This window comes from Lepisma saccharinum, chromosome 2 (assembly GCF_977018435.1).
Source record: "Lepisma saccharinum chromosome 2, izLepSacc3.1, whole genome shotgun sequence".
NCBI lineage: Eukaryota > Metazoa > Arthropoda > Insecta > Zygentoma > Lepismatidae > Lepisma > Lepisma saccharinum.
This window is the reverse complement of record NC_139230.1, coordinates 164,736,405-164,808,493: the sequence shown is the minus strand read 5'-3', so window position 1 is coordinate 164,808,493 and position 72,089 is coordinate 164,736,405.

Sequence of the window (72,089 nt, the reverse complement as noted above, 5' to 3'; positions counted from 1 at the left end):
ACGTGTCACTTCAGTCCGAAAGTTGCCTAATCCAACCAAAAAAAATCATAATGCAATAAAAACAAAATAACGGTAAACAATCAATGAACTAAACAAGGTGAATAATACAAACGAATAAAAAAATGAAAAAATACAAACTGTGTACTGACTGCTATCCTCAAGGGCCTGACTTTTCATCATTGTCCGGAAAGTTACTTTTTAAAAGTAACTGAGTTACAATTACTTGTCTCAAAAAGTAACAGAGAGTTACTAATTTTAAAAGTAACTCAGTTACCTATACTCTGTAGCGGCTTCTGCCTATTCGCACATTCGCACGTGCACACCCAAATAAATCTGTAATGCAAATCATTATTATTATACTTATTTATTGAACTCTATCTCCTTCGAAACATCAAGTGTTCCCACGCTCCACCAAGAGAGATGGTGGAGAAGCCAGTGATCCGTGATATCAACCAGCGTAGACCAGGCCGCGATCGGGGCTGGAACACAATAGTAGTATCGCTCCTATGACGCTGTTGCAGCAGTCGCGTAGAGGACGCTGATTGGGTGTTTTGGCTTGAGCGCCGTGTGAAGGGAGGTTGCATCATTTAGGAAGGCTGTGAACACAGTGATCTGTGTGCGAGCAAATGTAGTATTGCAAACCCATTCCATTGGAGATCGTGTGACGGAGTCGATGCAACCCATACATCATCGCAAATTGAGGGATTTTTTTTTATGAAAGGAAAATTTCCACGGTATATTGTCCTGAGCATAACAGGGGAAGAAAAGGAGGAGAGGGGGGAGGGCAACTGAAACCAAATCGGGTGTTTTAAGCATGCCTTTGCTTCGTGCATTTTGGTCAAAATAAACGGCCTCTGTGGCGCAGTAGCCGAATTATCAACCCGCGGGAGGGAGCGTGCATCAAATAGTCAGCTGTTTTGCATTGTGTGGCTGTTACTGCGTTACAAAATTGTTTAACGCTGTCAAAAGGTCGTTCCTGTTTCAGTGCAAAGTGTTTGATTTCATGATGAATAGGGAAACTGTAGACAGCGAAAGCAGACTTAACGTTATTGAATTTTTGGAGGGAAGTTAGCTACAAAGCCTGTAGCAACTGCAGTAATATATGGATACGGCGGAAGAGAAGGAAAATTCTGAAGTACGATTACGAAGCAGAGCAGTGTGAACTTAGTGAGTACTGTTATTTGCTTTAAAATTTATTATTCTCTTGATTTCGCTTGATTTGCTTGGTTTGATCAGTCTGTCATTAGAAATAAAACACAGCTAGATAGATTACAACTGATTTCGTCCATGTGTTAGTTGGATCGGCTTCTTTGGTGTACGCCAATGTTATTATTCTCCTTGTTCATTAATATCAGAAGAGCCGGGGAGAAAGTTTTTACGAAATATTTTACAAATCGACAATAGTATTGATATTGTAGATCGGTATTTCTATGTTTTGAGTGATTTTGTCAGGTTATCGAATGCTGAATTACATACTGCACAAAAACATCGCTTTTCTCGTGATTGGCTGGATAATTTCCGAAATATTTGAAATTTGTAAAAAAATTCGTGTTAAAAAAATCATGAAATACGTATAACTCTGTCATAGCCCCATTTTCAGTGAAAGGTGATCAAAACTTGGGTTGCCAATATATTAAACTTCATTATGTACGCAAAAACGGGTGTGAGTATTTCACAGGGGTGGTATAACACTTCTGGACGATAGACTGAAGTGAACACCCATAAAATTATATTATACGGGGACCAGCCCCTTATCGTAACTAAAAACTCTTGCTGTAAAGGGGCATTAAGCATATAAGTGGACAAAACACAGGACAACACACTCACATGTGTTTTATTCATGTTTCTGGTGCATAACATAAGTCTTCATATATTTATATTATTATCGTTGTTGTATTTAAGAAATTTCCATTGGGGGGGGGGGGTTTCTATAAACTTCTATGAAAACAGCATGAGATAATGACTTTATACCATCTAACATACCCGTTTCTCTGTCACTCACGCGCATGTATGATAGAAAAATTGGCAGAAAATAAAGTAAAAAAAAAATCACTCAATCAACTTCGCCTTTTTCCAATTTTGGCTTCATGAAACTCGATTTACACTAATAGAACAATCAATTTAATTGAGTTAAGTTTGAGTTTTTGTTTGAAGTTCTTTGTGCACAGTCGGCTAATTAAGACTGACATACAGTTTAATCACCAAAGTTACGCTCAGGACATAGATTCGTGTCATCAATACTGCGGTTTTTTCTGCAGCGCAGAGACCTTAAATTCTCAATCTTTACTAGAAATAAGTCTGAATCGAAGCAACAATTCTATCCATTAGTTTCTTTTGACGGTCGGTGACCGCAAAATGAACGAAGCTTGGCAGTGGGAGGCTCGCGTGAGGCCAGCGGCCGGAAGTGCATGCCGGGCGGATGGAAATCAGCAGCTCCACCTCTCGGTGGGAGATGCAATCAAACGGAACTTTCTTGTGCGACAACGCTCCTTTCTCCATTTCTTAATAGTTTTGGTGGGAATATGCTTCAGCGACAAATTTTACTGTTCAGACAGCCTTGTAGTCAAGGGGTCCCGGGTTCGATCACGGCCGTCGGCAGACATTTTGGTAAGGGTGGTCAGACCATGACATGACATTGAAGAGTATACTGATAATAAAAAAATATTATTGTTATTGTCAATTGATTATCATTATTATAACTTCTACTCGAGCCACTACACGAATGAAAATCCGACACAACGGTTTTCCCTTCTTTCTTACTTGTCTTACATTTTGTAGGCCCCCTGATGGCGCAGTGGTAGCGTCGTCGCCTTGTAATCAAGGGGTCCCGGGTTGGATTCCCGGTGGAGGCACATACTGGTTGGGATCCCACTTTAAACTGTAGGTCCAGTCCCAATTAGACTCTCTGTGCATAAAGTGGACTTAAAACATCATCTCAATCAATCAAAATCTTGCATTTTGTAGACTGAAGGTAAGATAAAGTTCCCCGTGCATATAGCACCTTACCATGAAGATACATTTAGGGGATGTTGGGGTAGGGCCCCACACATTCTCGATCTCGGCCGTTTTGGATGTGATGTGCTCAGCACCACGTTCTGGTCGTCTGTTTCCTGGCTTTCGAGACCGGGGTCTTCTTCTCATGTAGCTTCTCAATTGTCCTCACAATGCTGGGTCAACATCGAAATTTTGGAAGATCCCACATAGCTATTAGTGTGGATTGCGAACCTGTCCTGCGTTGTTGCGTATATGTTCAGGATAAAATCTCGTAGCGGTGAAAGGAGGCGTCAAGCACAAAAGATTGGAGAAAAGTTGTTTACGTTAACGAGCTTTGATCGCTGACACGTTATGTCTTGCTTATACTATATTTCAGAGACCCGAGATCGAGACGAGACAAAGAGCAAGGCAGGCATTTAAAAGTCGAGAACGAGGCAGGCATTTAATAGACGAGAACGAGGCACCCATTTAATAGTCGAGAACGAGACAGGCATTTAAAAGTCGAGAACGAGGCAAGCATTTAAAAGTCGAGAACGAGGCAGGGATTTTAAAGTCGAGAACAAGGCACACATTTTAAAGTCGAGAACGAGGCAGGCCTTCAAAAGTCGAGAACGAGGCAGGCTTTCAAAAGTCGAGAACGAGGCAGGCATTTTTAAGTCGAGAACGAGGCACACATTTTAAAGTCGAGAACGAGGCAGGCATTTAATAGTCGAGAACGAGGCAAGCAATTAAAAGTCTAGAACGAGGCACGCATTTTAAAGTCGAGAACGAGGCAGGTTTTCAAAAGTCGAGAACGAGGCAGGTTTTCAAAAGTCGAGAACGAGGCACTCATTTAAAAGTCGAGAACGAGGCAGGCTTTCAAAAGTCGAGAACGAGGCAGGCATTTTAAAGTCGAGAACGAGGCAGGCTTTCAAAAGTTGAGAACGAGACGATACAATACCAAGTCTTTTTTTGTCTCGCCCCGATACCATGCACAAAATCTGTAATATGCTGAAACATGGAGAACCATGTTAGATCTTGCATGAACCCAATTTATATTCAGAGAGATTAATATAGGAGCCTACAACTGCGCGAAATATGTCGCTTGCTACATCTGCTCTGTGAACTTCATTACATTAGCACATGACCGCATTCCTCACAGGCAATATTTTAGATCTACATAAATGCACGTGTCACACTTAAGGCGGTTTGTTCGTGACTGCAGTGTCACGGTAACCGAATATAATATCTAGTTCCCCTTTCACTCACGTTGCTTACTTCAAATTAAGCGTGGTCTTGTTTCCTTGGCTGTGAAACTGAAGCAGGGTTCAATATTTGTAATGGATCTTGTACTTCTTGCAATATAACCAATAGAGTTTGTAGTTCTTATTTTCTTCTTCTTTTCTAACAAGCTCTAAGCATGTAGTCGCCGTGGTTGGGTTCTGAACTCACCTTCGCTCGATCAAATGTCCCAAGTTCGAATCCTGGCATTTGTATGTGTGACTGACCTATCATCCAACCATCGTCTCAGTTAGCCAAAAGGAGCAGAAAAGCGACGCTAAATATAAAGTGTACTCTGTTTACGTTATCGTGTGATGCTGCTTTTGTCCAAGCCTCTAAAATACCTAAGTAGACTTAAAACACCTATTCAATCAATCAAAAAATCTAAAATACCTGCAGTAATTTGAAAGTAATTTATCATGTGATATTTATCTTAAAGACTATTTTAATACTTTATGAAATTGTTTTATGCTGTATAAGTAGTAAGGAAGAGAGAGTCATTAAAAATAATCAGTCTGGAATTAGGTCTAGAACGGCCTTGTTTTGTACGTAGGTAAAAATGTTCCAAGAAACGAATTATAGTCACTTTTCATTATATGAATCATTCCTTACTGATAATGTATCGTAATTTATTGTGGCGCTATGGATTATTTTGGGGAAAGCAGACGGCACATTTCTAAGATAGAGTAACTCTTACATTGAGGAGGGAGAAAGGTTTAGATGTGTTAGGATGTTTAATATTTGACATTTCGTCATCGGTTTTCAAAGCATGTAAATTAATCTAGATCTTTATTTTTACAGAAAAAACATGGATGGTGCAAACAAGAAATGGTGGCAGTGGTCATCAGATGCGTCGAGGGATCCATTGGATACGTTCACTGGTGGTACGACTGTTCAATGTAGCAGTATGTATCGGCTCCATTGTATCTGAATTGTGTTATTTATCACTTTTGGGATTACTGGAACAAAATAATAAAGTAACTTTAAGGACTATTAAAAGGGTATTTAGCCACGGAGTTTCAGTTATGTATGCATGCGTATTTCTATTTTCCCTTCCTCTTTCTCCTCTCCCTTTCTCTTACATGTGTATATGTATATCCCAGTGTTTGGAAGTAACTAGTTACAAGTAACAGTTGCTTTTTTTAAGTATGTTACTGTAACTAGTTACTTTTGAAATCAAGTAATTGTAACTGTAACAGAGTTACTTTTTCAATAGAAGTAACGTTTCAACAGTTACTTTTACAGTTACTTTCACAGTTACTTTACGACACTTAAATTGCCAACTTGGATATTTGTACCGTGGAAGAAGATTTAATTTTGCTACTCTATAAAGATTTTCGTCGGATCACCTAAGGCAAAATTTTAAGGCTGACTGAAAGCATGGACGCCAACTACCTGCTTGGTTCCCCTGTTCTTCAATGAGCAGCGGGGGAGGAAGAAGCGGAGCGCATTTAATCCTTCCGAGGTCAAGATGTATTGTCTTCGCAAAAAATTCCAGATTTCAACATTTCTCACACTGCAATCTGATTGATTGGTTGATTGATTTGTGTTATTTTACTTCGCGTTTTGTGTCTCTTGGCTAATTTGCGAAGATGGGGATGAGGGATGAAATGATGAAATTGATGAATGGACATTTTACAAACAACCATGCCAGAGCGGGATTCGAACCCGGGACCTCTAGCATCGCAGCGCGATGTGCTAACCGCTCGGCCACGGAGTCCGGAACACTGCAATCTGATTTAGGAAGTCGCCTGGGGAGGGGGGGGGGGTAACAAGCAGGTCCACTCGACTGATAGCTTCAGAACAAGGAGTCCTTTTATTTGCTCTGTGATAGTGATAGAGAATGCAAGTGCTTTGTTGCTAATTTTCTGCATTGGTAATGGCTATTGCTCGAAAACCAAAATCCGCGAATTAACATATCAACACCTTCAGGTATGTCAACATGGATCTTAAAGAGTTCTTTATTATTTCGATTTCCTTTTCAAAGTTATGTTGTTCGCCTATGCGCGGTGTATGCTTGCTTACAGACTGTAGAGGCCTGTGTCACTTCGATCTAAAACCTCCCTTAACGGAGCATTCATACCGTTAGAGACAGGCAACAAGCGACGTGGAAGTTTCACACCGAAACGACAAGCGACACTTCGGTCAATCTACATGCACTCACCGTGCGAATAACAAACTGAAGCAACACGATATTCAGTCCGAGCATCATGCAAGTAACAAGCGACACATGCAGCTTGTGATGTCGCTTCAGTTCGAAAAGTTTCATGTATTATTAAGAGTTCGTTTCCGAGCGACACGTGTCGCTTGTTACCTGCGAAGTGACAAACGATGTGGTCCCTTCAATGTAGAAGAAAGCATTCATCGTGCATTCGGTAACAACAGCTTGCCGTGTCACCTCAGTTCGAAAGACTGCGTTTATTTCTGAACATTGCATTCCAAAAGATATGTGTTGCATGTCGCTTAGATCTGAAAGTTCAATAAGTGAGTGATCTTTTTCATTTCTGCTATAATTCTTATAAGAACTTCTGTGCACTGTGAAAATGGTTTGCCTTCTTTAAATTCTAAGCTTCCCGCTGGGAAGTAACAAAAAATATTTTTCTAAATGTGTATTGTGAACAAAAAAAAAAAAAAAACTATCCAGAACTGTAATTCTTAGCTCATTACACAAAGGAAAGTATCTCCTGCTCTTACTATTGATAAATATCTCCTTCTATAATAAAAGCTTTATAAAATGTTTCTAGGGAGTTAAAAACACATGAACTTTAAAAATATTTTTTTTTCATAAAAAGCAGGTATCTTAGTCAGTGTTTTATGAATTCCATTTGTATCTAGAGTATTACTACAACATAAAATTAATAACCTTGAATAAATTGAAAAATTGGAAGTAACGATGGGTTTTGAAAGAGTATTAAAAAATATTAGATATTCGTTCACTACTCTTTGTACGATCTTTCTTTAGACGTAATAAACGCTGGTCTGGGTTTCCAAAGAAACTACTTTATTACAAGTAAATTAGTATTTGCAACTGTTTAAATATTTTGTTTTGTATTGTTTTCGAGATATCTAGACGGTGCCAGCCATCTCAGTGATGAGACAGGCATCCAATCTCGTCTGGAATTTCAAAAGGCCTGTTCCGTATTGTGTCTCATTTAGTTAGCAACACTCCAGGTCATGCATGTATTTTATTTATCTGTTCTGTGAGAAGTGACACTCGTTTTAAAGATTGCACTACAAATTCTGACGACGGGCATATTGATGACGTCATATCTCCGAAACCCGCAACGGGATTCTTTGGGACTTTTTTGTGAGAAATACGACAGCAAATTTCGATTCACTTTTTGAATGTCCAGGTTTGCCTCAAAAAATGCCTAATTTGACTACTAAAGGAGTTGTTTTCCCGATCCGGGAACTGAAATTTAATTACGGAATAAATGAAAAACCGAAATATTGGCGTCTATACATGAGCAGTGGAAAAGCTATAGGTGCAAACAGACTGTTATCAACTTTTTTCCAAATGCTTCACAATCAGGGACAACATGTGTTTCTGAGTAGATACTATTGGTTCCATGAACGAATTCGGTGTTCGAAATTTTTTCACTTATTGGAGATTCCTGGTTGGGTATGTTCCAATCTTAGTTATCACCAGGGAACGGATTTATATGTAAGCTGAAATCAATTATGTTTTGTATTATCTTTTCGCATCATGGCATGTAGCTTTTATTTTCCATATTTGTACATACAATCTATTAGGTTTTGGCGTATATTTTAGAAATTTTAGTTATTTTTACATATTTTTTCCATATTTCAGAACGATTCTTAACATGTACTCCATATTCGCGTAATAACCTAACTACATGACCCCGTGTGACCGAAAGAGTTGGGTGAATTTTTTGCGAATAACTGACAAATTTGAAATACACTCCCATTACTTCTTGCAATATTGAACGCAGTTTTAGACAATATAAATCCATCCTAAGAGATAACAGAAGGAAATTCACGTCCGAACACGTACAACATTTCTAATTATTTGTTTTATTGTTTTGGAAACAGAAAATGAAAACACAAAGCTCATGTAGTGTATCCTATTGTTAAGAAGGTAAATTTTTACGATTGTAAGTCCATATTTAACTCAATATTTTGGTGAGAATAAATAAATACGTATTTACATATTTAGCACATTTTTACTACATATAAATCAGTAATCTTGTTATCACATTGTGCCCATGGTTACAAGGATAGTTAATAAATATTGCTGTTTGTGTTTGTGGGACCGTCGAGAAACAATTAATCATTATATTGTTTAGGATTGGGGAAAGAGGCGAATGCATATCTGGAAAAGAGAAGAGAATGTGAGATATATGGCCCTGGTAGAGCCAAAAAAAAAAGATTCTTCATTTTCTCTTCCCACATCAAACTGGTGTTAATGAATCCTTTGGAAATACATTGAAAAAAGATGGAAATGTGCTATTTTACCTTCAAAATGTTTTCTGGAACCTGATAATAGTAAAATTATGAAGATGGGTCTTTGTTGGGCCTGAATTGACTCAAAGCTCAAAACTTTTGACGTAGTCACCTGACTTTCATTCAAAGCAATTAATGTAAATTTTATGCTAAAGAAACATAATAAAAGTATTAATGGAATTTCACGATGAGTGGATTTGTGAACAATGGGAAAGAGAACTGTGAATTTATAACAATGAAAATAATTTATAGGTATCCAATAGGTTCTTAACATGATTGCCTCTCTTATATCTTCCATGATGTATAGCATTAGTAGTTGCCTCGGTGGCCCATCGCATTGAGTGGTTGGTTCACGATATAGCCACGGAAAGGTACCGGGAACGAGTCCCGGCCTCAGCATAGATTGCCTTTGTGATTGCCCCTTCGTCAATTTCGTCTAATCATTATCCATCATAATCATCGCCGTGATTAACCAAATTGGTTGAAAAATATTGCAGAATGAGAAAAGTAAGGCAACCATCACTATTCTTAAAACTTGCTACACTGGTTCGACAAAGAAGAGGCGTTTAAAATGTTCTTTTTTCCTAATGACTTGTTTAAAATTTACTTCTGGCAAGCGTCCAATTTTTATCTTACAGCTCTTTGATTAGTTCTTCAGCGTCCATCATTGCGTGATCTGCTAGCTCCTACGATATCCACTTCCCTCCAAGGATTAATTTTTTCTTTCACATGATTGCGAGAACCTTAGTTTAACGAGACAAGTTCTCCCACTGCACTAAGACATTATCTGCAACGAGTTGAAGGTCAAGTTAAAACAAATGAAGCTATAATATTCCGCGCTTGGCTCATTAAGATCTTTAATCTCGGAAAATATTACTGCAGGGTAAGCTGAGCAGAATGGTATTTTGAAGAGACTGGGAAACATAATTTTGTGCGCTGTCTGTCACCATTATTGAAGGAAAGCAATATATCTCTAGTTTCTATATCATACCCAATGTTATTGTAGTCAAACACATTGCGTTGTGTTGATTACATGCACATTCGCGTTTCAAAAACTTGATTTTGATATGAACAGCAGGTTGATTTATGCTAATAATAAATATAAAAGATACAACGTAATTTATTGTACACTCGGTGCCGGGAATCTCTGCAGCAAGCGAACGAAAACAAGTCCGTGCGCAAATAGTGACTCGAGAGGGCTCTACCAATGACCAAAATACGCGTGAGAGGGGAAAACGCGGCTGCAGCTACCAACCGTTTGCAGCAGCGCGCACTACTTTGCTCCGCACACTCTGTTTCTCCCGTTCTCTACCGTTATGCGCGGCCTTGCTCCACAGATTCCCGAGACAATGTAGGTTTTGGTCATATTTCCAGTCACTGTTTTCTAGGTTAGTGGCAACGATGGTAATGATGAACTGATGAATTGAGGACTACAAGTGGTAAATGTTGTAAGTGCCAATAACGAAAGTGTTGTGAAATCGCAAGAAACTGTTATTCCACATATACAACGTTTACGATTTTCACCAGACTGCTTTGACGCTGTTCACGAGGAAATATGGTTGCCACCTCGCTTGGAACTTCCATCGTTCACCAAATCAACCCGCAGGGACCTTCACACTAGCGACCTCCTTACACCCCCTTTTGAACTAACTAACCACTTTTCACGTCTACCACATTATAATGCATGGCACATTTGACAGTTTAACGTGGAAAACGGTGTTCCAATTTTTGTGTCACTTACAGCGTTTACCATTTTAGTCTTCAATTAATGATGGAACAAATCCATGCCTGATCCAGGATTCTAGCCTAGAATCCCTTGCTTCGAAGATAATCACAACGTAGTAATTATATCAGCATAAAAATTAGCTACCAACAACTAAGCAACGTGTGAAATATATTTTTGTGGTTAGAAAGTGTTTCTTTTTTGTGTGTGTGTCCATACATTATTGTTCGGCATAAATATTTACAACACGAGTGCCTGAAAAATAACTGTATGCACTAGAAATAATCAGAATACAAAATTACTTAACGTACGTTATGAATTATGAATATAATCAATCTTACGACTTTAACTAATTACCAAGAGTTCCCCATCTATTTCAATCACCATTAATCTGCATTTAAGTGCCCAAGAAGCAGAATGTCTAATTAGAAAACAGGTACTTTTCCAACTCGGAAGTACGCAGACGTAAAATAACATTTAAAAAGGTTTCTTTCCCATCAACCACAACTACCTATTATTAGACCGAAAGATCACAGTAGAGATCAGCTTTGGTCCAGTTGATCAAGGTAATGGCACTTTTCGGGGACTTAATTAATGAAATTGAACTCAATGTAGACACGCACTTCCTGAGAAAAAGGAAGATATTAGTGTCTACAAAAGAGGAACTTCGCTTATATGTTAGGGGAGAGGGAAAATCACGAAAATGGGAAGCCACGGAAAATGACATTTACAGATCCCGCAAAAAGTCAAGTCGTTTTACTCGTAACAAAATGTTCACCCTGTTCTGCTGCTGGGAACAGTCCAATTCAACCAAATGGTGTCTAACGTCAAAGAGAACTTGCCCACGATTGAAAAGAAGTATTCCCTTATTCGGGTTGCTAGATGATCACTATCAAGATACAGCAAAGAAAACATTGCACAGTGTTAATCAACTAGGTGCTCATTTACCATCCAATTTCTTAAACCCTGACGCAAAACGATACCCACGAGTTACCAACCTTCGGAGTTATAATATAGAGTAATCCAATCCGAGGATGTCATGCATGGAATTCCAATCACGCAACGAATTTAAAGTTTATGTCCACTTTGTTCTCATATAGGCTAATTGGGACTGGATCTAGAGTGTAAGGAGGGATCCAAACAACTGTGCAGTGTGCTCTCACCGGGGATCGAACCCAAGACCCATTGATTACAAGATGTCACCGTTACCACTGTGGCATCGGGGAGGCCCATTGAATTCTTAAGAAGATTCAAATTTTCTCAGATTGAAGTGAATACACATTAGATAATCCACTTGAATTTACTTTATTGGAATAAAGTTAGCAGTTCTCCGTGCATACAGCACCGTGCCATGAAGGCTCATTTAGGGGATGTCGGGGTAGGGCCTCACACATTCTCGATCTAGGCCATTTTGGATGTGATGTGATCAACATCACGCTCCAGCCGCCTTTACTCTCTATCCCCCCGGGGTTGCCCCAAGGTTCCCATTGATTTGAGGCTGGGTGAGCCCCAGAGCAGCGTTATGCGGGAAAAGGTCCGAAAAATTCATACCTTAGATCACTTACCCCGAAGGGGAATATTTTCTGGAAAGTATCTGTAACGCAAATATGCATTTTTGTGTGATATTTATGAATATCATACTGAAATGCATATTTGCGCTAAGAGAGAATTTATTTAACTAGAATTTCTTTTTTTGATGGGGAGCAGAAACTGAGGCGGAGCTGTTGACCGAGGGACGTTTGCCCCGCCCTGCCATTCTTTTCTGTAACCATAATAGAGTTGACTAAAGTAGCACAATATATTTTAAGTTGCGTTCAGTATTGTAGAAAAATGAGGAAATGGATACAGACCTATATTTGTTCAATTTGTTTAATTTATAATTATACGTAAATACAATTTTAATTCAATATTAATTGCTTTAACAAAAACACACTGCACATAGAAAGTACATACTTCTTCTATTTTATACTGGAAATTAAATTTAAATTAGTATCTCGCAGTTCACTCTGTTCATTAAAAATGTGTATATCCTATTGACCTACAGTTCGTATCTGGAACAGCCACTCTGTAAACACCATCAATATAGTAAGAACGTATTAATAATTTACAAAACTCTTTAGTAAAAAGATATTGGAAATGTTCCAATAAGAAAGCGATTATCTTTATAATTAATCTTAAATTAATTTGTTTGTAGAACGTTAAATTAACTTTAATATGTCTATTTTTTCTATTCGACTAGCATATTGTTACAACACGAAACCTTTTGAGGGTTGTATTCACTAAATGATTCTTATCAATAGGCCAATGGATATATATATTTCCTTTACCTTCATGAAATTGGAATGCGTTTCTGGAAAGATACAAAACCTGGTAAGGAATGGTTTCTGAGGTGTGGTTGTATATGGAAGACACGCTCGGATTGTGAAATGTTCATTGGGTTTATATTCGTCTTCCGTTGTAATAAAGATGTTTATCATGGAGCTTGTAAATTATTGAATGCAAATCTAACGCAATATAAACTCGCAAAATTATACATTATGTACACATGTATGAATCATGTATACGCTTTTTAAACAAAAGCTCGAACAGTGTTCGTATAATCAAAACTACTTATCACGGAACAAACTTGATCTCATGTATCATTTCCAACGGCGGTGTACGTAAATATCAATTCGAGATCAGCTGTTGTTATCAAGATTACTGTTATTACAACCCACTTTTATAACAGATTACAAACTCTTGCCTTTTCCTTTTCTTTTCTTTATGACCAGCTGATAAGAAGTAAGGTAACGGTGAGATTGGTGGTCGGTGACCAGTCACGACATTATTTTCAGCACTGTCCTTCGCCCGTGAAACGCGCCATTATCAAGTAAAAGTGCGGTGGTTATCGACGATTGACGTGTAAACTATCTGGAGTTCATCAACCGTGGCTCCATCTAGGCTGCTTCACCTTGAACGTGAAGGCCTTCAATAGCAAGACATGATACTAAGAAAATCTCGTACGTCGATAGTCTAAAACTAGACTTTCTACCTTGTTTCACATAAGCACAATCCGAACGTGTGAGTGAAAGATTGGTTAAGGATTAAATAAAACTCCATGCGCAACAGCTCTCTAAGGGTCAGAGCCTGCAAAGCGGATTTTTTATTGGGTGACGCGTGGTCAGCGAATCGAGTCTCATCGCCGCTGTTTTCCATCTTTCAAGACCAGAGCAGGCTACTTCTTTTGAAGTATACCCTGTCCCAGCTAACTATAGAGCATTGCCGCGCATATAAGCAGAGGAGGAAGAGGAAAATCGAGTGGTGAAAGCACAGCGTTGCCAACCGTACGGTCCTGACCATACATATACGGACGTACGGTCCAGACCTTAGTCCGTACGCTAAATGCACGGCTTTTCAAAATTTGATCTTGCAGTTTTATCCCTAATATTTCTCTAAGAAATTCTTAAACCAATCTAACGTTGGAAGCGCCCCGGCGCCCACCCAGCGTCAAATAACATGGGTACCTGGGGGAAACCCTGGGGGGGAAAGACGGTCAGGGGCGTGATGCCGATCACATCACCCCCACTCACGACCGGATCAAGAAAGTGTCGGGCGTTACCCCCACACCCCCTATACGCGTTCATGGCGTGGTGCTAAGCACAGGGGAGCACTTTACTTTACTTTACTTTAGTCCGAATGATGCAGAAGTTATTGATATTTTAATCAATCAGTTGCCCACATCTATTGCACAAACTATATTAGCTGCTAGATTGAATAAAATGGATGATGTAATTGCGTTACTAAAGAGGTTGGATTTAGTGAATTCAAGATCGAAGAAGTCTTAATGTTCATGATAATGCACATGAAAAAAAATTCCGACATGATGAGAATAATTCTAAAAGTTTTATCGACAATAATAGTGCAAGGGCAAAACTGAGAGTTCAGTGTTGCTAAACGTTCATCGTTTGCGAACGGTGATCAATCTAATGCAAATGAATGTTCCACACGTTATGTTGTAAGACCTAATAACAGCGTTAATTTTGCTTGTTCTAGCGATGAAAATAAAAGAATTAAAATTCCACGTACAGATGTTCCATCTGTTGCTGAAAGCCAACAATCAAAGACCAGAAGACGATGGTTTCTTTATAGGAATAATAATTTTGGGGAACCTAACCTAACTAACATACCATATAATCGTTACAGACGTAATGGCGCAGGAACTCAACATTTCCGGCAAAATAGAAGTCCACAAAGCTGTCTGTACTACAACAATAATGGGAGGTTTATGGGCAACAGTTTCAATGCCAAAAACGAGCAACAACAACAGCAATTTACACTGAGTCCTAACTCTCAGTTTAATAACGATAATTTCCACTTATGTCAACCATGCCATGTATGTGCCAATTGTGGATATTCATCATCCAGTTATCAACGGGAAACAGTTTCAATGCAACTACAGTGGCGAATAGTCCATTAAATGAAAATGCTCCATCTTTCGATCCAAGAGAAACTTCTTGTAAACAGTTCATTTCTTCTGCCCCTGAAGCAACATTAAACGAACGTCGCGGGTGAACGTGGACCAGTTTGCTGGCACTAATGTAAAGCAGGGTCCGTCTAAATCATATCGTAGTGATATGGTACGAATAAGAACCTACTTGGACTTTAAATGATACTGGCATACATACTCCTATTGCTGATCACAGGAACAGTTTGCGGTATTAGCATACAATGTGCCATTGGCAGTGCAAGTCAATGTAATTTGAACAGTTGTGAATTATGGTGCAGCATAAAATTTATTATTCCGACTGCCAAATTGATTGCAGTGGATCAACTTAAGTTATTGCAGTTTGTAGAACAATCTCTCAAGCTGCAGTGTTTTGATTTTACTTTAGATCGTGTCCCAGGAGTTTATAATAGTATTGCTGATACGTTGAGCAGATGTCCACCTTGTACCAGTTATTCCGCATTTCATGATAAATTATACAACAATTAGGTAATCGTGGAATATTCACAAGATGATACTTCCTCTATTTGGTTAAAAGCTCAACGAGCAGATGAGAATTGATATAATAGAATTTCTCACCTGGAAGATAGCACAATTCATAATGGATATTCAATGCATTTTCTTCTATTCAATATGTATATTGGGTAGGGTTACCAGATCGCTAAAAGGGAAATGTAGTTTAAGTTTGAAAGAAAAGAAATATGATTTCTTAAATGCAAAATTTCTTGTACTTGTAATCAATACTAAACAATACATTTCTTACTAATGCTTTAACAGGTACTTCTAGAGGAGCCCAGTTTTCTCAAAATTTCAGGTTTTGTCAAAATATATTTATGAGAAAAACTGAACAGTCAAACTCTGAAATTATACTGAACCAGTACAATATTTATGAAAAAAAATTGCTAACGAGTCCATTGTGCTGATGGTAATGAAAGTACTCATTCAACATTTCCATTATGGCCTGGAATGGTACATAAATGTCCTGCGATTACCGCAACTTGAAATGGTTTCATCTGGGTTAGCTTTTAGTTCAATAACTTTGATCTCTATACCCCCTGCTTTACAATCAAAATATTGAATAAGAATGGGAAACACCTTGTTTCATCAGTGTAAATCAGAAATTCTACTCAGGCATTGAACACTGACATCATCAGAATATGTCCCCAAAACTTTGATCATTAATTACTTTCGTTTTTGTTCTAACAAGATAAACTTTTATTTTAGAGGAAGGGGGGATGACTGAATCAAAATACATTTCACTATTGAGGTTGGGAATGTACAGGGTGTCCCACGAACGGCGCAACTGGGAATTAAGAGTGGCGTTACTTTGTAACCGAAACCTGTACATACATAAGTCATACACCAAATGTTAGCCCTGTCCAAGTAGATATTTTTAAACATAGAAACAACAAACGGGGTGCAGTGTTGTTCATGCAGTGTTGCCCAATGTAAGTGGAAGTGTAAATTTATTTTTCCACAAAGCATGGAAAATTGCATGTGAAACATTCGTACGGAAATTTGGACGTCAATTTCCACCTTGGGTAGGTGGACTATTTCGCCATCTATAGTTCAGAGAAGAAAACCGATAGTTTTCGCGTATAGCCAATCCTGGTGTTTTAAAAAAATTATGAGGTACATTGGCAACACTGTTGATGTTTGAAGGCAACAAAAGGTGTGTTTAGTGATGGTCTATGACATGGAAATACTGGAAACAGGAAAAAAAGAAAATGAAAATTATGGTGAAAAAAGTGTTACTTACCTACTCCTGGCAACCATGCAATGCGCGTAACAGGCAGTGTAGCTTTACAAAAGATGTTGAAAATGACAACCATTTTCCCTGAGGCATTCATCAACACGTTTTATCATGTTGGAAGCAACGTTATACAAGGTTGATTGGTTTATATTGTTAATGGCTGTGCAAATGTTTATTTTTAGATCATCAAGTGTTCTTGGGTTATTAATGTAAACTGTTTGTTTCAAATAACCCCACAGAAAAAAATCTGGAGACGTCAGATCCGGGGAGCGACTGGGCCATAAGTTTTTGCTTATAATGTGATCTCCAAAAAACTCTGCCAACATGTCTAAAATTTCATTAGACGTGTGACATGTTGCGGAGTCTTGTTGAAACCAACAATCACGTTCATCACGTTCCAACAGAGAAATAAACTGTGTGATAAGGTCACGATAAACTATTCCGTCAACTGTTGTGTTGAAAAAGAATGGACCGATTATTTTTCTCCGCGAAATCGCGCAGCACACACCGATATTTTGTGGATGAAGTGATTGTTCATGTAACAAATGGGGATTGTTACTTGACCAGTGTCGAGAATTTTGACTGTTGACATATCCATTTAAGTGGAACCATTCTTTATCCGTGAAAAAAAACCTTATCCAAAATATTTACACCATTGTCTCTAATACAATTTCTAAGCCACTGGCAGTATCTTACACGTGCACCTTTGTCTGCTTCCTTCAGTTCTTGCACAGCCTGTACCTTATATGCACGTAGGTGCAATGTTTTAACGCTCGGTGAGTTGTTGTTTTTGATACTCCTGACTGTGCAGCAAGTTTACGAACAGATTTCCTGGGAGATTGTGATATTCTCTGCTCCACATTCTGCAGCACACCTTGTGTCAAAACTGGTGGTTGTCTTTGGTAGGGTTTGTCATTAATTGATCCTGTTTCACGAAATCTGGAAACAAGTCGATATGTCGTCGAATTTTCTGGAACACTGTTATTCGGATATTTTACGCGAAACACAGTTTTACACTAGCGTACGATTTTGGCCGCGGTGGCTCACTCGGTAACGCGTCTGACTACCATGCTAAAGGTCCCGGGTTCGATCCCCGACCGGTTCAAATCCGGGAACTTTTCTAACGATGGAAGCGGCCCCGGCGTCCACCCAGCGTCGAATAACATGGGTACCTGGGGGAAACCCTGGGGGGTAAAGGCGGTCAGGGGCGTGGTGCTGATCACATCACCTCCACTCACGACCGGATCAAGAAAGTGTGGGGCGTTACCCCCACATCCCGTATACGCCTTCATGGCGTGGTGCTAAGCACAGGGGAACACTTTCCATTTACCTTTTACGATTTTGAACAAAAATAATGTTCCACAATGCACACCCTCTCTTCCAAAGAGTACTTCATTTCACAGAACAATTCTAATCTTCCCCTACGAACAATGCGAAATGCACGGCTCAAACAATTCTGAGTACACAACTAACTGATTCTTTTGTTCTCGTTCGGTGGGCGCTCTTATCGCATTGCATGGTTGCCAGGAGTAGGTAAGTAACACTTTTTTCACCATAATTTTCATTTTCTTTTTTTCCTGTTTCCAGTATTTCCATGTCATAGACCATCACTAAACACACCTTTTGTTGCCTTCAAACATCAACAGTGTTGCCAATGTACCTCATAATTTTTTTAAAACACCCATTTGGACCGGTACGCCTTTACGAGTCATTTCAGGATTGGCTATACGCGAAAACGATCGGTTTTCTTCTCTGAACTATAGATGGCAAAATAGTCCACCTATAATTTTATAGTATATAGTAATAAGTCATGTGTTTTGCTGTCTCCGGTCATAGCCCCCCCCAAAGTTGATGGTTTGGCGGTCTCAGCCCCCCAAAGTTTATGGTCTAGAACATTTCAAATGTGTATTTAAAGTTAAGATCATGTGGCACAATTCAGAGTAAACTTTACAAGAGAAGCAAAATAATATATTAGATCCTCTTAAGCAAAATTATTGGGGGGGCTCTGCCTCCACATCGTAAACATTTGGGGGGGGCTCGGGCCCCCCCATGCCCCATGGAGTCGGCGCCTATGAAACAAACACATGCCTACAATAAACGTGTTCTTTAGCAGTATTAAAGTATTTTTAAAGTAATGCTATTATTTTTCGTCATTAATACCGTAAATATATAACATGGTAATGATTTATATTGCAGGAATGTGGAAAATAGGGGGCGCCCAAATTCCATCTTGCCGGGGTAAAAACTTTATCTTGAGCCACTCCTGCATACAAGGTAGCCGATCCAACGACCACATGTAGAAAATCAGTTGTAATATATCTAGCAGTTGTTTATTTCCAACAACCGACTGACCAAACCAACAAAATCAAGCAAAATCAAGACTGTGGCGTATCCTGGATTTTCATAAAGGGCATGCTGTACCCTAATTTTTTAAAACACACATATTATGGAATGGGGGATAGCATTATACGTATTCAATAGTTGACGATTTGCACATTAACATTACTAAATATTGCATAACGTATAAAGTAATGAAATATGGATAATAAAAATTTAAAATTCACCAGGTTTGATGTCTGATGTGAAAGTCTTCATAAAATTATAAAACCACTTCATATTTATGAACAGTTTATATTTACATTGGAGATTCACAATATGACCGAGAGATTTTTATGTCTTGAAATAGGAACCGATAGTACGTTTAAATTGCTAAATCCATCCTTAGTCCACACACTTGTTCTATCAACACCAAACAATAGACAATAACAACCTCTCTGTAACATCACAACCTGCTAATCCGCTAGTTTTCTTCTATTGCACACAGGCCCGTAGCTAGAGGGTGGGCAACTGCCCCCCCTGGGAGCCAGCTTTGTCCCCCCTGCGAAATATATAGAACACATTCCTACCTGGTATTCTCACTAATCTTTCAAATTATATCCTGTATTACTCTAGCAACATAACAAAGACATTTATTGATTTTGTGATTTAATGAGGTGTGTGGGATTCCGAATACTGTCGTACTAGGATTGGGGGGGGGGGGATCCCTTCCTGATTCAGACTTCGGGAAATTATTTCGTAATTTTCAGTATCTAGAACAGTTATGACATTTTGAGAAGTCTTATATTAAAGGTGCCTAATGTGTTTGGATGTTTTTCTTGGATGTGTTGCTATCAAGTTTGAACTACTTAATTTTTTGTTTCCCAAGTCTACCATTTAGTAATCGCGATTTATGCAGTAGAGAGAGGGAATGGATATTTAATTTTTGTTACTTAGCTTTGGTTTTCTGCTACTTCTAGCTAATCGCAACAATGAGTGATGACGTGAAATTGATGAAGAGGCACTCACTCACAAACAGTGCCCAACCACAGGGGGCATTGTCATCTCAACCTTGAACGGAAGTCCATTCTAGGGGGGGGGGGCAAACATTTAAGTAAAATAAACAAGACTAGCAGAATCTAAGAATAGTAGGACAAATGGATACTCAAGATGGAATTAGTTTTTCCTTCCAGACGGCCAAGGGAACTTGCAGGGGGGGGGCCACAGAGGGTCAGTTGCCCCCATTGATTTCAAACTTTCGCAAAATTTTCTTGCTCGCTTCGCTCGCAATATCTGCTATGTCAGGTCCATAGCCATGGGACCAAAACGGTCTAAATGAAATAAAAAATGTGTTAATGAAAATGCCATGGCGCCTTCTGAAATTATTTGCACCCTATTTTCAGTTTGAAAAATTTGGGTGTAAAAATTGTCTTACTCGCATTGATCCCAATATGATTGTTTTCGGTAATGCATTCTAAATTAGCCGAGAGAGAAGTAACACCAAATATGTAGCTACTTCTGACTGTTGCTGCTAAAAAGTTTTTTCTCAAATGCACGAATAATTCTTTTGAGGAAAAGGAGACAAAATTTGTATTATTTTTACTGTTGATTTGTTATGAGGCGGATGAATTGATTATGTAATGTATTTAATGTATTCTCATAAATAATATATATATTAAAGAAACTTTGAATGCATACATGATTTAGCGTTAACATGTTGCATACTTATGTATTTTCTTATTTTACGTCGTTCCATGTTGCATAAGTAAAATATATGTTGTACGTACATGAAGGAATACATGTCATATGTACAAATAGAATTATGTTCATCATGCATTTTGTGTCTTTCAAAAATACAGTTGTGTGCTTATTTTCCAGTATTAGCTAATGTGAAATTGAACGTGTTGGAAAAATATTTTCAAATCATTTGTTCCATCACAAATGCTTTAGCAACGACTTCTAACCCCTTTTTGTGTGATTTTTAATAACGTCTTTGATGCTACGCTTATTAATTCCACTACCACCACTATATTACAATTATTATTATTTGCACGTTTGTCCTGGTACTGGCCCTCTCCAGACAAAAAATTGTGGTTGCGCCCACTGGCGTACGCAGGATTTTTTTTCTGGAGGGGCTGGAATTGTATAGGTGGATGCTTTCAGTGGCTCAAACTTATAGGGGTCCGTGGGAACATATCGCACCTAAGAATTTGTCGTGTTAGTATTATATTTATTATTATTATATATTTTCGTATTAAAATCAATAAATAATATTTTTAGAATAGCGAGTATGCTGCTTATTAGTATCATAATACATGGAAGGGAGAATTTGTGATTTTTTAAACTTATAAGAACCCAATGTTTTTCAAAATTTGGCATCCCTGACTGCTTTCTAGTGGGAGCATACACAATAAGATATGTCATATATTTACAAGTTTCCACTCTCAAAAATGTCAACTTGGGATAATTTTATAGGTCTTGAATTTACCACTCTGGTTTTTCCCGAGTTTATGGTGATTTTACTTGAAATTGTCGATTTTTCAAAATTTATGAGGGGGCTGTAGCGTACGCCAGTGGTCGCGCCTCTGCTCACAAAGAACACTCATGCCCAGGCTCGAAACTGGGACCCTTGGCTTCGTAGTGTGTTGTGTAACCATCCCACCCTAGAGGTTGGCTGGTGAAAGATGTAGGACAGCTAAGTTGGTCAAATTATAATATTATCAAAGAAAATGAAAATGTGATTGTGTTTCACATTTATTATTTTGGTTAAAAAGCGACAAAATTTGTAGTTGGATTCTCATTAGATTCCTTTCTGGGTAAAACTTTTGCATACTGGAAACTAGAGGGAAACATTATGAAGCACGATTTGTAAAGGGCTCCCTTAATCGGCTATGCAGAGAGGCTCAAAGCTGTTGGTACATATTAATCGTCTATTAACATTATCGACCTGTAAATATCGAGTAGATACAGTCCCTACTAGACTTTATCTTTGTATTCTTTCGCAGCCCGGAAAGGTCATTATCGAAATACTGTTATTTGATATTGCTCGAACTTTTTTTGTTCGTTGGAGTTTCAAGATATCATCCCTTTCCTGTTACTTATAGCTTTTGAAGGAGGGGGGCAAGTGCACCCTGCTATATCTGCCAATGCGACACAATATATTAAAAATTTGCGTTTCGCTTTCAGTTGTCGTCCCCTCCCTCCTGTATTCTTCCTTGCCCCTGGCATGCTGGGAACAAGGTGGGCAAAGAGATGCCATAGAAATATCCCTTTTCAAAAACAACAAGCAAAAAAAAAAATCCCTTCGATTTACGATGATGTGTGGGTTGGGTTGCCTCTACTCCGCCACACGATCTCGAATGGGAACAGTGCGTCGTGAACACAGCACTAGCAGTGTGCGTAAAGCCCATAATACTGCAAGCTACAGGCGCCAATCACTTCTCTCTCCTTGCGGGCTGCAAACAGCGCCATCTGAGCGTACTGCCACTTGTGCGAAACGAATGTACCTCAGTCTGCAGGCGCTCGTAAAACGAGTTAAATATGGTCGCCGGTGGAGCGTACGAACGATTGATGTTTTGAAGGAGATAGTGTTCAGTGAAAAAGTGTAATAAAAAATAATTGAGGACTAAAAGTGGTAAATGTTGTAAGTGCCAAAAGCGAAAGTGTTAGGAAATCGCATCTTTCAGCACATCAGCCCGTAAGAAAGTGCACACTAGTGACCTCTTTACACGCCCTTTGAACTATTTAGAGGGCTATCAGCCACATTTCACGTTTACCACATTATAAAGCATGGCACATTTCACTGTTTAACGTGGAAAACGGTGTTTGAATTATTGTGGCACTTACAGCGTTTACCAATTTTAGTCTTCAATTGCATTGCAGATTTATTTGGGTGTGCACGTGCGAATGTGTGAATGGGCAGAAGCCGCTACTGCATAGGGGATATTCATTATCTGCACCTTCGTTGTCCCTGTTGCGACCTCCCGTTTTGTGACTTTGACGTCATCATCAATATTCCTAACACATCTGCGTCTAAAATCAACAACAGCTCCCAATTTTTGCAAACGAACACAGAGGAAAATGTTTGTTTGGATTAATAAAAAAAATGGTTGTGAACAATTCGTTTATTTAAATAGGCATCAACCAAACAATTGTTCACCAGTACCAAAAGATTTGGTCAAGTTCTATTTCTTTGCCGTGAACAATTTTTTGGTTATCAATACCAAATATTAGTTTGGTAAATCTAACAAAATGTAGCCCATTTGTTTAGGAAAACCAAATAATTTAGTCAAAATTACCAAATTTGCCTTCTTACCAAATGCTTTTATTTAAGGTTACCAAACTATTTGTTAAACATTTTTTTCAAAATAACTTAATCTGTTTAATTTTAGCTAGGCTGGTTAGTTTGTACAAACTAGCCGATGAAAATAAACATTGAGAATGATCAGAATAGAAAGTTCACATGACAAGTGCGGTTATAAATAATCTTAAACCGATGTTGGCTGAATTGTTTTCACTCCCTCCTCTTTTCCTTTTTTTTACATTCAAGAGACTTTCTGTTAATTTATACTATATAGCCCATAATGAATGAACAAACTGATGTGGTGCCAATGCATGTTTAATGTGGCTTGCCAGTATCTGAATTCTGTGTAAGAAGACCATATAGCTAAGCTACCTATAATAAAGTTATGTGCCCTATCCAAATTTGGAAATAAAATTTTTAAATACCATTATGATTTTCTCAAAGGAGGAAAAGATGTCTTTGTTCTTTGTACATAGTTTCTTTTTTAGATGTAGTTTTTTGTGAAGTATTGAGTAACAAATTAATCTAGTACCATCTACAATAGAGTTCCTGTGTGCATTTTAAAGGAACCCGGTTTAACCTGTAGTTATATATAAAAAAAATTGTTAACTTCTTCGGATGGATAATAAACCTTTTCGAGTAAGGCCTCATCTTCAGGAAGCTATCAACTAGCGGCAAGCCACGGCACCTAGCGACCTGTTGAGTGAGATGAGTCAAAGCAAAATGGATAATAAACCTTTTCCTGCTCCCACAAAAAGTAGGCAATAATTAGGCTGGAAAGTTCAATGAACTAACCGATCTCTAACTACCCACTGGTAATGATCAGTATCTGTTAACTTCTTCGACATTTTTTTTTTTTTGCGAGTGTTAACCCGTTGAAAGGGTTATGCCCTCACTTCGGTAAGTGATTTCATTGTAAGTGATGTGTCGTTCATCATTTTGGAGGGTCTAAGTGCTTTTTATATTGCAGGGTCCTTTTCTTATTAAGATTGGTGATTCGTATGTGTTAACTTACTTTTGGGCGTGGTTGAGAAGAATGTAAATATGGATTTCGTTATTTGGATTCGGAGTATTGTTGGTACTGCTTAGGCTGTAGTGGTGGGATAAATATGGCGTGATAACTGCGAAGGATGATATATATACACTCGTGTTTCTGTGGGTCTTTCTAGATAACATGAATACATGGTGAGCAGGTGTTGTAATGGCGTATACATATGTGTAGGTGCTGCATCATGTCGGATATCAAAATGAATGGTATTCCAGAATACCGGGTTTTCGTATATCATGACTTTGTTTATGTATCGTTGGCGAAGGCTCTCGATGTGATACAAAATAGTCGGGAAGGAAATTCTGCCATACAGTAATACTGTGGGATAAGGTAATTTAATCCGGAAAGCCAATCTAAATTCGTGCCGTTCAAAGGTTTCTAGTTGTTCGTAGAAGGAGGCAGAAGCGTCCATCCAAGCAATATGCCCGTGAGTGATGGCTGGGCACAAGAACATTTTGTAGGTGGTTAGGACTGTTGTCGGGTGTAATCCCCAAGATTTACCCACAAGTTTCCATAATAGATTTAGGCGGTTCTTAACCTTCTTCTTTATCCTTTCTAAGTGTGGACGCCAGGTTAGTTTTCCATCTATGGTAACGCCAAGGTATGTTACGTGATTTGAAGGTAAGATGCGTCTCCGCTCTATTTTAATCTCCAAGAGTTTGGGGTTTCGGTGTACTTTGGAGGGACAGTGGGGAGGTAGGAAAACTACTGCCTGAGTTTTTGCAGAGTTTATTGATAGTTTCCATTGATTGCACCAGCGAATAAATGAGTCTACAGCCTTTTGGAGTGTTTTATTAATGGATTGAACTGTTTTTCCAAGAGTTAGGAAAGCAGTGTCATCTGCAAATTGGAATACGTGTGTGTTGTTATCAATGGTCAGCATATCTGTTACATACATTAAATATAACAGCGGAGACAAAACAGACCCCTGCGGGACTCCTGTGTGCAAGAAGATTGGATAGGATGTTGCCGAGTTCAGAGAGATGTATGCCATGCGGCCTGCCAGGAACGAATGGATAAGGCGAATGTAGCATTGTGGAAGTTGGAATTTGTGTAGTTTATATATTAATCCCGATTGCCATACTTTGTCAAACGCCTTTTCCAGGTCGAATAAAAGAAGACACGATGGCAAGGACTTGTTATAGTGGTTTGTTATAGTTGTTATCAATCTCAGAAGTTGGTCGTTGAGGCTGATGGATGGTCGGAAGCCTGCTTGATGTGCAGGAAGGAGCTCCTCGGATGAAAGGTGTCGGTGCAATATGCGTACAAGTACTTTTTCAAAGATTTTGCTGAGGGTCGATGTGAGCTGTATTGGTCTGTAAGAGGATACTTCGTGAACGGGTTTCCCGGGTTTGGCGAAGAGTAGCATTTTGGAAACTTTTACATTCTGTCGGGAAGTAGCCTGTTCGTAGTATATAGGTATATATGGTGGCTAGGATTAGTAGAAAGTTTCTTGGAACCTCTTAGACGAGTCGGTAGGTTACCGAGTCGAAGCCTGGAGCAGTGTTCCTTTTCCGAGATATGGCGCATGCGATATCTTCTGGTGTTATAGGGGAAGTTAGAGGTTCGTTTTCATCCATAATATGGTCATTGTTAGGTTTGAGAGCTCGGTTATTCGGGTTTGAGACACGTTTTACTGTACGTGATAGGGTTGTTTTGTGTGATGGTTCAGTTTGTGGTGTGAAGATATCTTGAAAGTGGTGTGCAAAGGCGTTGGCTTTCTCTTGGTGGTCGTCTACGGATTTTCCATTGACTATAATGGGATATGTAGTTCTTGACCTTTTCCCTGTGAGTTTGTTAAATTGCTGCCAGTATTTGGATGGATGGGATGTTTCAGCCAATGTATTGCTCGTTTTTATCCAATTCCTTCTTTTATACAGGGTGATTCTAAAGGTATAGTACAAACGAAAACCACAGATACCTCCCATGAAATAGAGACGAAAGTTCCCCTTCCACTTTGCCGAGAGATGCCTCCGTGAGGAGCTAGACAACGCCGAAAACGTGTGAAAATGAACTTCACACCTCTGTACATCCAGTACCAGTGAAGATAGAAAGGCGGAACAAACGAAGTCAAAAGGAACACCAAAGTCGCCCATCCGAAAAACACTAGGCGGCAGCTGCGCAACGCATGCGCATGGGGTTCCACAAAGGAAATAGGAGTGTCCCGCTAGACAAGTGAAGGGAAAGGGTAGCGATCGACAACGGTAGGGAGAAAAGAAGCAATGAAGCATGAAGTAACAATTGCACAGCGGGAAACAAACACCATGACTGAAGCAGTGCAGTCGAGAAAAGTAGTGCGGGGTTGCAGAACCACGGGAGGACGACGTAGGATGTAAAAACACACCGAGAATGCAAGCAAAGTGGTCCGTGACACTCGACAGGCAACAGACGCGTACATGGTTCGGGGCAGAACTGGCGGCGCTGGCGGTGCAGCGCAAGGGGAGTCCCCAAAACACAGTGGGGGAGACACCGCAGCAAGAACAAAGCACGGTGCAACAAAAGAGAAAGAGGACCGGACGGGGAATGGTACCTGCCAAGGAGACAACAAATGCGGGACGAGGGATTCCCCGTAGCAGCACCGAGGGGATGTCACACAGAGGTCGTGCGCCAGCAGGACAAACACAGCAACTACGGGCAAAGGAGGTTATTGCTAATGAAAGGTGCACGTACAGATAGGACCACGTACCCCGTACTGACGTTGTAACAAACGTCGTGATGGGGCCCAATCAGCCTCTTAGAAATGAAGCCGGAGGCACATCGCTGGGTAGGAGAGGGCGAAAGGCTGCTGGAGTGTCGTACGGACCCCACCACTCCGTACGGTGGACGACACTAATGGACGAGGTCGGAATGTTTCCGTCCCGATCACCAGGTCCACCGTTCCTAGACCTGACGCGGCTGCTTGCTTCCGAGCGCAACCCCAGCCGAACAACTCGAGTCTCTCCTCGGCCGCAGCCTTCCGCTCCGAAACCAAGCGTGGCCTCACACCACCGCAGCCGCACACTGCCCCGTGGGTGTGAGATTGGGCCGAGCAAGGCTGGACAGATAAACTGCGTGGGACAATCGTGTAATGAAGCTACGTGAGGGTATGCACGTCTGTTCAACTGCTGGGTTACCCCACATTGGTGTACACAAACACCACACGATCGTACGTAGTGCTCCCCGTCGGCTCGAGCAAGACGGACGAAGTACGTATTGTGGGTGAATGGGGCAAGAATGAAGGACGCTACATGTGTTCCACGATGACAAGGCCCCAGAGTACATGGCCACACCTGACGGCAGTGGTCAGGTAATGAAGAGCACAGGTACGGGTGGCTCAGGAAAATCAGCTGATTGTACCACAGCGCCGGGCGGACGTGTGGGCTGATTGTAAGTGCAGCGTCAGGGAGCGTGTCAGTGAAAGAGCCGGTGCGGTGGTGGTGTGCCTGACGTACGACAATTGAGTACGTTGTTACGAAGCCGTTGTGACCAGTGTGTGTGTCATCTGTGCACTGCAGTACAGTATTCCATAATTGGCATTATCCTCACCGTACCATGGAACGCTACACATTTGTAGAACTGAGGGACATGCATTTTGTCTACGGCCTTGCAGATGGCAATGGCCGAGCAGCTGCACGCCTTTATCGCGGACGGTATCCGGAGAGGCGACAACCCGACAGCAGGTTGTTTTCGAACGTGCACCGTACCCTTGGTGAATCGGGTGTGTTACGTGCAGGCCATCATGTCGGTCACCCAAGACATGTGCGCACCGCGGCGGTCGAGGAGGACGTACTTGCTCCCGTGGACGACACACCGTCCACTAGCACCCGTAGCATTGCACGTGCAGTGGGAGTATCACAGTCGACAGTGTGGCGTGTCCTTCATGATGATCTGCTGTATCCCTATCATCCACAGCGAGTCCACGCGTTGCAGGCTGGGGATTACCCACGACGTGTGGAATTCTGTCAACGACTGTTGCAGTTTTGTACCGACGATCCCCGTTTTTTGCGCCATGTCCTTTTCACGGACGAGGCAACATTCACTCGTGAGGGCATCTTCAATTGCCGAAACAGCCATGTGTGGGATTATGAAAATCCACATGCAGCAGTCGAGGTGCACCATCAGACCCAGTTTGCAGTGAATATCTGGGCAGGTATCATCGATGAACAGATTATCGGCCCATACCTGCTGCCACCACGTTTAAATGGCCGCCTCTATCGCACCTTTCTTGCATCAGTCCTTCCAGAGCTGCTAGAAGATGTACCGCTCAACGTGCGACATCGTATGTGGTTTCAATTGGATGGAGCGCCTGCACATTTTGATGGCACAGTGCGAACCCTTTTGCACCATACCTACCCACAGCGCTGGATCGGCAGAGAGGGCCCCGTCCCCTGGCCCGCCCGTTCGCCTGACCTCACACCAATGGATTTCTTTTTGTGGGGCCATGTGAAAACACTCGTCTACGAGACCCCGGTGCCTGACCAGGAAACATTGGTAGCGCGGATACTTGCAGCATCGGCCGAGGTGTGTACCATGCCAGGGATTTTTGATAGGGTTCGCCAGAATTTCCTGCGAGGCTGCAATGCCTGCATTGAATGTGGTGGTCGTCAATTTGAGCAACTTTTGTAACAACGTCAGTCCGGGGTACGACTACGTACTACGTACTATTCCTATCTGTAAGTGCACCTTTGTGTGGCAATAAACCTCCTGTGCCCGTAGTTGCTGTGTTTGTCCTGCTGGCGCACGACCTCTGTGTGACATCCCCTCGGTGCTGCTACGGGGAATCCCTCGTCCCGCATTTGTTGTCTCCTTGGCAGGTACCATTCCCAGTCCGGTCCTCTTTCTCTTTTGTTGAACCGTGCTTTGTTCTTGCTGCGGTGTCTCCCCAGTGTGTTTGGGGAATCCCCACGCGCTGCATGTGTTTGTTTCCCGCTGTGCAATTGTTACTTCATGCTTCATAGCTTCTTTTCTCCCTACCGTTGTCGATCGCTACCCTTTCCCTTCACTTGTCTTGCGGGACACTCCTATTTCCTTTGTGGAACCCCATGCGCATGCGTTGCGCAGCTGCCGCCTAGTGTTTTTCGGATGGGCGACTTTGGTGTTCCTTTTGACTTCGTTTGTTCCGCCTTTCTATCTTCACTGGTACTGGATGTACAGAGGTGTGAAGTTCATTTTCACACGTTTTCGGCGTTGTCTAGCTCCTCACGGAGGCATCTCTCGGCAAAGTGGAAGGGGAACTTTCGTCTCTATTTCATGGGAGGTATCTGTGGTTTTCGTTTGTACTATACCTTTAGAATCACCCTGTATGCAATAATATAGTTTTGTACCGTGCGGAGGAGTTGTCTATGATGCCGTAACGCTACAGGATTTCTTGTTACAACATACTCTCGGAAGGCACGCCTGGAGGCTGAAATCAGTTTCAGATAGTTCGGAGGTAATTTTGGTTTATATAGATTGATGGTTTGAAGTGGGATGGTACTTTTCGCAGCTTCAGTTAAGGCAGAAGTGAGTAATGGGACTACATCATCCAGATCCCTATCGTTTGTTGGCGTATCTGCGTTTTGTACAGCGTTCTCGATTGCATTACGATATTTTTCCCAGTCTGCTTGATCGTAGGAAACCTTGTTATGAGAAAGGGTTTGTGAGGAGTTGGTGCAGGTACATCAACTGTAAAGATTATAGGTGCGTGATCGCTACCAGTGGGTTCAAGTACATCCATGTTGCTATTTGTAAGGAGGGAAGGCGATGTAAGTACAACATCTGGAGAAGTACTGCTAATTGGTCTAGATGGTTTCGGAAGTTGGTGGAAATGGCAATTTTGGCAGCTGACTATAGTTTGGTGAAATTGTCGCTTTTTGGCTCGTGCTCGACTATGGAGATTTATGTCGGCCATGATTATATAATGCTTGTAGCTGTTTTCAATGTAATTGATAAAGTTGTATGGTATAGGATGTTCAGGCAGAACATAGATGGTCGTTAGGGTAATGCTTCTGTGCCTCAGATATATTGTTGCTATGCTGTATTTCGGCAGGTTAAAATGCGGTGGTAATGTGTGTTCTCTATGAGGAAATGATTTTCGAAAGCCAATTGCAGTCCCTCCATTTGCACGTTGAGCTTCCGTTGGCCCATCATGTCGAATCATAGTATATCCGCTGATCTTGGATTTGAGTTTTGGCGTTAAGAATGTTTCGTTGAGAGCGAAAGCTGATATATTCTTTTCCTGCAAGACAGTTTCAAATAAGCTTTTGTGTTTTGTTAATGAGCGAATATTTAAAAAGAGAAAAGAATAACCCATGATTGTTATGAGGAGTCTGAGAGCTGTTTTAGAATTTACTTGTGTTTTCAAGAGGGTTGATATTGAAATGGACATGTGGTCCCGTATACGTAGGGTGTAACTGCAGTTTGAAAAGTGTTTTTGCAGCGAGAATGACTTGGTCCAGAATATGTGTGCGCAGAAATGGATGGATGTTTTGAGTTGTAATAGTAAAGAATCGTAGCAGATCCTCGACAGTGATTGGGTCCATTAGTGAATTTGCCGGTTTGGTGGAGCTATCTATAGTTCGGATGGGAACAACAAGCTCAGGGTGATTTGGTTCTGGGTTAGATCTGGCTTGGCATTTATAGCTGTAAGTAGAATGTCCTTCAGAGCATGTGATGCATTTAGGCGGGTTCTAGATGTTTGTACAAGTGTTGGTAGAATGTGGCCCAGAACAGTATCCACAAATGGCTGAATTCGGACAGTTGGTTGTAGTGTGCTGATTGTATGTTTGACAACGTTCACAGCGCAATGGGAGTGGTGTTGACGTCCTGGAAGGGTCGATTCTGTGTTTTCGACAATATATATAGGCTCCATTGTACAATAGTTCGTCCACGTTATCTTTATCTACTGTCAGTATGCGAACCATATAGGTTGGTCCGTTGTCATTTCGAATTTTCATGCACTTGTGGATGGTGTGTCCTTCAGCCTGAATTTCTTCAGCGATTTCTGCGTCGGTGTATTCAGGTGGCACACCCCCGAATCACCACTGATAGCATTGGTGCTCTTTTATGCGGAGGAGGTTGCTTTGGACGTGTAGAGGTTAGTGGTTTCATATTGGCATTTGTACCAAAAATTTGGTAGGAGGCTTTGTCTCTGATAATGGTGGAGAAGTGTGGGTCAGTAGATTTAATAAGTATTCCGTTTCTGGTGAAGCTCTTGGTACTTATTTTAGGATTTGATTTAGGATATGTTTTGGCGTCAAAGTTGGTGAGCAGGAAGTGGGTATATAAGCTGGTATCCTGGTGTTTGGATTTTAGTTGGTTTGCATGTGCTGTATTTGCTGCATCTCGTTTTATTGGTAATCGAGATCGTTGTCGTTGAGGTAATCCTTCATAGGTGCGACGTCGGTGTTTGGTGGAATAGCTGGACGTTTGCATTGGATCATTGGTACTTCGTAAATCGAGCATCGTCTCGGAGTTTGGACCGTCCGTCCGTTTTGTACCTCCGGTGAAGGTTTTCACCCCTTCTCGCTGTCGTAGCAGCGTTGCAGGATTCTTCGCCATACTTAGCTCCTCATTATATAATCTGGAATCAAAAAGGATGGTCATGGGAGAGTCATTTTTATTCACTGCACTAGATTTTGTTCTCTATCTTGTAGCTTTAATATTCACACATCTTTGGAAGAGTGTTAAAGACAATTTTTCACTATGATTACAATCAAACGTACCATTATTTGTTGTACAAAAACTTAAGTTTCACCTACATAATTTTTGGTAGAACCATCTAGCGGCCGTTGCAGGAAACATCAGTATAAAGTATGCACATATATTCTGAGCTCTTTTCAGCATATTTGATTACACAGTTACATGAAGACCCGCTTTGAGTAATGATCTACCTATATGAGTTTCAATTTTCAAAAATATTAACACAAACTCGAATGAATTGTCACACTAAACTCGGACAATCCTTATTTCAAATTCGAACGCACGCACACGCACATATAGTAAATTTAACCAAACGTTTTGTTTATCTTTACTTACCTATGTATCATTTTTTGTTTACGAGTACCATATTTCGTCTGACCAAATTTTTTGGTATCATTAAACAAAATGCTTTAGTAATTACAAGCAACATTTGGTTATCGGAAACAAAAAGCATAACCAAACAGCTCAACCAAACTTTTTTGGTAATTCCAAACACACCAGTTTTTTTCTGTGAGTGGGCGTTTTGTTGCTTCGGCCGGGGGTAGAATATACGGTAGGCACTTTGATTGAATATTAAGCATTTTTTTCTTCTATGATGTAAATATCTTTATCATCAAAAGTAGTATGGAGTGTGTAGTCTCTAGCAGTCAATTAACACTTCAAGAGATGTTTTAGAACACACAGAAAATAAAAAAACTGTATGCAGTGTTTATATGATATTTCTAAATATTATATTAACTAAATGCCCCCCTCCCCCCAGACACACAGACACAATTTATCTTCATTTAATACTATTAAACCCTTGAAAATGGATTTAGTTTACAAAGCCCCGCCCTAATAACCCGTGACTACATTACATTTATTACGTTATAAAGAAAACAACAATTGCATGAACATTTAAGGTGTGTATTATCTTTACCCTCTGGTCATTTTGTGTACAATTATACACATCATCCCGATGCCATGATAACAATGAAAATATTCAAGTAACATGATATTTCATATCCATATGTTGCAAAATACACCATTTACACATAAGAGTAATAGTTTGAACGATAAACCTTAATTCGGGACTGAAAGGGTTAATAAGAGAAAGTGTTTAAGGTACATGCATAGCAAATATAGATGAATAATCATTCAAATAAAGCTGACTCCTTGTTCCAACATTTACTTGTAAAGTTATAGTTAAGTACTCCCCTGCGTTTTGAACCACGTCATGAAGGGGAGTGGGGAGTTAGGGCCCCAGACTTTCTTGATCACAGCCGAAGGTGGGGGTGATGTGATCAGCAACACGCCCCTAGCCGCCTTTACCCCCCAGAGTTTCCTCCAGGTACCCACTTTATACGACGCTGGGTAGGTGCCGGAGCCGCTTGAACAGGTGGAAAAATTCCCGTGGGATCGAACCCAGGCTCCATGCATGGTAGTCAGGCGCGCTAACGACTTTTTTCATTTTTATTTCTATATAATTTACATTACATTATATCAAAAATCAAGATTTTACACGAGTAATTAAGAGATATTAAAAATTGGTACATACTGAATTATACATTAGTTTTCAATGTGTATAGAATTTTACATAAGAGATTAAGTTAATGCTAGAAATCAGGCCTTCACGTCAATAATTCAATTAAATTTCGTAATTCTACCTAGAGCTGACAACTCTGCACTGTAAAAACACATGTCAAGAAACAACAATATAAGGCCATGGATGTTCCCAAGGTAAAATATTCCGGAGGTAAAATAGTCCCCCGTTGGGATCTCCGGGTGGGGACTAATTTGGGAGGTCTCTGGACTAAGGATAAGATCTACATTAGCAATAAGGATATTAAATTAGGCACCTGGAATGTTCTGAGCCTTTACCGGCCTGGGGCATTTCAGTGTACAGTTAATGAGATAGTGAAGTATAAATTAGATGTAGTAGCTGTCCAGGAAGTTAGGTGGCCAGGAGAAGGGAATTGTAAAACTAAAAATTATACTTTTTTCTATGGTGGTACTGAAAACCATAATTTTGGAACAGGCTTTTTCATAAATAATAGAATTATCTCGGCTCTTAAAACAGTAGAATTTATTAATGATATGATATCATATGCAGTTTTACAGGGTAGGTGGTGTAAAATTATTTTAATAAACATACATGCACCAAAGGAAGATAAAGATGATAATACTAAACATGATTTTTATACAGAGTTAGAACAGGTCTTTGATAAATTTTCTCAGTATGATATGAAAATTCTGTTAGGTGACTGTAATGCACAGATTGGCAAAGAAGAGACATTTAAACCCAAGATTGGTAAAGAAAGTATTCATGAATTAAGTAATGATAATGGTATAAGATTGATTACTTTTGCAACCTCAAAGAATTTAATTGTGAAAAGTACCACCTTTAAACATAAAGATATCCATAAATATACCTGGTCTTCTCCAAATGGTAAAACTCATAATCAGATAGATCATATTCTCATTGATAAGAGAAGGCATACTAGTATAATTGACGTTCGTACACATAGAGGTGCTGACTGTGCCAGTGACCATTATTTAGTAATTGCTAAATTAAGAGAAAGACTCTCAGTGATAAATCATAAGCAACAAAATCTAAAAGTTCTAAAATTTGATACAGGAAAGTTTACTGATGAAAGAATTAAGAAAGATTACCAAATTAAACTGTCAAATAGATTTGATGTTTTGCAGGATTTAAATGATGATGAAAATATAAATGAAACAGACGTAAATAAGAATTGGGAGCACATACGTAATGCAATAGAATCAGCAGCTAAAGAAAGTATAGGATACCATAAACCGAGAAAAAGTAAGCCATGGTTTGATAATGAATGTCATAATGTAATAGAAATAAGAAATCAGGCTAGACTTAGGTGGTTAAATAACTCTGATGATACAAATCTAAACAATTATAATAGAATAAAGCGAGAAGTTAACCGCACATTTAGAAGTAAAAAAGGAGATTGCTTGAAAAGCAAAATTAACGAAATTGAAACAAACAGCAAAAATAAAAATATCAGAGATTTATATAAAGGTGTAAATGAGTTTAGAAAGGGGTGGCAACCTAAAGTAAACTTGATAAAAGATAAAGACGGTGATTTTCTAGCTGACCCAACCGATATTCTAAATAGATGGAAGAACTACTTTAATGACCTTTTAAATGTCCATGTAGGAGATAAATCAGAAGTGAATGAAGTCCACACAGCAGAACCTTTAGTTCCAGAACCTAACTTGACTGAAGTTAAAGATGCTATTAAAAGGCTAAAGAATAACAAAGCACCTGGCATTGATTTAATACCAACTGAGTTAATTAAATATGGTGGAAATTCATTAATATGTCAAATTCATAAATTAATTTGTTTAATATGGAATAAAGAAGAAATCCCTCAACAGTGGAAAGAATCCATAATTGTTCCTGTGTTTAAGAAAGGTGATAAAATGAACTGCAATAATTACCGTGGAATTTCTCTACTCTCAACAACATATAAAATATTATCTAACATTCTTTTAACAAGAATAACCCCATATGCTAATGAAATTATAGGTGATTATCAATGTAGATTTATACTTAACAGATATACTACAGATCAAATTTTTCACATCAGACAGACACTTGAAAAAAAGTGGGAATATAATCAAAATGTCCATCAGCTATTCATTGATTTAAAAAAGCATATGATTCAGTCAAAAGAGATAAATTATATAATATATTAGTAGAGTTTGGAATACCTAAGAAGCTTGTTAGTATGATAAAAGTATGCACCAGTGAAACAGAAAGTAAAATTCGTGTGGGTATTAATATGTCTGACAAATTTACAATTCATGATGGGTTAAAACAAGGAGATGCATTATCTCCATTGCTCTTTAATTTTGCCTTAGAATGTGCTGTTAGGAAGGTAAAAGAAACTAAAGAAGGACTAAAATTAAATGGAGTGACTCAGTTGTTAGCATATGCAGATGATGTAGACTTACTGGGGGATGATGTGAATACAATTAAGAAAAATGCTAAAATATTTTTCAAAACTGCTAAAGAGATAGGTTTGGAAGTTAACAAAGAGAAAACTAAATATATGCTTACAGGCCGAAACCAAGTGTTAGGTAATAATCAAAATCTAATTATTGATAGCAACTCGTTTGAACCAGTTTCCAAATTCAAATACTTAGGAGTAATATTAACAAATGAAAATTATATTAAAGAGGAAATAAAAAGTAGGCTTAATTCAGGAAATGCATGTTACTTCTCTCTTCATAAACTTTTGTCTTCTCGTTTAATATCTAAGAAACTAAAAGTTAAAATATACTAAATGGTAATTTTGCCTGTAATATTATATGGGTGTGAAACTTGGTCCCTTACATTGAAAGAGGAACATAAATTGAGAGTATTTGAAAATAAAATCCTTAGGAAAATATTTGGACCTAAAAGGGATGAGGAGACAGGTGAGTGGAGAAGGTTACATAATTTAGAACTACATAATTTGTATTTATGTCCAGATATTATTAGAATAATTAAATCAAGAAGATTTAGGTGGGCAGCCCATGTGGCACGAATGGGAGAGGAGAGAGGAGTTTACAGGATTCTTGTTGGGAAACCTGATGGTAAGAGACCTGTAGGAAGGCCAAGACGAAGATGGAGGGACAACGTTGAGATGGACCTAAGGGAAATCAGTAGGGATGGAAAAGAGTATATAGAACTTGCTCAAGATAGGGAAACATGGAAGGCGTGTGTTGCTGCAGCCACGAACCTTCGGGTTTAAGAAGGCTAGAGAGTTAGTTAGTTAGTTAATTCTACCTAGTAAGTTCACCATCCTTTTCTTTTTCAGTGTGTTTAGTTTACATAAGAGATTACATTATGAAGTACATCAATCAATAGTTATTAAGATATAATCGTACCAAAGTTGAGCTATTTTTAGATTAGTACATTTTGTAGAAAGTTTGCATACAAACTTCGCTTGTCGTAATTGTTCAGTTGTAAGTATTCATTTTGTACATAATTCTGTAATGATTCTTCACCTTTGGCTGTTTTCTTCCATAAAGGCATAATACAGTACACACTGCACAGCCTGTAATTTGGTTCTTGGATAAATATTAAGGTCGGAGAGTAGGATGTGGTCTACTGTAAAGTAGTTGGCAGGAAGTCAACAGATTTTTCCTAGTCTTTGGCAAAGGTATTGCCAATCATCACGTATTTCGGAGCACGTGCTGAGTCTATTTTTCAAAGTATCAATTTTATTGCAAAATCCGCACTCTTCGTTCCCTTCCAATTGTAGCCATAGCGCTATCTGTTTTGTCAAAACTTTTCCATGCACTGCTAGGTACCACATAGATCGTACAGGTAGGTATGTGTCGTGCAGTTACATTACGCAAATAAATCTTTTAAATCAAGCCGTAAACAAAACCTTCTCTTACACTCAATATCAACAAAAGGAGAGGAGAGAAGGGAACATGAACACATATTTTATATCAAATCTTGTATAACAAAAGTACTTACAGACCTTCTGCAGAGCCATTCTTCACATGTTTGTCATCAAGAGCAAGGGGTATTTCCAGATTGTTGGGTACACTTTGTGACAGGTTATCCCTCACTTGCGAAGGGGAACGTTGTTCACTTGATTTCTTTGCTGGAGGGCCACAGAGCGGTTCGATACGACGATTCCTCCTCCATCTCTGCCCCCCAGTATGGGTGAAGATGCGATCTGCTCAGATGAACGTGCTGGAGACTGGTCTCTGGTAGTCATCTGCAATGAACCCTCATCTGTTGTCAGTGACTTCTCAAGTGTTCCCCCTGGTTATGTTTGCTTAGAAGTGTTGGTGATCGGCAAAGTGTTATCCTTCTTTGGTGGACACTGAACTCTCCATAAATTCGTCCGTACTTTCACAATTTGGTGCGATTTGTTCTTTTCTGGTCAACGTTTGTGGAACGCCCTGTCTTGTCTCATCACTGACACATGCAGTTGGTTCGTTCTGTTGCTTGTTCGTTACACCTGAGAGTATTGTCGGTTCACTGGTTATCACTTCTTCTGAGCTGTTCAGGTTATACGGGATGGGCTGGACTTTTCCTGCATACGAATTGTCATCCACTCTTGCTGATGATCGCTGTCGATTGGGGTATTGATTGAAGAATTGTTGCTGGGAATCGCACACCGAACACGTCTTACCTTGACCATTATGTGTGACCCAATTCCTCCCTCCACTTATAGACACGTAAGAAGGTATTGAACCTGGTCAATGTCATCTTTACAAATTTTCTGTCCGTACGTACTGGATATATATGATCTTCATTACACCTCTCATCTACCGATGTATGTATTGTTCCACATTGGTTCAAAACTACTCGTACCATCTAATTCACTTGGAATCACATGAATTCGAACTATTACTGTTGCACTGTCCGCCCATGTCATTAAAACCTCATGGGCACCTTCCAAATCCTTATACACATAAGATCCATTCGATTGATTCAACAACCATTCACACACAAGCTTCGAAACTACAGTGCAGAAGGATTAACTTGGCAGTGACGTCATCTCCCACCTTCACCTCTCCTTCCAGAAGCGAAGGCTCATTCGCTAGAGCGGACGGCAAGGTGACATGAAAACCAATCGAAATCATTCCGAGAGGAGTGATGCAGGCGTGCAAACCCCCACACTGTTACATTAGTCTTTCGAAACAAACCGCAGCTATGAGCGAGTGATTGCAGGCTTTTTTCATTGTTGTACAATGAGCAATTGGCGTAACGAAAGGTATGCCCTTGCACAGCAATGCAAGATAAATAGTTTTCAATGTGTATAAGAACTTTGATTGCTATGAAAAGAAAACAACAGCTGTTCACAGAACGTCTGTGGCAACAGGTGTCAGTGAAGGATCTGTGTGGAGAATTTTGAAGGAGAAAGACAAAAGTGTTGCGAGTGCGAGCGGGAAACCTTTTTCAACGCCAGGTAAAAACCGACCGAATGCCCAGCAACGTGTAACAAATCTGGATTCTTTTGATCAAGCAGTCGTGTGTCGAACAATCCACGATTTATACACGAAAGGCATTGTTGTCACAGTAGATAAACAGATGAAGGAACTGCAAGAAAATATTAATTTTAAGGGTTCGCGTTGGTCGATACGTATGATCATAAGAAAATTAGGGTTCAGATTTAAAAAGCACAGCGTAGGCAGCAGGAAGCTACTCCTTGAACGAAACAGCATCGTTGCTTTGCGGCGATCATTTTTGCGTGAAGTTAAAGAACTGCGCAGAGAGCAACCTCGCCGGTCTTTCATTTACATGGTATGAAAGTTTCGTGAACACACACCATACTGTCCCCAAAGTTTGGCTGGATTCCAAAGATTCAGGGGGGTTAAAAGTGCCAACAGGAAAGGGTCCCAGGTTTATTATTGTGCATGCCGGTGGTGAAAGTGGAGTTGTGGAGGGGGCGAAGTTAGTGTTCCTTTCAAAAACAAGTTCTGGGGACTATCATGGGGAGATGAACACTAACAATTTTATGTTGTGGTTCGAAGAACAGCTTCTTCCCAATCTGCCCCCAAACTCTGTTATTGTGTGTAACAATGCTCCGTACCACAACAAGTTAGTGGAAAAAATTCCAACATCAAACAGCAGGAAGGATGAAGTGAAGTCGTGGCTGTCATCGCACAATATTCCGCATGCAGGTTTGCTGAAAGCAGAATTATATGAAATAATTAAAATAAACAAGGTCGCTTATAAGAGGTACGCCATGGACGAAATTGCAGCAAGCAACGGACACAAAGTGTTGAGAATTCCCCCATACCATGCAGATCTCAATCCCATTGAACTCATTTGGGCTAACGTGAAAAATTATGTCGCCAGGAATAACATTACCTTCACAAAAAATAGCGTTCAGGAAGAGGGTTTCCGACAGGTGACAAGTGAGGACTGGAAGAAAGCAGTACAACACGCACAGAAATGGGAGGAATTTTACTGGGAGAAGGATGGACTTCTGGAAGAAAGAATCGAAAACTCTACTGTGTATGTCGGCCAAAGTTCAGATTCAGACAGTGATGACAGTCTATCTTGCACAAGTGAAGAAGAGGAGGATGATGACGTGCTTCCCATTGCTTGATTAAATGTACGGCATTTTTGCACTTTCCTGTTTTGACTTGCCTTAAGCAATAATATATAACATGTTATTTCAGCAATTGTTTAATTAATTAATGTTAATGTTACTATTATTATTTACTTATTTATTTATCATTTTATTATTATTATTATTATTATTATTATTATTATTATTATTATTATGACTATTTCATCTAGCAGTGCTAACATTAAATTGAAGATTGGTAGTTCGCACCGCGATCTTTACTGCTCGTACTCTTACTCATATCATGATTCCTTTCATAGCAGTTGGCAACGCTGACTTAGCAGGGAGTGACGTCACTGCCAGGTTATTCCTTCCAGGCTGTAGCTTCAGATACAAACATTTTCTAAACTTTTCTAACTCAATACTCACGACCTCATCCAGTGTTGTGTTAGTTTCAATGTCTCGTTTATCCATTGGTGTAATCCCGTCGACGTGGGTTTGTCTCTGATGTTGCTGAAAGTTATTTTCAGTGTATTGACCCTCTTAATCGCCATTTGAATTCTATATATTAAACTTCCACAAGGCACTTACGTCAAGCACTGGATACGCGTACGCGTGGTCGGGAGTTGTAGGAGCGAGCGTTCGCACAAGTTCCTCGTATCGCGGCTCTCGCCAGACTGAGAACGACTGAGCTACCGCACAAGCTACATTTACTTGTAATAATAAAAATATGTCAAGACCTTGTATTATGTAGGCTACCATAAACATAATAAATAATATAACTAAGTTTTCATATATTTTATAATTACAATTAATAATCAATGATTGTGCGTAACTTGTTTGCAAGGAAAGTTCCATCGACAGTAATTGTAAAAGTAACTTGTAGTTACTTTTCAAGTACCAGAAACTGTAACTGAGTTCCTTTTGAACTCTAGAAACAGTTGTACACCGTGCAACCTACCCGAATAGAGTAGAGCCGGCCCCGTTGCAGAGTGGTTAGCACATCGCGCTATGACGCCAGGGGTCCCGGTTTCGAATCCTGACCTGGGCATGGATATTTGTGAGTGTCCATTCATCAATTTCATCACATCATCACTCATCTCCATCTTCGCAAATTAGCCAAAAGTAACACAAGAAGCGAAGTAAAATAAAGCAAATCAATCAATTAATCACCCGAATAGCGTAGAGTGGATGCATAAGTATTACCATAGAATACCAAATATTAAATTGTCTACCACTATTTAAGTTACGATAAGATCATCAAGTTTGTTATTTTTATTGTTAGTAAGATAAATAAAGTTGAGTTAGTATTCGAACAGAATAACGAAGTAAAATCTGCGTTAGATCGGAAAAAAATGTGTGTAAAATGCAGGAACATTTTTTCCCCCACTTAATCCAAAGAATAATGGTTCCACAGTTTCCAAGATTCCAAAAGTTAGTATTATGTGAAAGGTCAAACAGCATCAACTTTAAGTGAAGTTTCAACCTAAATTTTAAAGCTTTTCTTGAATGAGGTGTGTAAAAGTTAATAGAATAACTATTTATTTCAGTACATTAACTGTATGAAACCACAGACGTAAAAAGATAATGAAAGAAACAATTGTGGGGGATATTCACTTATATCTGGTGGACTGTCTCACAATCATTATCATCATAAAATTGGTTACTTTTTATTGTATAATAATCATAAACATGATAATACTAATTGTTATTTCTACTATTCAAGTTTTATAAAGGTCTGCCCCCCCCACCCTCCAAAAAACATTGATGAATGAGAACATCGATAATTGAAACAAAATCACAAACTAGCTGAAGACAGCTTCTGAACCAGCGTACATAAAAATACAGTCCTTTCAAAACACGAGTATGCAAGAGAGAAACTAATGAAAATTGTCGTGGGCTATTTTCCGAACAACACTTGTGCATCCCAATGTACATAAAATATCGGGTGTCCGAGAAGTCTTTGTATGAAAACAAAAATTAACTGTATCCGCTATATGCAACATAGACATGAAAAAATAGTACCAAAATGTTCGGAAACTATTCAAGTTTTTTTTGTTTCAGATTTCTGTACCGTTGCAGTAGTGTAGCAGTGCCAGTGTCCAGCAAACCGGAAATGTACACAAATCAGAAAAAGGCTGAGTGTGTCCTGTGGTTTCACGAGAGCAGATCACAAAAAACAGTGCAGAGACAGTTTCAAACATCGTGCGTATCTGGGGTAAAGAGCCCCCTCATGAGGTGAGGAAGTCGACCATGGGCAACTCGAAGGTGAACGTTTGGTGCGCGCTGCTGCATGACAGAATAATCGAACCATTCTTTTTCTGTGAGGACACCGTAACATCTGGAGTGTATCTCGACATGTTGCAATTGTTTGCTGTTCCTCAATTGCTAGAATACCACCCAGATGTTATCTTTCAACAAGACGGTGCACCGCCACATTGGAGTCTGGAGGTTCGTTCCTACCTTGAACAGACATTTCCTGGAAAATGGATTGGTCGAGATGGACCGACGATGTGGCCTGAACGATCTCCAGACATAACCCCTTTAGATTTTTTCTATGGAGTTATGTGAAAGACAATGTCTACAGAACTCCTGCATCCGATCTTGCAACTCTGCAACAACGGATAACCCAAGTCATCACATCAATCCCTCCTTTGATGTTGGCTAATGCATGGCGAAAAGTTGAATTTCGACTAGATGTACTCCGTGCTACCAAGGGTGCTCACGTGGAGATTTATTGATTTCTTTCCTATTGCCAATAAAACTTGAATAGTTTCCGAACATTTTGGTACCATTTTTTCATGTCTATGTTGCATATAGCGGATACAGTTAATTTTTGTTTTCATACAAAGACTTCTCGGACACCCGGTTGAAAGTAAATTACAGTAGACCAACATTGACACATACAGAGATAGAAAACAAAGAGGTAAAAAAGTAGAGAGAAAGTGATAAAAGATAAAAGGAAGAAGAAAAGGAAGCAGAAAGAGAAATAGCAAGGAAGAAGATAAGAAATAAAAAATAAGGAAGAAACAAAAATAGAAAGAAATCAAGAAAGAAAGAGCGATAAAAACTAAATAAGGCCGAGTCTGCTCCCACGCACGTGTCAGCAGTAAGAATAAACGTCAAATTTGCTCCTGGCACATAATTTGTCTGCTAAAGCCTGAATCACACGGAACTGGATTTCCAGCAGGAATGCTCTAGTTGACGCTGGACTGACTACCTATTTGCTAGTTTTCGTCTCACACGGTACTTGTTACACCGTACTTGTCGATAGTCTTTTGTTCCCACAATGGCGGCGGCGTGAGATGTAAACAACGTATCACTTCACACTTTTAAAATATGATAACTTTTCAACCAAGAGGAATATTGCTTCGTATTAAATGGTTTTAGGTAGTGAAGAATGGCGCTGATAAAATACGTACATACTTTACAACGTTTACTGTACACGTATGGAAGAATATTTTAGCTCTTTCAATTGCAAACACCGTGCACTCACCATAGACGGTGTAACTCGACGTGCCTTTCTTGCTGTATGTATTATACATTTTAATTGGAACAGCTAACTGAAATGATCCATGGAATGCATTGATGTAAAACTGTAAATTACTATCTGTTATATGATTTTGGAAGCCGGCTTAAAGGTGGACGTGGACAAGCAGGCCCGTAGCCAGGAATTCTTAGTAGGGGGGGGGGGCGAAGTCAATCCTAGAGGGGGCAAATTTATAATATATTGTGTTGCATTGACAGATATAGCAAGGTACAGAGAGGAACTTGTCCCCCTCCTCCAAAAGTAATAAGTAACAGGAAAGGGATGATATCTTGAAACTCCAACGAACAATAAAAGTTCGACCAACATCAAATAACAATATTTCCAGTGACGTGCACTGAGGAGTAGCTAGTCTAGCAGAGATAGATCAATCAATCTCACATCTCGAATTATATTCAAATCACAATATCTATTGTCTTGTTAAAGCCACCACAGCTCATACGCAACACTTTCTTTTCCACGCGCTTCTCGTTCATCGGTGTTCTCCGCGGGCAAAGCTGGCTGGATACCCTAGCTCGCTCTTCTTCCGCCAGACCAGTTTTCAGGTAGAAACGGCCAGCCCAAGGAAAAGGAAGATTTCTACCTCTACCTCTCTTGTCCCCTCGCCCCCCGCTGCAATGGTTGAAAGCCCAGGCTTTCAGGTCCCCCAGTCTATCTCCTATAGGACATATAGGGGATTGGTTTCTCATAGATTTTTTGTAAATCCTGCAAAGAACTCAGGGTAAAATTTTCTGCAGTACTTATGTTCTCTGTATTTACACAACCTTTTACACGTTGTACAATATGTGCGTATGGGATGTAGTTTTATTATTTATGAAATGGGAACGTGTTATGTGCAGACAATGATGTTATGCTTTCTTTCTTTTTTTCTTTTACAAATATGGAATATATAATGATTAAATTACAAATATATGCTCAGGCTCTATCTGACTCTCGTTTTAGTAGTGTTTTATTTAAATATACTACTCTTGGTCTCTAACAGTCATAAATACGGATGTATTTATTTGGGCAAGAGAACGCGTGTTCATATTGTTGTTGGTTTGGTTTATTTTACTTCGCGTTTCTGCCACATTTGGTTATCGCGAAAATGAGGATTGAGTGATAATATGATGAAATTGGTTAAGGGACCTCATATGAACAATCCAGGCCAGGATTCGAACCCGTGATGAGTGCGCATTCTTGTCCTATGTGTTGCAGTGAATAATGAAATAATTTGGAATAAAAAATGTATCTCAGAACTCAAAAAGTCAAATGAATATCATTGAAGAAACTACAAAAAAGTGTGTTGTGTTTTGTTACCTGTCACCAAATCAACCAAGCGTTGGGGAGTTGTTATCACAGCGCGCTACGACACCAGGATTTCTGGGTTCGAACCCCGACCCAGGCATTGCGTTCCCTGTGCTCGTCCCTTCATCAATTTCATGGTATCTTCGCAATTAACCAAATGTGACAAAAAAGCGACGCTAAGTAACAAAAATGAAATCAAATCATTGATTGATTGCTCAATTTGGTGTGTTTTACTTCGCTTTTCCGCCACCTTTGGTACGACAAAATTGATGAAGGGACACACACACAAAGAACACAAATGGCCAATCCGAGATTCGAACCCAGGATCTCTGGCTTAGAGTCAAATCAAATAGTTTTTTACTTTCGAATGTGGGTGGGGGTTACGTGTACTTTTTTCTGGTACTCATTCATAATTTTGCAATCTTTTCCTGTTATTGACATTCTTCTTTTTTGTAGAAATACTGGCCCTAAAGGGAGGAGGGGTGTGACCCACACCAAACCCCCCCCCCCTTGAGCACGCCACTGACTGCTACCTCAAGTGTCGACGTCACCGCACGTCACTGAATATTTCGATAATAAACTTTCGGACCAAAGAACACAAAGATAAAGTTTAACATAAATAGGCTAATCGGGACTGTATCTACTTTATATTTACAGGTCAATAATGTTAATAGACGATTAATATGTACCAACAGCTTTGGGCTTCTCTGCAGAACTGATTAAGGAAGTCATTTATAAATTGTGCTTCATAATGTTTCCCTCTATAGATTCCAGTATGCAAGATTTTTACGGACAAAGGAATCTAACAAGAATCCAACAACACCATTGTGTTGTGTTATGCATGAAAAATCGAATTAATTAAATAATAATGGTTACATATTATCTAGACTTTGATGAATTGTGTAAACATTTGTAATACATATTTTGTAGGCCTACTAGCTAAAACATTGAAACATGGGTCTCTTACTCCACCTCGGATTCTATTTGCTTCAAATGAAAGACTCTTGCATCAATACAGACAATGTTTGCCTACTGGTTACGTTAACCATTTTTCAAAATATTGTGTTGTTGAAATTCATGTGTTTGACACCCCACAAAACAGATAGGAATCCCTTGATTGATCAATGACTTCTTGGATTACAGTGTCATCATTAATATTTCATATCAAGTTTTATAGAGGGAAATGTTGTATCTCTTTACATTATGAAAAATACCTTCCTTAATGACTATGGTACGAAACCGTATGATATAAGAGACCTCCTTCGTCTTACCCCATTTCCGCGGCACGAGGTCTCTGGGCCACTTATCGCCACCACTTTTTGAGCAGAAGTGTGCAAACCCCACTTTTTTAATACTGAAACTGATTTCTGCCAGTCACAGAATGGCTTAAGATAGAATGAATAACATTAGGAGAATCCACTCCTTAGCAGAAGAGTTGACATAATAATTTGTCAAATAATTAGGTTGTGCCTGAAGTACTTTAACAGACAACGTCTACAACAGACACAATGTAAATAAAATATCATTTGAGAGATTTTCAATCGTATTTAGGGCCTCCCCGATGGCGCAGTGGTAGCGTCGTTGCCTTGTAATTAAGGGGCCCCAGGTTCGATACCCGGTGGAGGTACAGAGTGGTTCGGATCTCACTTTAAAACTGTAGGTCCAGTCCAGATTACCCTTACTGTGCATAAAGTATACTTAAAACAACAATTCGAACAATCAATCAATCAATCGTATTTATTTCACTGCAGCTTTTTCCTACTGGTCATTTTCTTGAACCTATATTCATAGGGTGCCGCCTGATAACACAGACAACTTTCAAAGTGTGTACAGGACATCAAGGCAAGCAACTCTTTTCAGTCACTATTTACTTATCTAATTCTACTTTCGATGTTACATGCAATCGAAATATGATCAATATGAATATACATGATCAATTCCTCCGCCAAATTGCCTCTCAAATGTGGGCGCTCCTTTTTCTCAAAACAATTGTTCATACATTTAAGCAGCAACAATCTGAAGTATCTCGTATATCTGGCCTTACTTCTCTCTCGGGTAATTTAGAATGCATTACAGAAAAAAATCATATTGGTATCGAAGCGAGCAGGAAAATCTTTAGATCCAAATATTTGCAAACTGAAAACAATATTTATTTAATAGGGCGCAAATAATATCACGGACGCCATGGCATTCTATTTAACATTTTCCCTCCCATTTAGATCGCTTTGGCTCTAAAGGCTGACTTCCGCCGTCCCCTAGCTATGGCTCTGAATTTGGACTATAAGAATAGCAGACATTTTTACGAAATGTACTTTTATTTGTATAAAATTTGAAATCGAAGGTGCAATTGCCCCTCTGTGCCCCCTGCAAGTGCCCTTAGCCGTCTGGAAGAAAAGTGCAAGAAACACTTGAAAATTAATTCCATCTTGAGTATCCATTTGTCCTGCTGTTCTTAGATTCTGCTAGTCATGTTTCTTTACTTCAATGTTTGCCCTCCCTAGATTGGACTTCCGTCCAAGATTGGGGAGATAATGCCCCTACCCCCCTGTGGTTGCAACACAGTTTGTGAGTGCCTCTTCATCAATTTCACGTCATCACTCATTGTAACGATTAGGTAGATGTGGCAGAAAAGCAACGCTAAGTAACAAAAATCAAATATCCACTCCCTCTCTCTATCACATGAATCGCTATTACCAAAAGTTAGACTTGGGAAACAAAAAATTATGCAGTTCAAACCTCATAGCAACACATCCAAGAAAAACATCCAAACACATTAGGCACCTTTAATACAAGAGTACTCAAAATGTCACAACTGTTCTATATACTGAAAATTGCGAATTCTTTCCCCCCAATCCTGATACGACATTATACGGAATCCACCTTCATAAATCACAAAATCAATAAATGTCTTTGTTTGCTAGAGTAATACAGAATATAATTGTAAACATTAGTGAGAATTCCAGGTAAGAATATGTTCTGTATTTTTCACAGGAGGGGCAAGGCAGGTTCTCAGGGAGGCCTGTGGACAAGTAATTTGAAGAATGTTGTACGAGAATTACTGCCTTGTGCATTTTTATTAAAAAAGGAAAAGTACGAACTAGATTGATTGATTGATTTTATTTTACTTCCCGTTTTGTGCCTCTTGGCTAATTTGCGAAGATGGGGATGAATAATGAAATGATGAAATTGCTGGATGGACATTCACAAACAACCATGCCCGGCGGGATTCGATTCCGGAACCCCTGGCGTCGCAGCGCGATGTGCTAACCACTCAGCCACAGGGTCCGGCAGTATGAACTAGAGATTGGCTCGAAAAATAAAATATGGTAATCAATGCGTACCGAACAAGCTTTTTAACTAGGGTTTGCATTATTTATACATGAGATTCGCATGATTCATTCACAAAGAAAAAGTTAAACATTTATTATTACACTTGTAATAATAAGGATTTTCATTTTCAGCTAATCATATTTGTCACGTACACATCTCATCACTTTGCATAAATACCTAAATGTAAATATTAATGAACTGAACACGAATGCACTGCACGTCATCTCTTTACCTTTCTTTATCGAGAAACGGAGAAACTATAACCACAGCCAGCACTCGGAAACCACAGACAAAAAACGCTCCTTTGCAAACTCACAGATTATCTTCACATGGCCAAACTTTGCTCTGATTGGCTGTTCCAAAGAATCCAGTCGAAGAAAGCTACTAGCAATTAGAACATGTCTTATTCCGCCAAACCACTCAAGCAGTCAGCCAAGCGGCCATGATTTCTACCTAGAAAGTCAGTTCAGCGCCAACTAGGGCATTCCTACTAGAAATCCAGTTCCGTGTGATAAGGGCTTAAGAGGATGTTACAAATCTTAAGAACAGATGAAGACGAGAAAAATGCAAGTTTATGATTAGTGGGAATGAATGTACAGGTAATTTAGAACTTTTTTTCCTTTAGAAAGCATTTAGCGATATTATTTTAATGCTAACAGAACCTAACCTAACTACGAGAGCATTTAGGTTTTATTATTAGAAGAATGCTAAGGGACCTAATCTTCAAACATTTTTGTGAGAGTAAACGTTACAACTTTACAGTATGTGTTAAAGACGTCATTGCATACATAGCATGATGAAATCACGATAAAACAAAGACCGAGTCTGCTGCCACGCTCATCTCTTTTGAGGTTCCAGCAAAAAAAGAACGTGGCAACAGACACTACCAATAGCAGCGGCGGCGCCAGTATTATTAATCTAGGGGTGCTGAGGGGGTGCGGAAAGAAATTTAGGGGGTGCGATTCTGAAAATAAGGAAAACATGAAACACGCATGCAACCTTTCAAAACTGGGGGTGCAAGGTGCCAAAACTAAGGGGGGGGGGGGCAAGGCCAGTTTACTTTCCCTTGGTAGATAACGTTTAGCATAGTGCGGGGGCAAAAAGCGGGAGGCAACTGAATCCCTAATCACCGCCACTGATTAACATAAATTACTGACTGAAATTAAAATATGTGTGTGAAATATATAACTTTAGAGTGACATTCATTTTCCAGGGATGCTGCTCCCCCCCCCTTGCCCTCCCTCTGGACGTACGTGATGATATGTATTAAGTCTTCTACTCCAAGAAAGTGGTCATACAGTGTAAGCATTCAGATACACGTTGCAGTCTTATTGAACTATGTAGTGCAATACAAAATAAAATCATCCTGCCCTTAAAAACTGCATTTTTGAACCTTTTCAATGTAACCAATGGACAAAAAACCAATACATAGACATTATACCTTCCGTCTGCCACAAGACAAAACGTGAAGATCACAGCGAAATTGTGTCATCTTTAAAATCCCAACAACGAACTGTAAAAATTCTTCCTGAACATTGGGCCTCTTCCTAACAGTTTTTGAAAAAGCTTGAAATGGTACGTTTACTAGACATGTTACGTGGAACAAATACATAGAACGTATTAAGACGAAAACTACCCTTCATGTTACAACTCGCATTAAATAATTTCTCGAGCACGACCTGGTGATACCTTAAAAGCAGCTGAAAGTTTTGCTCCAGTGTAAGAAAGAACAAGTAAGTAGGAAGAAAATAAACAGTTTATCAATAATGCAAAAAAGAAAAAAAAAACATACATTAAGCTATAGGCAATTATTAAAAACTACGAACAGTCCACTTGAAGAAACAAAAGAAGAAAAAAATCATAACAACAATGCTGACGAAAGAAAAAGACGGCCGCTGATCTTTACAGAGACTGCCGCCAATACAGAAAAGTTTGGGCACCTCTTTCAGTGCTTGCCTGTTGCATACAATAATAACGGTCTTACTTCAGTACCTATCATTCGATGTTCAATATGAGGACATGATATAATATTACATATTAATGTTAGTGTTTTCAGTTGAACGTAGGGTGTGCGGAAGAAAATTAAGGGGTCCGCAAGCACTCCCTCGCGCGCCCCTGGCGCCGCCCCTGAATAAAGACCACCGAAGCAGATTCCACCTGAAAATATTTTTCACCTTTTGAGTCCCTCAATCACTGTGGAATTGCTCATTGAAATGTGTGCGCTCGCAAAACCGTAGCCGCGCAAAACTTTATGACGTCATTGGCGTTTCGTTTGCTGATTTGCTTAAAAAAATTGTGACGTCAATATACACTTTGATTTTACATATCGCACACCGTATTGAGCACCTTCGTCTACTGACGCTAGCGCGGATAAAATTTGTTAGGCATGTCAAGTTTATGGTTCTGGACACAAATATACGATAAATACACAGCAATTTTTCTGGATTTGTCCAAAGCTCTGAACCTAACATGCCTAACGTAACAACGAGAATATCTATCGTGACGTCAGTAAACGAAGGTGCTCAATACGATGTGCGATAAATAACAGCGTAATGATACAGCAGCACAAGGTATAAATGAACACGTGTAAGCTTTCGCCTTTTGTAATTTTGATTTTTAAGTTATGTACACTCTGCAATAGAGTATAAAATATATGATTTAGTGAGCATATATTCTACATAGATAATAAAATCAACGAACTAAAGTCTTGTATCGACGTCCAGTATCAATAAAGCATTCATAAATAAAAAGGCCATGAAATCTATTACGTACACTTTTTTTCCGGACTAGCAGATGTCTAGGCGTATATATGGCAATATGAGCAGAGAAATATGTCACTAAGATATACAAATGTTCTCGAACTTGCTATTTGAGCACACTCATTTCGAGTCTTCATCATATGTTTAGTGTAATGAAGGTGAAGAGATGTATGGCGCAGAACATTCAATTTACGGCGGTATGACCAAACCATGCATCCTTAAGCATATTCGCGTTGAAACTACAGGAGGCAGTCAAAGGGACAATTTTCTTGTTCATTTCCAAGTTCCAATTTATGCTCCTCTTTGCTTATGAGAATAAGTTGGGAAGGTTAGGTTTTGTTGTCTTAGCATTATAATTGCACTTTTGCACTAATGTGCTCACTTGTGTGTGGTGTTATTACATCTACGTTTTCAATAGGTTAAAAGTTTTAGGCTTGCATACCAGATTTACATAATTCCTTCAAACATTTTATTGTAAATAATAACAAATTTATTACTATCGAAGGAAGAAAAACTATTTTGAACCACAATAACTTTTCATATAAACTTCAACAGGCTGCCAGAAACAGTTTATGGATGCTAATGTTGTTTGTGACTGTAACATATTTTTGTTAACTTTTTCATTTTCTTGCTGTATTTTCATTGGTAGGTTGCAAATCATTGACAACTTATGAACCCAGTATATATTATATTTACTCTATACCCAATGCACTTTATTTTTGTTTGCTAAAATTGTAGTAAACTATGGGAGAGCGTAATAATTCTCTGAATATTAGTGGCATTAGTATGCAATGTTAATTATACATTATCCATTAGTGCTTTTAACTATTTTGGTGGGGATCCAACGTACCACATACCTGTGATTTTACTGCAAATCCAGTGAACTAATCAACTGCTCAATGGCACCTTCCGGAATTCTGTACTAATTTTTGCTAAACTATTGCTACTATTTACAATATTTGAGAACAGGATCATATATGCCTGAATTCTACACTAGGATGACTAATAGGACTTGGGGTATTGCTATGAAGCCTGCTGCTTTGCTTCCAATTGGGCTCTTTGTGTTATGTTGTTCCACTGAATTCTATGATTCATTCCATGCATGTTCAGCTATTTTTGACCTATCTGTTTCACCTTTGCATGTGCATCACAGCCTCTGCACCAGCATATGTAAAAATCCAGTTGTTTAGGATGCAAGAGAAGAAAATAATAAAAATAGTCATGGGCTATTTTCCGAGCAACACCTGTGCATCATAATATACACAAGGCATCTTGAAAGTCATTTATAGTAGAGCAACATTCACACAGAAAAACTCTCTTCTCTAGAGTGTCCTGATTCTCCTACAATAGTGCTTGTCCCCATTCATATGGTATGTTGTTTATGCAGTTTTTGCTAGCTTGCATTGGGTTTTCTGGTTTGGTGTTTGATAGTATGCTTCTTAGTGTCTTACTGCTGAATGATGCCCTAAGTTGGAATTTTGAACCAATTATGCTTCTTTTACGATAACCCAGGGAGATATGGTATGCATAATGTGCCTTTTGAGTCTCCTTCTATCTCTGTTTTACTGCTTGGCTGCGGATGGTTCTCTTAGTTATGGTTGACAAATACCCATTGACTTTCATTGTATCTATGATGTGTTCCTGTTGTGACTTTCTAGATTTGAATCAACTCTTCGAGCCCTTGAGTTTAGGCAGTGGATTATGACATTCCTTGTACTATTGGGTGGTTTGATTTGTAGTGTAGGCATCTCCCAGTGTGTGTTGGCTTCCAATGCACAGCTGTTGTTCGATTTCCGAATCTGTCTACTAGGACATCTAAGAATGGCAAGCATTTGTTTTGTTCCTTCTCCATAGTATACCTAGATGCTGGAAGAAATCTGGTAGTGTGTGGTCTCCGTATGTATCATCTACATACCTAACCCATGTCTTAGGCTTTCTGGTGCTTTGGGTAAGGGTTGTCTGTTTTAAGTGTTCCATGTATATGTATATGTTGGTAAGTATACCCCTTTGTTGTTGGTAAAAGCCAGTGTCTCTTTGGAAGTGTCATCTTGATACATAGACAGAAACTCTATGATGGCTTCAACTGTGAGTGTTGTTTGGTTCTGTAGTGAAGCCTATCTTTGATCACTGTTAGTGCTTCATCTGTGAGAACGTTTGTGAAGAAACTTTCTACATCAAGAATGACTAGTATGTCGTCTTCATCTATTTTCATTCATTGAGTAAGTGATATGAAGTGTTCAGAGTTTTTGATGTAAGAGTTGCTGTTGCTTTAGAAAGTGGTGATTTTTTGTAGCATGTGTTGGGGAACCTACAAAGCTAACTATTTGGACAAAGGAACTTTTCTGATTTGTGTATTTTGGTAATCCATATACATGTGTTTGAATAATGTAGCATGGTATTAGAGCCTTTCGTGTTGAGTCTGCCACGTTATCTCTAAACTTCTCGACGGTGCTGATAACTTTTCTTTCAATGAATCGTTGTTTAGTCTATGGTAGTTATCTGTGTCTACAAGCATCATTAGTTTTTATTATATTCAGCCATCATTAGTTTTTATTATATTCAGCCATGTCCATTAGTACTGTTACAGCACCTTAAATGCGTAGTGTGGAAAATGGGACGGTTCTGGCCTCTCTGGTGGGTTCCACTCAGATATGATACCACTAGAGCCACTGGTGTCATTACAGCTGCATGGCATTCGTCTGCTTATAATGGAAGTAAATGGAGTTTTTGCTGCAACGTCACATTCTTTTACATGAAACATTTCTATGAATCTGATAATTGCTATGATATTTGGTACAGTAGTCGCAAAGATATTAACAAACATTCTAGACAGTCGACCACGTCCTGTTATCATTATACTTTCATTAATAATACGGGAGAAGAAATATGCGTGGAATACTCTTGGTAAATAAATGTTTGTGTATGAATTAGGTTCATTATTATTATTATCATCATCATCATAATTTATTTTAAAGATATACACACTGAAACATTTCATTTTTGATATTTACTGTCTCTTTTCTTCCACTTTAAACTAATCGCAGCGATGATGATAATGATGATTGCATGAAACAACAATGGGAAACTCACAAAACCTCCTTAGTGCCATCAACATGAGTGTAAGCAAACTTTCAGACCAATGGGACAAGCGACACTGGATGTTCACACTGGTGTGACTAGTGACACAGACACTTCCAGACTAAAATAGCATTCATTGCGCATGAGGGTTCAAACAGCGAACAACACGTTCATATGTTGTATTTGCATGCTACTTGTTATTTCAGTCAGAAAGCTCCTTAAAGGAAGGGGTATTCAGACCAAAGCGATGTGCTACAGGGGGAGTTACCAACTAAGTGACAAGCGACGTGGTGCCTTTGGTATATTTGCTGCTAATTGTGTGAACAATAGATCTAGCTAGGCGACACATTAAACCGCACATTACAACAACAGATCTAGGCAACACGATAAGCCACATGTGTCGCTTTCGTGTTGTGCAAACTGGGCCATTTCCTCAATAGCTTGCAACTTGTTGCTATGGTTTCTTGTTTGCGCATGGATGATGCAATGAGTGTCTTGCTTTAGGGAAATTGCACACCAAAGCAACACTTATCCCTTGAGGATTTCACCAACCGAACGCTGGCCTATGCTGCCCATCATGCCACTATGCTGTGAAATGTTGCTCTTGATCGGCTCGTTTCCAAGCGACATGTGTCGCATGTCGCTTTGGTACGAAAGTTGCCTTGGCCCAGAGGAACCAAGTTGCTTTGGTGTGAAATCCCCTTATCGTTTGTCATGTGTCACTTTAGTCTAGAATCTCCTTGAGGAAACGGTGCAGTCAGAGCTTGTGTCCCTGTGATTCAAAAGGCTGCATTGATTACGGACTGCTTGCTTCCAAGCGACACTTGTGGTTTGTCGTCTCAGTATGAAATGTCTCTTAGGATACTATTTATATTCTAATAACATAGAAAAATAAACTCTATACACAATCCAACACCTGACGTCCGGAATCACAGGCGATGCTATTACACCTTTACCATAATACGGTAGTGTCCAAAGAGTAGAAAAATGGGAGGGGATGATTTGCACAATCACCATAAATATTTGTCAAGGATTAACTAACCTTATGCGCATAGGCAACAGTACTGCTAGTGTCGAATAGACCCGTGATTGAAAGGTAAACAAAACACAGCATATCAGAACAAGGGTGCTTCATTCTGTATTGAATGCTCATTGTGATCAGAGGACAATATCTTGGTAAAGTGTGCAATGTACAGTAAGAACATGACACAAAGACATAAGCGAAGAATCATCGGATGCCTGGAAGCAGGTCAAACACAGACTGAAGTCACAGCTGTGTTGACTGTGCCACAGTCATTTCCAGGCTTTGACAACGGTTTCAAGACACAGTAGATGTTTATAGTAGGCGAGAAAGTTGTCAAAGAGTAACAACGCCACAACAGGGCTGAACTGCCCAACGAAACCGAACGATTTCTGCAAGACAACTGTCCTCAGAGCTTGCAGCACCTCAGGAGTTATGGACCATTTACACGAGGCCAATTGTGAAGACATTCCACTAAGCCAATCCAATGACAAAGTTGAAGTCAATCAAATGAAAAATGCAATTGTTGTTTACACGTAGGCCAGTCCAGTGCATACGGTTGTGCAGAATGGATAGGCAAATGGCGTTGAGAGCTAAGTTAAAGAAAGTTATAATTTTAATGCAAAAGGAAATCCTCAAAATAATAGAAGAAGAATCAACTGTTGAAAGAAGATGGTGGACTAGACCATGGCTAGCCAGGAGATCTACACTGGGCCAATCATGTCTTATCTTAAGAGAATTAGAAACAGAAGATCCTGAAGAATACAAATTGTGCATGAGAATGACGCCCAAGTTGTTTGAAACTCTTCTTGGCTTAGTTGGTCCTAGTATACAAAAATCGGATACGATGATGCGTGATTCTTTACTGCTCGAGTAAGATTAGAATTGACAATCACATATTTAGTCTGTGGATGCAGCTTCAGACTTTTACAAAGATATTTCAGAGTATCAATGATCCCAGAAGTATGTGATGCTATCTGCAAGAATTTGGAAGATCAAATTAAGGTAAATAATAATTATTTATTATATATATATTATTGCTACTGTTTTACAAATTACAAAAGGCAATCAGTCGTGACTGATTCCTCTGTCGCGAACATTCTGATTCACTTCTGCGCTTTATTTTTTTCAATTTATAATGAGTCAAGATAGATTGTATCTCTGCTTGGGCAATGATAGAATCTTCCTCAAGTAGAGACTTCAATTGTATTCTAATATATTTTCCAAAAATATCAAATTCATTATCTTCTTCTTTGTTATTTAGGTTTTCTGAAATTGCTTTCATATCTTGAACAACAGATTGCAATTGGCATATGCGAGTCATTTGGAAGTTTTGGAAGAATTGGATGGAGTTACTTGCTCCCTGACCGTCTCGACTGGTTGGCCAACTTGCTTTCTGTTCCTCTCTCTTGATGTGCCTGCTATTTAGAGCAATTTGTAATAATGTAAAATAGTTGTTAAAACAGTACCAATAATGACCAACAAGATTTAAATACCTAATTTGGGCTTAATTTTACCGGACACTTCCCCAATTTCATTCATATTTTGCACACTCAATAATTTAGGCCTCATAATCATGTATCTGAAGTTAAGATTTGGTGCTCACATGTAGAAATTGTAAAATAACCTTGTGAATTGATTGATTGATTGGGTTAGTGTCTTAAGTCCACTTTATGCACAGTAAGGCTAATCAGGACTGGACCTACAGTTTAAAGTGGGATCCGAACCACTATGTGCCTCCACCGGTTATCACACACCTTGATTACAAGGCGACGATGCTACCACTGCGCCATCAGGGAGGCCTAATAACTTTGTGAATTACCACGATGATTCTTGATACACAACAGTGATTTGGAACCATGTTTTCTGATATGGACAAGTGACGTTCGCAATTCGTTACACAGGTTAGTTTGGCTATGGTGTACGGAGTGTTGAGTCGTTCATGTGAGGAAGATGGAGTCTTATGTGAACGTAGGAAAACATTTTTGTCACTCAAGTGCCACGAAACTGACATTTCTTGATGATCCGTGGTCGCAATTAGCCTTACACCCCTCGAACGATGCATGGGTAGCCCCACAAAACATTGGATAACCCCACGAAGGTGGTTAGGTTGGGCTGGTTAGGTTAGGCTAACATAGTTAAAATTTGGGGTTGTAATAATATCAGGAATATATATTTCATTTTTTAAATATTTGAAACACAAAATCTTGCGATAAACATTGGTTTTCTTGAGAAATCAAGGGTGTTCGTTGTGATCATGGACCCGCTTATTTTGCAAGTTCTACATGTGAGCACCAAATTTTAAGTGCAGATATGTGATTACGAGGCCTAAATTATTGAGTATGCGAAATATGAAAGAAATTGGGGAAGTGTCCGGTATTGTAAAATCGCTCCCCTCATTTGTTTTATTATTCATATTTTGTTTTGTTTCCATTTCCAGGTCCCCAATACAAATGAGGAATGGAAAATCATAGAGGCAGGTTTGCCATAAGCGTTGGAACTTTTCCAAGTGCTATGGAGCGATAGATGGCAAGTATTTTAATATAATTGATCCCCCTAATTGCGGGAGTCAATTTTTCAATTATAAAAACATAACAGCATCATTCTTTTTCCTGTGGTAGACCATGACTACTGTTTTTCATTCCTAGATGTAGGAGCAAATGGAACAGCCTCTGATGGTGGAGTATATAACAATAGTTCTTTAGCCTTTGTACTAGAAAATAAATCTCTGATTCCTGATGGCGGTGTGATTGTGGGAGATGATGTGTTCCCATTAAAACCATATTTAATGAAACCATACTCAAAAAGCAACCTTACTTGCGAGGAGAAAATTTTCAATTACAGATTGTCACGAGCTCGCAGGATAGTGGAAAACATATTTGGAATTTTAGTTACTAGATTTCAAATATTTCAAAGCTCTATAACAACTAAAGTGGAAAACAACGACAAAATAATTTTAGCTGCTTGTGCCCTACATAACTGGCTAAGACATACTGCTCAAAATATCTATACTCCAAGAAACTATGTAGATTATACAGATGTGGATGCCAGCCAGCTTACACCAGGTAGCTGGGGTGAAGTTAATTTTGTGTTTAATAACATCGGGCAAGCTGAAGGACGTCGCTATTCCAACAATGCTAAAAACGTCAGAGATATGTACAAAAACTCTTTTTCAAATGAGGGAGCAATACCGTGGCAATACGGTGGCGATACTTTAATCCACATGTGTGTTTACATTGATTTATGTAAGTAACCAGAGGAAAATAAACAGACACTTGCCATTGTACTTTGTGTGTTTTTTTTCACTTGAGTATATTGAGTATATGAAAGAATCCATCTCATGGAACCATGTCAAAGATGGTTTATAAATGGTTCCAGTCCCAGCACCAGATTGCACTTTGTTTACTTCCACCATATAGGTAGATCGTAAATTTTTTTTTTCTTTACATCTTTGATAGTCAGTTCTGGTAGCTCCATTCCAGCAATTATACTTTTTACAGCTGTATCTCTTGCGTCTCTGTCACGGTAAGTTAAACTATCAATCCTCCAGAGGCATTCTTCTTCTCTGTTTAGCACTATGAATTTTAATGTCATCTTGGCAGTCCATTTGAACAAAACCATGTTGAAAACTGGTTGAAAACAGCACACAAAATACCACAATAAGAACACATGCATTGAGCCAGCGCCTATTGGGTTAGCTTGCTGGCTAGGAACGTACGTTCCCACAAGGCCATTACACATGCCAATCCACTGCGTGAGTGGTGGGAGAAGCTACTGGCGCCGAAAACTTTGAAACCATTCTAATTTAGTGGAGTGGCTTGAAACAATGGCTGGAGACATTCCATTCACATGGATTGCCTCCATTCACACAATGCCAATGTTGGATTGGCTTAGTGGAATGTCTTCACAATTGGCCTCATGTAAATGGTCCATTAGAGTTTCTCTTGCCAAACTGTGTACCGGAGACTCAGGACAAATGGTCTCTATGCCAGATGTCCAGTAGTGTGTGTCCTGCTTGATCCAATGCACAGAAGAGCCCGCTTACAGTGGAGTCAGCATCATCGAAATTTGGAGGAATGTGTTCTTCACAGATCAGTCCACATTCAGTTTGCAAAATGATTCCCGTCGCACATTCAACTGGAGATAACCTCGATCACGATTTTATCCAAGAAAATCATGGAAAGGGATCAGTTTGGTGTAGGTGGGATACTGGTATGGGAAGACATCATGCTCAATGGACATACAGAAATGCACATATCTGCTGAAGGTACTATCACTGCCAAGGGGCAAAGAAACAAGGTATTCCAACAACATTTGTGACTTATCAGAGGCGCAGTCAGCCCATACTTCATCTTCAAGGATGATAAGATGATAATACATGTGTGCATCAAACTAAATTGGTGGATGACTTTCTTGAAGGTGAAGAAATCCTCTGCATGGACTGGTCACCGAGGTTCCCAGACATAAATCCTGTGGTACCTTAAGGAGACAAATTAGCCCCTGGTCCTCTACCAAGGACATTTCCAGTGCTCCACACTGCTCTTCTTGGGGAATGGAACTAGCTTCCTGTAGAGCTCGTGAACCAATTGTAAAGATTGGATTTATTGATTGGATTGATTTGGTGTTTTAAGTCAACTTTATGCACAGTAAGGCTAACCATAAGTGGCCTACAGTTTAAAGTGGGATCCGAACTACTATGTGCCTCCACTGGGTATCGAACCTGGGACCCCTTGATTACAAGGCAACGATGCTACCACTGCACCATCAAGGAGGCCCCAATTGTAAAGAGCATGCTACGTCGTTGCAAGGTTGTGTACCTGTTTGGGTAACTTTACCATATACAACCTCTTTTTCTCGTTAAGGAAGTGATCTTCTATTTTCTTTTTTTTTTTAAATGAATGTCTTTGTACTAAAAAACAATTGTTAATTTCATGCACTCTATTCTAGTGTATATCAGATAACGTTTTGATTAATTTTCACTGTTTTATGCAGTTCTGACACTTCATTAATAAAACATTTTCTCATATCTTAGTCATACTTAACTTTTGGACACTATTGTAGTTATAAAAATTGTAATAATATTTTTTTTCACTTTTTAGCAGAAAATGCCTCTAGAAAAATCTGTTAATCGAACTCTAAATCAGGATAGAGACAGTATTTTATGTGCAGAATCTTCATGGTGGCCATCTTGGATTTTTGACGTTCAGTGGTGTAGCGGCCGCCCCTGCGGCGGGGACCCCGAGATGTAGGGGCCCTGCAAATTTTATATAATCGCAGAAATTCAAAAGATAGTGTTGCTTACTAAAAAAAATCGAAGTACGAAATCTGGTTCCCAATAACATACATAATATGACGACGTCTGTGATAATAAGCAATGGTGTAGTATTGTCTCAGCCAGAGGGGCCCGGGTAAGTTGTCATATGCGTCCCTTCAGAAATGCAGAATTAACTTACTTGCTTGCAGATGGCCATTGATAGGAAATCATCCCTCATCTCATACCTTTATAGCTACGCAGTTTGTCATAAACGTAGTGTAGCGTGTAAATTGTCTAGTTATGAATCCAGTAAAAAATTCAGTTGCTCAACCAGTTGACACCTTATTCCTACACAATAAACAACCAAACTTGGTAATTCATGACCTTCTACCAGTAATATTAGTTTTACACGTGATATTTAAAATACTAAATATTTCAAGGGGGCCCCCAACAACTGAAATGAATTTCCCACATTGTCCACACCTGCCACGTTTCACTTCAAAGGGGCCCAAAATCTCAATATGAGGTGAGTCTAGGGGCAATTTATTATCCCTTTGCCCTAAGTGCCATTATCCCCTCGTTTGGTACATAGGTATACAGCGTATGAGTTAAATGTCACCATTATTTTGTGTATTTTTGTGAAGTTCATTTTTCTTAAATATTGACATTTTTTGGACATTTTTTGTCGAACCAGTTCTTCTTTTCCAATGTGTTACGACTTTGTGATATGCAGTGTTCAAAGTGAAAATTCCTAGCTGCGAATTTCCTTGTTAGAGTTTGGAGATAGAAGGAAGGATCCTTGTGAGGAACAACTTGAGGACAATGAAGTAAGTGGAGGAGGATGATTGTGCAAATTCGAGCACTGATGATCTATTAATGAAACTGTTCTTGTTTCATTAAAAAGTCTAAAAAATATGTGATCAGTTGTCTATCGAAAAGAAATGGCATCGTTAAAATTATAAATAATAACATTGAGGTCCACCAATATCAAAATTAAACACTGTGTCTGTGGCAACAACCTTTTTTTAAAGGGTTTGGGGAGGTTCAGTCCTTTCAAGTCGCATTTCATTGAGTGACAAATTTTCAGTGAATAGAGTTTCATCTCAGCTTTAGTATCTATCTCTCAAGACTGAAGTCTGCTGTTGTTTATTCATAGCAGATTGCAATGGGCCAGTGATCTAAATGCTACATTTTAAAAGTAGGTTCACTACAGCTACAGCTACTCTTCCAAAATGTAGCTTCGCTACTCTACTCCTGTTCGCTACTTCATTACTTTTGTGCTACTTCTGCATCAAAAAAACTTAAAACAACCACATGGATATTCGAAGGAAGCCCCTAGTATAATAGGTCTAGTGTTGTACTTACTGGAAAATAGATTTTGTTATTTATTATCATGATTCCCATAATTAAATAATTTTGATAACAGTGTTACTTCAGTTACTTATTTTTATTTCTAATTTTTGATAAAAAAGATGTATGCAAGTGGCATATCAATTCAAATTTGATATGTGAGTTTTGCAATTAGGGTGTTTTTCAAATTAATGTTCACAACTATAAACTAATAAAAATGGTAGGATTATTTATGTTTATATATAAATATATTTTTACGCACCTCCTTCAAAAGTAAGTCTTATTGTCGAATTTTTTTGACTTCGTTTACACATTCAAAAATTACGTCAAAATGTTGAGAAGAAATGTAGCTGTAGCGAAATTACCTACAACTAAAGGAGTTTTGTAGCTTTGCTACAGCTACAATCTTAGAAATGTAGCTAGCTACAGTAGCAACGCGTTACTTTGACTACTGTAATTGACCTTGTGATGTTAGGTCACCACCGACAATCTAGAGGTCCGGTTCAATCCCCATAACTGAAGTGATAAGTTTTCTTGAGTATATTACTCAGTCTTAGTATTAGAAGCCGAATGTGAGTGGATCTTACGCTTAATCTTGGCCTGGCGCAGCCAGGGAATGACTTGGAGACTGAAGGCGCATCCACCTCAAAGTCCAAAAGAGGAGTGTTTACTATTCATTAAACCAGGGTTCTCAAACCTTTTTGTTTCACAGCACCCTTAGTGTCTCAAGATTTTTCTGCGTCTCCCAAGTCAAAATATAGGGCTATCTAACACTTGCAAAGCTGTTAGTGTGGTTAGGTTGCTTGCCTTAAGTTAGAAAATAAACAAATAAACACATATTTCAAATTAAAAAACATTTTACATGTAAAAAGTACTAAATAAGCACATATTTGGAATAAGCGTCATTTCAGTGAAAATATTGGAACATTTTGAGGCATCCCTGTAAGCCAGCCACGGCACCCCAGGGCATCTCTGTGCATACTTTCGGAACCACTGCTATAAAAAAATCCCCCCCAAACAGTATATTTTTTAAAATATCTGTTTATTATATGTAACCTCATTAAAAAAAACATGTTTCAAGCAAAAACTACAAAGGATCATACAAATAAAATATTTGGCAGTGGGAAGCTCCTAGAACGATACTTGGCTGTGTCGCTGCGTTGAAGTAAGAAAATATTTTGAGATTCTTTTTCCAGTTATTTATCAGAGATTCAGACCGAGTATTTTGGGTAAAAGTAATTTCTTGTACAACTGGGGGGGGGGCTAGCTAACTACATACGTCCGTCCCCTAACTACATACGTCCGTCCCATTCCGGCATCATAAGTTTTCTGTCACTAAGGGGGCCCCCCAATATTTTACGTGCAGGGGGCCCCAGAGAACTGCGCTACGCCATTGCTGACATCATGCATGGTCTTTGACACAGTTTCCAGAAAACACCTGTAGTAATATATGATTGCATGCCTCTAAATGAAGGCATCCTCTGTACACATCTCTTCCCTTCATGCAAAAACCCAATAAACTTACTAATGGTCAAAATGACTCCCAAAGGAGTTTAGGAGATATTGTGGTTTCTCTTCCTTAATATCTGTAGAGGTAGTCTCTTGGATGTATGACATCGCGCAGGCCATATGCGACAATAGTAGGCATCAACAAATATTACAGGCAGTAATTTTTCCCTTTTATATGCCAGAATGTCAAGAAAAGTGTAAAATATGCTTAAAATCCTTGCAGAAAAGGACACAAAATAGTTTCACTGGATATATATCCATAACAGTGCGAGTATGGAAAAACTGTAAGAATCAATTTTATTCTTTGTACAATTCTGAACAAAAAATGTATCTATACAATTTTGTCAAAAACCACTCTTGAAGGAGTTATGAGCGATTTTCTATGTTAGTGCATGAAGCAGCAGCCATTTTGGATTTATAACATCATGCAGACCATGGCCGTGTCCGGATTGGCAAGCGCTCCGTCCCGTTCTCTCCCGTTGCTCTCGCATGCTGTCGAAGTCACGTCCAAGTCGTCCGAATCTACATGTCCCCTTGTAGTACGGTTGTCAATTTTCTCCCCAGGTGTCAGCCTGAACTTCACCCACCGCACTCTGGGGCACAGGCGCATCGCACAGAAACAGAACGCAGATGCCAAACAAACATGACAATGATTTCCACCTATTTACTACTCATATTAAAAATGTAACACGCTATTTCATTATTTACAATTTTTCTACATTCAGTATTAATGATAAAATGTTAAAGTATAACTGAGTTTTACATCCTCTAATCAGTAAATGTTGTCTGTACAAAGTGAAAGTTAGAATATGGCTGCCAAGCGCAGCGTTACAGCGAGTTCAAGCGTGCATCTGTCGTGCTTCTTTGCTCTCCCCTCCGACTCCACGTCTGCCGCGAATTCGGACAATGGAGGTTGGCTGAGTTCCCGGATGGAACGGTGCTCTAAGTGACATCTGCTGCCAATTCGGACGCGGCCCATATATCACATTTGCTGGTAAAACACCTGGTTGTACATGATTGTGTACCAAACTAGCAACATATTACCAGTAGTCCTTGCCTTTGTGAGCACTCTGTTTATATGTCTCATGTGGTATCCATTCTGCTGTAGCATGGTTCTAAGGTGGATGAATTCCGATTGTACGAGGGATGTTCCGAAAGTAAGTTTCATCATTTTTTTTTACAGGGAAGCTTTATTACAAACAGAAGAATACAATGCCATAACAAAATACAATATTTTGGCTATTTTTCAATGATGTGCGTCTACACGTAAACAACAATTGCCTACATTCTACGTGTAGACTATGTAAACTATGTACTCTATGTAATCAATGTAGACAACATGGCACTCGGCATTCTCTGTGCAAGGCACACACAACCAGAAGCAGCAACCAGCATCAGGAGGTGGACATAGAGAGTGTGAAGTATTCCACTGTCCAGAAATAAATGTTTTAAGTATTTATTTAAGTTCAACCAGTTCACTGCATATTAATTGAACTGCAAAGTAAACTTGTCGCGACATACCCAAATAAATGTGATGTTCATAGAATTACAAGATTTGTTTTACTTCTATTTCCACCATTTCACATGTGGAAAAATCTGCTTTAAATACACATGCACTTTCCTATGCAGTAATGAGACAAAAAAAAACAACTATTCTTATCCTTATCTTTTGTCAGTGTAAAAACTTGTGTCAGTTTTTTCTATAGTTGTCATTTGTTTTTCTTCCGGTAGTTCCTTTTTCCCTTTTTCGATAACTTTGATGGTCTAAAGTTGGTTATAGGTTTAGATTATTGACATGTTTGATGAAAAAAACACTTCTCTTTCAAAGACCACTGAGATTTACTTCTTCCCTGTTATTTGCATTGTTCACATTAGACTATGTAAACTATAAACCAATGTAATCTTCATGTAGATTACACGTAGATAATGTATGTAGACATAAACTTATAGTCTACGGCATATCACTGCTATTTTTCCACATAGTCGCCACTGACATTCATACATTTGTCGTACCGTGAAATCAATTTCAAGAAACTCTACTGGTAAAAATCGGTGCCCAGCGATTTAAGGGAGTTCTTCACAGCCTGTTGCACCTCTTCGTTGCTTCTGAAGTGACGTCCCAATAGTGCTGACTTCAATGCAGGAAAAAGGTGGAAGTCTGATGAGGCAAGACCGGGGCTGTAGGCCGGGTGATTCAATCTCTCCCATCCTAGATGACGAATGTGTTATGCAGTGACCCTTACTGTGTGGGGTCTTGTATTGTCGTCCAAGAACAAAACTCCTTGACTCAAGAGCCTTGGTCTCTTGCGTTGAATGGTGGACTTCAGTTTGCTTAGTGTGTGGCAATAGTGTGCCGCACTTCCATTTGTGACCACGTTTCCAGCACACATCTTTCTGCCATACTGGTTTACACTCGAATGAGCTCGGGCACGTCCTTCTGCTGCTTATCTCTATTCTTCGGCACACTGCGCATGTGCCATCACTCCTCTGCTCTCGCTCCTCCCATCGTGAATTCTGGAAAGATTGTCTTTTGTTATGACAATGTGTTTTCTCACTTTGTAATACAGCTTCCCTGTGAAAAAAATGACAAAACTTACTTTTGGAATGTCCCTCGTAGATTCACCTGGTCCAAAATAGTTACTGCCCTGTGGGAAAAACTATTGGCATTTAGGTACAGGTCAGTGTGCATGGCTTTTCTATACACATTATGTCTGATGTGCCATCTGGTTGGCGTCAGATTATGATGTCCAGGAATGGGAAGCAGCCATTTTATTCTATCTCCACGGTGAACTGGATGTTTGAATGTTGGTTGTTAAGGAATTCCAGGAAACTATGTAATGGACATTGACATTCCAGTTTTCTGGAATACCTTAAGGCTCGGCTGGACCTTGGCCGACACAAGGGCAGTTTTTCTAGAATTTTCCTCTCCTTTCGAAAATCTACTATATTCCAAAATCTGAAAAATTACATATGCTTAGAATTCCTTCTAAAACATTCACATAAATCTTCATGTGGCTTCCTTCCACTGTTGCCTAGATATTCTCAATAGTTTCATGATAATATCTAGACAAAAAAGCAAACCACATGAAGATTTATGTGAATGTCATAGAAGAAATTCGAATCATATGTAATTTTTCAGAATTTGGAATATAGTGGTTTTTCAAAAGAAGAGGAAAATTCGAAGGAAAAAAAACCTGGCCTTGCATTGACTGAACGTCCAACCGCTATTCAAACATCAAGTTTACCATGGAGATAAAAGAAGGTGGCTGCCTCTCATTCCTGGACATCATAACCCACCACAAACCAGACAGCACCCTTGGATACAGTACGTATAAAAAACGCCACACACTTACCTGTATGTAAATGCCCATAACAAGACATGAGTGGTCTTGCCATTTTGACCACTCTAGCCCACAGGCAGTAACCATTAGAAAATTTACAATCGGAATTCACCCATTTTAGAACCATGCTACAGAATGGATACCACATCAGAGATATCAACAGGACACACACAGCAGAGATATACCACAGGCAACAGTGTTGTCCTTAGAAGGGCCAATTCTTCAGAACTCAGACCAGCCAAACATGGGACTGGCCCTCACGATTACTGACCATTCACTACACTGCCCCTCTGCTTGAAGCAACACAGGAAAGGAATATCCCACTACAACTGTTTTATCATTTATCTGATGCACCTGCGGAGAATTATGCAGGATTCTCACCAGGCACAGGGTGAAGACAATCCAGACCACCACCCATGACCAAAGCCCTACTCCGCCCACTCAAGGAGAACCTGGAATTGTTGTTGTTGTTGTTGTTGTTGTTGTTGTTGGTGGTGGTGGTGGTGGTGGTGGTGTTTTTTTTTTTAACAGACACCAAAATCAAGCCAAATGTGCCTCTGGGACAGAAGAGTAAAGGAAGTCGTAGTCATGTCTCAGGAAAGAACAAATCTCAACATGGATGTGGAACTACAGTTCAGTCACACGTGAAACTTATTACTTCTCTGAAAAAGCACAGCATCCACCAATAATACACTGGGATCCAGAGCAGGCCAATCACAGGACAATGTCTATTAAACATTATACTGGTCTCCAAAACTACATTCCCTGATGGTGAGAGCAATGTATGCACTTAAAATGTTGGAAGATATAGAGCAACCACAAGGAAAAGAACCTTCAGTGAAAAGTCTCCGCGCAACTTCCCTTTCTTCTGTTCAACTCAGGCCATAAGGAAGCATGCTCCACTCTGCCTCTCTCCTCCACATGGGAGTGAGGTGCACAGGTGTCATGGGTCTGCATTGGATTTTTTGTTTGTGGTTCCACTATAACTCCAATTACCCTGGCTGATAACACCGGCCTGCATGGGTTTGGATGACTTGCAGATGACTGTTGTCCTTGAATAATTTCAACATGCTGATTCCAAAACTGAACCAGATAACAATTCCGAAACATATAAAGCTCTGGACCTTCTTCTGTGCCCATCTTGAAATTAATGGAATGGAAAATCAGGAGTTTGAAATGTGAAAATTGCGAACAAAGATACATCTATTCATTTTGATGCAGTGTGAGATTAAAGGTGGTAAGGAGGATTCCACCCCCCTCTATTTTGAGCAATCCCAACCAGGAATAATCATCTCTCACCCACTGGATATACATACCATATTATTGAATATATCATACTTATGTACTTATAGAGTTCCACTTCAGTTCAGTTCATTTTAATTCTAAAGTCCCATATCTACATATAAAAATATCTTTAAGCAATTTATGGCACATGTGTATCACATCCAGTGCCTTTTAGAAGCCATATATTCGGTATTTTCTCAGATATCTAGAGGGTGTTGTATTGAAAAAATACTGGGTTCAGATGGTCCCCATCTACTCGTTAGAGGTCAAACTTTGGAACATTTGTAAAACGCTTGACAAAGCATTTGTTTGTAAAAAGCTGTACCTAATGACGCTCTTCAAGCACTGAAAGTACTATCATTCCAAACACAGATCTCAGAGCAAGCAAGGAAAACTATACGCTCGAAAGTTTTGTTTCTTTTCAATCAGCCAAGGTTTATTTTCATATGTAATAGTATTAAATGCAGATACTCTATGTGATCAAAAGTATCCGGACACACCACGAAACGTGTGTTTATCATAGAGGGCGACACAGTACTGCCATCTACCGCGTGGAACACATAGTCAGCGAACTCAGTAGTCTGCAGACAGTGTGAGACAGCAGTATGGGATGGTCTGAAGAACTCACGGACTTTCAACGTGGTCAGGTGGTTGGGTGCCACTTGTGTAGGAAGTCTGTGTGTGAGATTTCCACCCTCCTAAACATCCCTCTGTCCACTATTTCTGATGTTATAGTGAAGGGATGTGTACAACCCAAAAGCGTGCAGGCCAACCTCCCATGTTGACCGCCAGAGACCATCGAGTGTTGAAGAGGGTCATACAGCATTATCATCAATCATCCATCGCCACCATCACACAGGAATTCCGAAATGCATCAGGATCTACTCTCCAAGCACCATTACTGTTTGGCGCAAGGTGCGGCAACTTGGTTTCCATGGCCGAGCAGCTGCCCATAAGTCAAACATCACACAGACAAATGCCAAACGCCGCCTTGTGTGGTGCAAGGAACGTTGAAACTGGACCATAGAACAGTGGAAAACCGTTGTGTGGAGTGATGAATCACAGTACACGATGTGGCGATCCGATGGTAGGGTGTGGGTGTGGCGAATGCCTGGTGAACGACATCTACCAGCCTGTATAGTGCCGACAGTGAAATTCGGAGGTGGCGGGGTTACAGTGTGGTCATGTTTCTCCTGAAGGGGGCTTTGCCCCCTTGTTGCTTTACATGGCAATGTCACGGCACAAGCTTACGTTAACATTTTAACAGCTTTCATGCTGCCTACCATCGAAGACCAGTTTGGGGATGACCATTGTGTCTTTCAACACGACCGAGCACCCGTCCATACTGCAGGGCTTGTGGGGGAGTGGTTTGACGACAACAACATCCCACTAATAGACTGGATTGTGCAGAGTCCTGATTTGAATCCCATAGAACATCTCTGGTATGTCTTGGAATGCCGACTTCGTGCTAGACCACACCTATCCACATCAATACCTCTTCTCATTTTGGCGCTCTGCGAGGAATGAGCTGCCATTTCTCAGGAAACCTTCCAGCATCTGGTTGAAAGTATGCCTGTGAGAGTGAACGCTAAGGCTAAGGGTGGGCCAATACTGTATTGACTGCCAGTGGTCCCGATGGAGGGTTGCTCAAACTTGTACTTTATTTTCAGGTGGGTGTCCGGATACTTCTGATCACATAGAGTACATGCGTATGTTTTGAGGTTATATGTCAATTTTTCATTTATGTGAAAAAATTAACTTTAAAGTTAGCAAGAGCATGTGCGCATCACAGTCAAAGATTCTCACATCTACAAAGAAAATCCAAAACAAATTCCCATTTTGCCGGCCTCTGTGGCAGAGTAGTTAACATATCGTGCTACGACGCCAGAGGTCCCAGGTTCGAATCCTTGCCTGCAAATAGGTGTCATTTGTGAGTGTCCTTCCATCAATTTCATAATATCATCACTCACCATCATCTTTGCGATTAGCTAAAGTGGAAGAAATGCAAAATATAATAAACCAAACCAATCAATCAAACATTCCCAATTCACTGAAAGACCTTGTGAATCCAATCCAAAATTTACCAGTATCTACAGTTGAATGTGAAAGCGGGTTCAATACCATAAACCTCGTCTTAAATGATTAGAGAAATCCTTTAGAAGTTTTAAACCTACTTTTCCTTTCCTTAGACCCCCAGTGCAATGCTTTCATGCAGAAAAATTTACAAGATAATTGGATCAAGTCTAAGTAACACAGTGCCCATGACAAGCCAACTGGCAAATCATAGAACCTGCAGCGAGTCTCATTTATCTCGTGCATTTATCTGACTAATGTAATTTTTTTACAGTTTGACTTGAGAGTTTAACTTAAAATGGCGTTTGTGTTACATTCAATATCAAAATTAGATTTTACGCAATTAATGTCCAATTCTAAGTATACCTAATACAAGGTAAAAATAAGTTCTCCCCTTTCTGATAAAATCGTAAATTGCACCCTGTTTTAATGTCTAGAAAACATATCATTTCACTTAGGAATGATATCGCGATGCGACGAGTTCGAGAATTGTTACAGCCTTGTCTCGTCTCCTGTGTGGTTGGTGAGGTCCTTCTCGTTCTTGTTTGTATTAATTTTTGTTTCAGTTTCCACTCAGACGTTGTTAAAGAATTTTCTAAATTCACTTTATGCTCAGATATTCTTATTGGGACTGAATTTACAGTTTAAATTGGAATCCAAAGCACTGTGCATGTGGAACCCCTTGATTAGAAGGTGAAATATCTCGTCTTGACCCACGAAATGTTTAGTATAAGCAACACGTACATTGTGTCACCACTCAACGTTTTACAACATATATATATGTCATTGAAGTAAAACATTTCTTAATAACGTTTTTCTGCTTTACATCTTGTTTCGACGCTGCAAACCGTCGATATACGGAATTTTTACCTGAATAGATGAAACCGGGCATCACAGGCTTGCAATTGTCACTAATGGATTAACTTTGCAATTACGGTAAACAAAATATAGAATTTACTTGGGGAAAAAATTAATAAGATATATGCCTGGTATGTCTGGATAAGTCATATAGTAATATAAATTTATTTTAAGCAATTTCTTCAAATATGATACCAGTTTCGCTTTAATATTGCAAATATTTATTTCAGTCTCGTCTCGGAATTTGAGAGGAATCAAAGACTTTTTCTTGTCTCAGTACCATCTCTATTTTGAAAAATCACCTTAATGTATAGGTTTAAGTATAGTTTTCCGAACACCCTCTTACAAAGTTATGAAAATTATGGGTGAGGTACAGGAGTACATTGTACCCCCCAAGTTGGTCTGTCATTTCTCGTCTCATTTGTGTAAGTATTTCGTTTCGAAAAATTCCATTTGAAAATTTCATATAGTTTCCTGATGAAGATTTGTATCTTATCTTCGAATCAACACGACCTCTTCTTTAGAAAAGTGTACAAAAGAGAATTTGTCTGGAGCGTGATTTTCTGAGAGAAAACTTTATCTGATTCCATTGTTCAACACACATTTTAAACAATTTTCATCTCCTTAATGAGGTTTCCAAGAACACAGGTCAATGAACTAACTCGTAACAAGCACAATGTAGTAGAATAAGTTTACAATGGTTTGAATTTCTGTGGTAAGAAAGATAATGCTTTAAGTTATAAACAATATTAATATTTTAATTGAGCGACTTGAAAATATGTTCCTTTAACAGTAGCACCTTGTGTCTGTCAAATTATCGAAGGGGGGGGGGTACAGGGGGTACAATTGGATTTACGGATTTAGGGGCGTACAATACCCCCCTTCAAAAATTTGGGGGGTACAATGTACCCCTGTACCCACCCGTTCCTGCACCACTGGAAGTGTAACAACTTTTCTCCTGGGATTTCAGCCTGTGTATGGGACCATTGGCCACCCACCATCGTGAGGAAATTGGGGAGTTGTGATGAGTAGCATAACCCAGTCATAGAAAACCTACAATAAGACTGGGGCTTCGTCATGTTGACCACACACCACCCTGTAATTGGTCGGATGATCTCCCACCTCTGGTGAGAGTGAATCTTGCAGGTGGTACATAGGCACTAGTCCTCATGCGCTGTTATACTACGGGTTATTATAATATTAATCGTTATAAAATAATAACCCATGACACAACAGACTGAGGGCCAGAGTGTACCTGCCAACTGCTGGCCTCACTCCCACCTGCCGAGGTAAGAGATCATCCAACCAGTTACGAGGTGATGTGGTCAGTATCATGAACCACCAGTCATTGTTGTA